At 36.1% G+C, this 72,089-nt stretch overlaps 2 protein-coding genes across 2 annotated transcripts; both read left to right on the top strand.

Annotated features, from left to right (window-relative positions):
• The first annotated feature begins 21,679 nt into the window (after window positions 1-21,679).
• Window positions 21,680-32,508, top strand: ptgis (prostaglandin I2 (prostacyclin) synthase). Its single transcript, XM_067374410.1, has 10 exons — window positions 21,680-21,813; window positions 21,918-22,041; window positions 22,882-23,057; window positions 23,596-23,742; window positions 24,919-25,040; window positions 25,258-25,439; window positions 28,473-28,611; window positions 29,784-29,965; window positions 31,092-31,243; window positions 32,287-32,508. The coding sequence occupies exons 1-10, from the start codon at window positions 21,749-21,751 to the stop codon at window positions 32,429-32,431; spliced, it is 1,434 nt and encodes a 477-aa protein (XP_067230511.1). The 5' UTR covers window positions 21,680-21,748; the 3' UTR covers window positions 32,432-32,508.
• Window positions 32,509-36,639: 4,131 nt separating this feature from the next.
• On the top strand, window positions 36,640-68,381 carry kcnb1 (potassium voltage-gated channel, Shab-related subfamily, member 1). The gene is made up of 2 exons (XM_067373963.1): window positions 36,640-37,215; window positions 66,453-68,381. Exons 1-2 carry the CDS (start codon window positions 36,640-36,642, stop codon window positions 68,379-68,381), a joined length of 2,505 nt encoding a protein of 834 aa, XP_067230064.1.
• Window positions 68,382-72,089: the final 3,708 nt, after the last annotated feature.

The following is a 72,089-nucleotide window of genomic DNA, read 5'->3' as shown; positions in this document are numbered from 1 at the left end:
GTAATATATTTCGGTTTATAAATGCTTCAATTAAACTGAACTTATATTTTGACCTATTGTCGTGAAGACCTTTTACGCTGTATTCACACGGGGCGTCAGTGTTAACTTCTCATTTACTTTAAATGGGTGACGTCATGCGTTGCTGAACTGAATTGTGAGTTCCATCGCGTCGCTTCACTCGCAGCAGAAGTTGAAGATTTCTCAACTTTTCAAGCACCAATGCAGGCTTTAGCCAATCAGATCACAGATGCTAGCCAATTGCATTCATGCAACACCGGAAAGTAATGCGATTGGCTGTTGTACTATGACAGCACTGAGCAAGCTTAAGACACGCCCTCCGTCAAGCCTGCTTCTGCCACAAGCAACGCCAGCGACGCAATGAAATGGAACACAAAATTCAGTTCAGCAATGCATGACGTCACCCATTCAAAGTCAATGAGAAGCGTTAATGTTGACGTTCTAATGGTGTGAATGCATGATATGGCGATAGTTTTATCAAATGAAATAGTGAAATGCTAGCGAAGTTAAAACACCACAAGTGTCACATGCGCTTCAGGATGAGTGTAGTAGACGAAATTGCATTAGCAGTCTTTTTGAGCTTTAATATTCCCAGACACTAGTCTATATCGCAATTTGATTAATTGAACAGTCATACTTTCAATTTTTTCATTTAATTTTTTCATATTCTGTGACATTCCGCTTCAATCTGTGGGTTAGTGGGGGTTATTTTTTGTTGTGTTATAAAGTTAGAACCATTAGTAAAAAGGCAGTTAATAGTGGTCCCCTCTCGATACACTCTACATTGCGCTCTTTGTGGCCATTGAATAGATCCACGAATTGTTTTAGCTACACTCTGGTATGCCTGTATATGTAAAATAAATATATCATATGCAAAACTGAAACCAGTATACCACCGCCCAGCACTACCAGAACTGATGTTAAATGTAATAGCCATGTTGGCTCCCCCAGGCAAGCGTAAAGTGTAACCCCTCTGGTTCTACTCACACCTGTATGAGCGGGATTCGAACAGCAAGGACACTAAAGTCAGCAGCCTCTAACCTCAGTCACTAATGTGCCTGTTGAAGCCAGGGGAGTGAGGTTTACCTAAACAGCTGTTAGCTGGCCTCCATTACACTCACCCACCTAAACCTCATTGATGACAAGCACTCTTCTGTGTAATTGGGATAAATGAGATACAGTGGCTAAGAGCTCATCGGTCTTCCTCACCACTATCCACACCCTGATAGGATGTCAATATAAGGCCGAATTGAGTCACAGGGACGGGGTTGGATTTATTCTCCAGACCAAAACCATTGCCTTTTGGTCTCTCATTGCAGGACAGTTGGTAGATGTGACAGAACCAAAGCCCCACACACTCTACAGTAGCGGAACACTCCTTTGCAATAAAGAGTACTTTGCAATACATGCATAAATTATAATTATCTCATTTTCAGATGCATAACAGATGATCAGATGTGTGCTTATTCTTTATTTATACCTCAAAAAAATACAGATTATGAATTATACATGTGCTCAAATCTATTCAAAACAGCAGACAGTGGCAAATGAGAGGGAGTATGAAAGTAAATTTTAATATCTGATTTAAAGTAGTTCGCTAAAAAATCAAATTTCTCATAGTCACCCTGCTGTCATTCCTGTCTCATGTTATTTTCTTTGTTCTGTGAAACACAAAATATGAAACACTATCTAACTTTATGCTGAGAGCTGGTCATGTTTTTTAAATCTTCCACACAATTATTTGCCATAGAGGTGTCAAAGGAGAAGTGAATTAAATTGGAGTGGTCTAACAGAGAGGAAGATCAGTTAAAGCGTAAAGGTGATATACTTTTTCAATGTTAAAATATCCCAGCTTTATATGCAGAGCATAGCATATATCACTTGATTAATTTGAAAAGTCTATGGTACAGTAATTGATCCCTAAAGAACTTGCTTGATAGACTTTGCATTCCCTTAGGAAAAGTTCACCGAAAAATTAAAATGTTGTCATCATTACTCGCGCCAATTCAAACCTGTATGAATTTCTTTATTCCGTGGATCACAAAAAAAAATATTTTGAATTTTTTTTTTTTTGTCCATACACTGAAACACACTGGGGTCCAAAACAACATGGAACCCCATTGACATTCATTGTAAGGACATATATGAAGAGTTCAGATGCAAAATACCTCTAAAGGTGATGATACACAGTGCAATTTTTTGAGCAATGTTGCCATCAACAGGCAACCCGGAGAGACCTGGGCTATGGACAGTTGGCAGCAGCCAATCAGAGAGATGCAAATCGATCGCCAAGCCAATAGATACTTTATTATAAGCACTTGTTTGGCCCTTTATTTCAACTTTTCATATATTTTCTTTGTTTTTATTAAATACAAATGCCTTTCTGATCTGATTTGTGATAGGAAAAGGGCGAGAAGAGCGAGTTTGGCAAAAGGCGGATTCGAACCCACGTCGATCGCGTCAAAAGGTACTTTCGTGTGTCATACGTTCAGTTCTACAACCTACGCCACTACAGATGTTAAATAAGTCTCATCTTTTTTGAACTTAAGACATTCGATCACTAAATCACAGCCCATTAAATGCACATTAAATTGGACACCTGTTGATATTTCAAGCACTAAATAAGGTAAATTCCTATTTTGGTTTGACACATGACAACTTACCAGTGTAAAAACATAGAAGTTCACGCTCCTTTTCTTCGCTTCACTGCCACTGAGAGGTCGGCATCTTGTTTGAATTTTTTTCTGAAATCGCCAAGCTTGTCACGTGATCGGCTGCTAGCATTCTGATAGGAGGATCTCAAATAATTGCCCATCAGTCCGTCTGACGTTTACTTTTAAATGAGCATTTTTATCAGGCTCCTATGTTTAGGTTCAGTAATTTCACTTTAATGGCAACGAAAAGGTTATCAGTCAGTTATTAAAATGCCATATTTTCAAAAATGACACTTTAGTCAATTCATTGGTATTTAACAAATTTGACTTTTGCTGCAAAACCATATGCTGCTTTTTTTTTTTTTTTTTGCAAAAACCTCCAAGTCCACCTCTTTGGATAGCAAGACATAGTAAAATGTCAATTTCTGTCAGTTTTACAGCAGCAAAAGCAACATTATTGTGTTATACTTGCTACTCATGAAATCCTGTCAATGCAACTGTAAGGATGGACAAAACATGATAAAAACTTGCAGCTCAGCAATTGAAAGCCAGCTCATATACACACCGTCATTCATCTTGTGTCTTCCAATTGGTTCTTCAGAGGCTTTTGCTGACAAAAGAAAGTGGCGTTTAGTGGTCTCTACCTCTGAACCTATATTGTGTTCCAAAGAATAAATTACAGGTTTAGAATGACACGCAAGTAAAGAAATGACAGATTTTTGAACTTGACATTGTTTGACATTCTGCCAGTTTAACCATCAATGAGCTACAGTGCGCAACACAATGTGTGGCCACCTATGTTGTTTGTTTACATGCTTATATATTAAGCAATTTTGTTTGAAACACATAAATCAATACCAACCTGGGTGATCAATCTTCCCCTGCAGAGAATGACTCACACTTCTTCAGCAATCAGATATGATCTTGAGGGTGGAATACTCAATGATCTGGCGTAAAACAACTAAGGCATATGTGCTATTTGTTACTGTGTGACAACTTGAAGCAAAAAAGAAAACCTTAAAGTAACCATTGTAATACATCATGTCAACTCCTGTCCCAAAAGACCCATAAGGATTCATTCTCATTTTAATGGCTTTGACACCTCATTAATTAGCTTAAATACAAGAGGGAGGTCATTGGATAAATATCTCCATGAAAGCTGAACCACTCTCAAGAGTTTATCTGTTGCAGAAATACTCAAAGTTAAGCCCTGTTTAGAATGCAAGTCATCTTGGATGAGCCTCAGGCAGCCAATAAAACAGATATTACCATCTACTCCTTATCTCTGCCCATATCTATGAAAAACAATCTCCGCTGGCACTTCACACCATGGGTCTTTTACTCGCAGGAAATGAAAAAGGGCTGAGACGGTGTTAAACAATGTGACCCATTCACCTCTCATTACGATCCGTTCCATCGATTCGTAACACCACATGCAAATGACGAGAGACATGCATAATCATTTTCTCAATAGGAGAATGGAATGTTTTCTATAATTTACATGTGAAATTTAAAATATGCATTTAATCTAACAATTTTCCTTAGAAAATAAACCATATTTAAACAGAGGCACAACTATATCTGCCTGCTTGAATGGATCTCATTTATTAGTTACCAAAGGAATTTTAGTGGAGTTGGCGCTTTGCACTACACTTTGTTTTCTTTAAATGGTGTATTATGCTTATTTTTTTCTTCCATTTGCACCTGTTAGCTGGCTATTTATCTATTTTAATCAGATTAATTAATTTAATTTGTAGACAAAAGGGCCCATATCATGTAAGCAGGCATGCCAGTCAATAAGGGTGTAGGTGCATATATCAATACTCATTTAATGGCCGTTTTTAGAAGTTACATCCTGCATAGTGGTGTGGAATGTGTTTTGTCCCTGTTGCATAACCATTTCAAAGAATAAGAAAAATCAATCTGTATTAAATTAAGGTAAGCTAGTTTTAAATTCAGTTTCAAAATTCAATACACAGCCAACGCTCTATCCCACTGACTAATCCAATAAAACTTGGGGTTCGATTCAAGTCATTTAACATCAGTCTGATGAAGTAAAGGTCATTCTAGAACAATTCAAAAATGGCTGATTGTTTTAGAAGTGAGTAGATAGAGAAGTGAGGAGAGGAGAGGAGTGATGTGAGTCGTCTTGCAGTGTGCACCTGTCAGCATCACCCTGAGCAACAGCAATCACCAATTACATGTTCAAGCGTGGCTGGCTTGGAAACACCTGCACGCTATCAAGAAAAACAAATCCATCCTGAACATCTGAGGCTGCATTTACACTGCAAGCCTTAATGCACAGATCCGATCTTTTGACCATATCAGATTTTTTTGGCCAGTGTGTTTACACAACTTAAGCGATTGGTATCTGATATCTGTGTTTACATTACTTCCTGCCCCAAAATGATTGTCATTGATAGTTTTACATGCACATAGTTGAATGGCCGTTCTATTAAAATTATTTATATATTTCATGTTGAGTGGCCATGATTACATCAGAATGTACAGGTATAAGTTAACAGTCAGTGTCATGGATGTATTGAAGCGCGAATTCTGCATGAACGGATACAGACCGGAAAATAAAGGGAATTTGCGTTTGATATTTTATCAACAGTGATCAGTTATAGAATTCCATTTTTTTTTTAAATGAATTCAAGCAAGCTAGCAGCTACCACATTTCCTCTCTCAAGATCCATAAAGGTTCTAAAAACATATTTAAATCAGTTCATGTGAGTACAGAGTACAGAGTATATTAATATTATAAAGCGACAAGAATATTTTTTGTGTGCCAAAAAAAATAAATAAATAACGACTTATTTAGTGATGGCCGATTTCAAAACACTGCTTCAGGAAGCATCGGAGCACAAATGAATCAGTGTATCGGATCATGATTCAGATCGCGTGTCAAACTGCCAACGGCTGAAATCACGTGACTTTGGCGCTCAAAACAGCAGATTCGATACACTGATTCATTTATGATCCGATGCTTCATGAAGCAGTGTTTTGAAATCGCCATCACTAAATAAGTGGGTAAGAAATAAATGAGGGTAAGTAATAAATGACAGAATATTCATTTTTGGTTGAACTAACCCTTTAAGATTCTTTTAAATAAGCCTATTTATTTTATTTATTTATTTTTTAAATACTGCAGACTTTCTTCAGGTATTTATAGATTTTTTTTTTATTATGCAAAATAAAAAGACAAATATTTACTTTCATGAGCTGTCACATATTTGCGAGCTTTCAGCGAGAATGTCTTGAGTTTAAAGCTTACTGCACTCTAAAAAATTGGTTCAACAAAAAATATATGTTAACGTTTTCCACTAGAATTTTTAACTTAAGCCAATTGGGAGAATTACATTAATTCAAAGCAATATTTTGAGTTGATCCAACATAAGTAAGGTGAAGACGTTTTTTTGCCACAATAAAAACACATTTCTAAGTAACATGAACTTAATAATTGTCAAGATGAATGCAACTATTTAAGTTGATCCAACATAATGTTTTAAGTAAGGTGAAGACACTTTTTGGACACAATAAAACGCATGAACATGAACTTACCAAGCACCGCTTGTCACCATGATGGTAAATCTCCAAAAACCCACATTAACAGAAACTCTTCTAAATTAGCATAATAAAACACTAATTACTGCTAAATCTCCCTTACCATTAATCTTGTGCAAAAAAACATTATATAACACTTAATTTTAGCATTTACTCTCCCTTTCAAGTGCCATGGGAAAAGCATGATGGGAAATATAAATCCCAGCCCAGTTTCACTTAAGTTTGTCTAAATTAAAAGAAGTGTTCATACAACTCATACATCTTTGCTTTGGGGGGCCTAGCCCCCGTATGATGTTCTGAAGCCTAACCCCCCCAACGTACTGGGAGTACATCGATCTAGTACGAGTTCACGGGTGGGAAGTCACGGGTTTGACTGCTGTTCCAGTGCACTTTCACAGGTAGAAGGTTGGAAAAACACGGGTTACGCATTGCCTGGAACACGGCATGTACTTGTTGAGTACCAGACTTTGACGATTGATGATGACGTGGTATGACAACACAAACACTAAAGAGCACATGCATATTGAGAAACAGCCACTATGTCCCAACCATCAATTTATTTCTCCACATCGAATGGTTAAAACTGACGTGACGCAACACAATTACAAAACACAGTCAGACAATCAGAACTGTTCTCTATTTGGCCGTGCTCTCGCAACGCACCGCAGCTAAATGCTGCATTCCAGACAACAGGGCCGTGCACAGACCTTTTGAGGGGGGTCAATGTGTTCCAGGCAATCAGATGCCACGTCCACACATTGACCACATGATGTCGTCATGACACAACGAGAGCATATCGCGTTTTATGTGTCAATTATGGCAAAAACAACATAAAATCACTTTGAAAACAGCTGATGAAAAGCAAAAACTTAATGTCTAATGCCTACCATACTCTTGAGGGCTTTCATCTTCATGATGAGTCTGTCACAGTGCCGTTGCGTGAGGAGTTGTTTGGTTGTTTTTCGTGGTCATTTAGTACTGTATTTAGATTTATAGTAGGTTAATATTTTCCCAGAATGCATTGAAAATCTACAGTAACATACTGTAAACAGCTTATACAGTTGTTTAGAATACAGTAATAATGCTTGGTGAAAATGACAAAATCTACATACTGTATTCAGATTCTACAGTAGGGAATTTTTGAGAATACAGTAATATTACTGTGAAAACAACAGAAATCATTTACAGTGTATGCCATCTTTCTCAGATGAGTTACTCAGTAAGTGGGAAAACTCTGGAATTCAGATTAAAATAACTATCCCATGACTTTAAGCTTAACTTCCAGATGACTTATCAGATCTAAACTTATAAATGAGACTGCTTTGCGCAATAATTAGGCTATACGAAAGAGGTCAGTTAGGGACATTTGATAAGCTACAATAATTAAAAGAGTCAAGAATAGTTGTAGAAAATGCTATTTGTACACACACACACACAGTACACACACACACAGACACACATATATGTTTTAAAGATATTCTCCAAGATACTGTATGATGAGTTCATAGTGAATGCTGTATAAGCCTAAATATTATTAGATAAATAACCCAATAGGCTAAATGTGTTGGCCTGTGAGATGTGTATGAAAGTGCATCTGTTATTGCTGAAACACACAAAGTAAATCCTCAAGCTTCCTTCTTCAAAGCTGTGGGACCAGAAACACAGGAAAAGAGTCATCTATGATGACAAAACAAACAAACAAATGTCTCTTTTTGCCTACAAAATTCCCTGATGTGGGGAAAAAAAAGCATGGTCATCTGCATTTGATAAGTGAAACACCATCTCTGGACAATAACCCTGCTAAAAAAAAATGCAGCATGCGTTCTATAAAACTCAATCCATGTGTCAGTTGCATACAAGGTCTCAACACAAATGGAACTGACATTTTAAATTCTCTATGATCCATGACTAATTAGTTAATTTTGTGGCCATTTGACCTAAAGTTACTTTAGCACAAGGGAGTCTCTTTCCTGAAACCAAATCATTTCCAGGATTTCATGAGCCGTATCTACATGACTACATCTTTAACCAGAACAATCCGGAATGGTGTTCAGACACTTACTCTTCAAAAAATGCTATTGCTAACAACACATGATGAATATTTTTTAAATGGTACATTTTATTATTTGTGGATTGATTCTTTCCGTGTATTGAATGATTTTTTTTTTTGTACGTACCTGAACTCAGTGTTGGGTCAAATGCATTACTAAGTAATTAATTACTGTGATTTAATTATGTTTCCTTTCAAAAAGTAAAGTAAGGGATTAATCTTATTCTTTCTGTAATTTATTTATAGTTACCTCTGCTGTAATTGCATTAAATACTGTGTAGACTATAGAACAATTCTATGTAAAACAATAATGGATTTAACATAAAAATTAAACATCTAGTCTAATGTTAAAATGTATGTTTTTTTTAATGAAACCTTCTCCCTTTAAATAGTAGGTAATTTCAATAATATGTTATGCAATTTTATATTATTTATTTTAAAATTGAAAGAGTAGTTTAATGTGTATCCTTGTTCAACAGGTCAGGGTTGATGGGATTTAGAAAGTAATTAAGTAATCCATTCCAATCCAATTTATTTACTTAGTACAGTAATCTGATTACAGCTGTTGTTAGTAATTAATTACTTTTTTAGAGAACTTACCCAACACTGCCTGAAATGGAGAGGAAGCTTTGATCTGTGTCAGCATTATTACCCCAGCGAGGAACGTCTGAAGTCAGTCTTTCAGCAGGTCGCAGGCAAAGAGCTCAGTTCATTTTCTTGCCCATTCTTGATAGCAGTCCAGTTATGAACCAAAGCTGATCCTAATGTGTGCCTTCCTGCTTAAAAGGAAGTAACTTTTAAGTGCGTTATTATAGTCATTAAACTATAGATGACCTGGGAAAAACTGAAAATGATAAGGATTATTAGGAGAGAAAGAGAGAATTGATTGAAGTGTGAATTATAATGGATAAAAGATATGTAGATTAGGAGCTGACATGAAAAACGTAATCAGAAAGTCGTGTAGCAGATGTTTTAACATCCTCACATATTAAATACAGTATTAGCTTTGGTTAACTGAAAACTACTTGCATTGTATTAAAGTACTACAGTATATGCTTTTTTAAAGAGAGTTCTATAATTTTACACTTGAAATGGAAACTATTTATGTTCTTTTGCTGTGAAACACAAAATGATAATATTTAATGAGTCTCCAGTCAACATTATTTCCATAAAACAACAGTTCATAGTGAACGTGTCTATCAAGCCCCAAGACGTCTAAAGCCATATGATAGGCCAAATAAGTTATTCACTGAAAATTTTCCACTTCACTGCAGCTCTTAAATCTCAATCTATTAATGGTGCTTTTCTGTCTTTTTAAAGCTTGATAATTATTGTAAACTGCTACTGTAAGGGAAAAAAGCAGCATGAAGAGTCTCCTGATGGTGTCCCATGGAAAATATAACCACATTTGGGTTTGGAACAACATGAGAGTCAATTATAACATGATTTTCATTTTTAAGTGAAGTGTTGCTTTAATGATCTCTACAGGTTGGTGTGTGTGAAAAAAACCTTGCGTTCTTACTAAAGGAAACTTGCCTTAATGTTTTTTTTTTTTTTTTAATAAATCCAGATGGTCAGAAAGACACTGCATTTTGTTGATTACAATTTACTGTGAAAACACTTATCATGTTTGATTTTATAAAGTGAAAAATATCCAACAGGAGAAACTGCTACATTGCTTATATGGAGAGTGAATGGTTAACGTGCAAGCAGTGGTAACTTGAACTGCTGGGTGAGTACAACTGGTCAAAATGTTCAGAAATTGAGCCAGATGTCTGAAATTGAGGAATTATCGCATTATATCAGCATGGCAATCTGAAAAGGAATACGGCATAGGCGCATTCTCTGTTTTACACTTCTTTTTTTCCACCCATCATCCCTTGCTGGCAATAAGGAGTGACTGCAGCACATTGCCAGAGAAACTCAAAGCTCTCATATAAGCTTACTGGATATTCAGACTGATAGGAGAATGTGAACTTTGGCCAAACAATACAGGAACTGAGAGAAGATGGTTCTGCATCTGTGTGATGTACAAAGGAACTTATTATCGTGGAAACAGATAAGTGTGCTAACTGAATGTATAATTTCTAACTATTCCAATGCTTGATTTTTTTGTGTGTGAAATGTTCACTTAAAAATTGTACTGTATGGGTAATTACACACACGCATATAAAGTCAGTCAAAAATATTAGCTTATTTGGATTAGGTTACAGCCATCTTAACCCCTTTCGGGGAAAAAGGGGCACTCAAGTTCTCTTACAGAATCTGTCAGGTCAAACTTTCCCCACCATTTCTTCTGTCAACTGATTCGGTTAGCAGGATTAAAAGACCAGCTCTCTCTCCCTATTCTTTTATCCTCAGGGAGCCTAGACCTAATGATGTTCTTTCATGTCCGATGAGGCTGTTCAAGTGTGAACATGTGGTGGATGTTCTTATGCAATTTGTTGTATTTACATAATTAGCTATCATCGGTTTTGGTAGCAAATTATTTGATTGCTTCATTGTCTGCATGCTGATTTCAGGGCACAATATGGTGAAACTAATTGATGTTCTTTTAATCTAACTTAATTATCATTGTGTGTGAGCTGTAGAAGCCTCTAGAAGCCGCTTCACAGTAAGACAGTCAAATTGAGTATTCGTGCTGCAGTACATTGAGTTATAGTGTGATAAGAGTGTTTCATATATGGGTGCTTTTGATCCAATGGGCTTTTAGGGTAAGACTTTAGAATACTGATCCCTCATTAATGAATAACCACACAGGAACGAATAAGTAATGCATTCTTGTAACTACTATTAAGTAACAAGAAGCTCTGATTAATGAATTAGTAAGTAATAGAGCTAAGTTGAATGTGGTAGTTCATTATTAGCTAATCAGCAACTGTTTTATATATCTCCCAGAGAACTACTAAGAGCTACTATATACAGGTTCATAATTAATGTGAATTATGCATAATGATTAATTAATTCTAAAGTGAATATCAGGGTAACCCACTAGTAATGACTGAAGTATTACTAAATCCTTGAGAAGAATTATTAATTATTCTGATCTTTTTAGAACTACTGGAGTCATTGTAAATTATTGGATAGTAATAACTCAAGAGTCATAATTCTAAAGGAACTACTACTTATTTGGATCAGTATTCTAAAGTGAAGATCATGGTAATCCATTAATAATTAAAGTGTTACCAAATACATCAGAAGGAATTACTGTACAAAACTGTACAAAAACCTCAAAAGTTTACAATGACTTCAGTAGTAACTAGAGAGTTATCATGTTTAGAATACTGATCCAAATAATTAGTAATTCCTTCTGAAGGATTTGGTAATACTTCAGTCATTACGGGTAACCATGACCTTTACTTTAGAATTAATTATACATCATGTTAATTATGAACCTATATTTAGTAGCTCTTAGTAGTTCTCTGGGAGGTATGAAAAAACTTACTGATTAGCTAATAGTGAACTACCACATTCAACTGAGCACTATTACTTACTAATTCATTAATCAGAGTTTCTTGTTTGCTAGTCAGTAGTAGTTACTAGAGTGTTAATAATGCATCACTCATTTGTTCCTGTGTAGTTATTCATTAATGAAGGATCAGTATTCTAAAGTGTTACCACTTTTAGAACTCTCCTCCTCAAACAAACCTTTTGCACTGTTTGTTTATTTGTCTACTAACAGTGTCCAACAGCGGATACATCACATGAGAATTGTATTTTTAGAAGCAACTAATTTTAAACATATTAAACATTTTTGCATTGCTCCAATGCAAAAGAAAAAAAAATTAAGATACTGATTACAGCAGTCAGAAGAGAAAATAATGAGACGTTTTCATCACTCCCCCAGCTGCGTTAAGGTAATATAACACAATGTATATTACATTTTTTTAAAAATGAAAATGTAATAGTCTGTGAAAAGGGTCCATTGAGTAAAAGAAAAAAAAAGTACTGTACTGTAATGTACTGTCCAAATAAAATGTACTGTACATGTACTGACAACCTAAAGAAACCACATTTTAATGTCATTGATTCTTGTGAGATCGGAAAGCAGATCAGTCTTACGTTAGCTACAAAAGATGCCAATATAATGCAGTGTAGAAAATCACTGAACAAGGTTTGGAGTGCTAGAGGAGTCAATTACAGAACAGAGACTTCAACAGGATTTCCGTCAGGCTGTGATTATGTGTGCCCCACCTACCCATGTCTTAATGTAGGTACACAATGAGTTGTCCTTATTGAACCAGACAACAAAAAGTATATATAAAAGTATATATAGTATATAAATATATATATATATATATACACAATATATACATTTATATATTTTATATATATATATATATATTTTTTTTTTAAATGAGCTAAACTTCATAAAACTGTCATGTATTACTTCTATGAACTCAATGATTTAGACAATAACAGATGATTTACTGGGTCTGGAATGCTACAATTGTGACAAATATAAATTCCTTGCCTACGAGATGATGCATATCTGCCAGTTTCCTTATTTGTTCATTTGAAATTAGCTTGTTGAGGCAATGGGAATTCTTCAGTGGAAAGTTGAGAGGACACTCGAATAACTGAAAAACAAACTGGAACTTTGTGGGAATGAAGTAAACAAGTCAGGTCTTGCCTTTTGAAATAGTTTCTTTAAATGGATCCGAACTAAGTTCTGTAGATAATGTTTTGAGCAGGCTGAGCATGTTTATATTGTAATTGTTCAAGTTTTTCTGAAATACCCTATATTTAACACTCTTAATCACCAACTCAACCCCGTCAAACGTCAGTCTTGCACAGTGGTTAACTGACATGGATTGTATCGTCTTCCTTTCTCTTCACTCCTAAGATAGGAAAAACACAAACAAATTGCAAATTAATTACAGCAAATTAAACAGCATGAATGGATGAAAATACAATAATTCAATTATTTTCTGGGGGGGGATAATAAAGTATAGGATCAATTCAGCGTGATTAGGACAGATTTTGCCATTGAGATGACTTGGAAAAAGTGTCCCAATCAACCTGAATTCACCCTACTAGAGATCAGCCGATACCGATAGCGGATTAATCAGAATGATATCGACTGATACCGATATCGATATCGATAGTTTGGTTTTGCTTAAGGAAAAAAAATAACAACAAAAAAAACTCCTAAATAATGTTGCCAACTATACAGGGAACCCTCTCATTTCATACAGTACAATATTAGATGTTACAATTAACAACAGAGGTTTATATTCAGCTGCTGTTTATTTTCAGATATAATTATTACACTCTAATAAAAACTGAAATGTTTGTAGTATCACAAAAGTTTGTTTTCATAAGCACTTGTTGTCTTCATGGCAAATTTACACAAACATTTAATTAACAGTAAAAAAAAAAAATTGATTACATGAGATATGATACATTCCAGTAAGTTGTAGGCCTACTATATCTTTCAACATATCTTTGATGTTCATGCATGTTTTTCGAGATATAACTTGTATTGAAGAGAAGGAAAAGACTCAATCCGTGCCTGAACTGAGGTAATAGTGACCTGACACTTCACATTTAAGAGCGTCAAAACAACATTTATTGTTTGAATTTCATGATAAAATGGAAATAATTTGAAATCTGAAATCATTTAAAAAAAAAATTTTCTGATGGTGAAAAAAAAGTATATTAATTTTCTTTTGTGGTGTTCTGCAGAATCCCTTAAAGGGTTAATTCACCCAAAAATGAAATTTCTGTCATTAAGTTTTGGCCAATGCTGTTCACATGAGCACCACGACGCATGCATATGATGACGCAGGAACCGGACAATTTTGAATAAAGTCATTATTTTTGTTTTGTTTTTGGCACAAAAAGTATTCTCGTCGCTTCATACCATTAAGGTTGAACCACTGTACTCACATTGACTATTTTAACAATGTCTTTACTACTTCTCTGGACCTTGAATGTGGTAATTTTTTTGCTTTCTAAGGAGGATTAAAAACCTCTCGGATTTCATCAAAAATATCTTAATTTGTGTTCCGAAGATGAACAAAGGTCTTGCGGGTGTGGAACGACATGAAAGTGAGTACTTAATGACTTTAATTTTGGGGTAAACTAACCCTTTAAGAATTTTAAAGTTTAACAGACACTTTCTCTCTGAAGTAAAAGCATGTGTGCTCATGTCAGTATTCATTCAACCACTGCTGCATGGGCATCATTACAAACAGTCTATTACAAGATCTTGGTGCATTGCACTGCATTTCTGCTTCTAAAATTATTCTGTCAAAACTTTTTAAAACTTCCTTAAACTTAGGTTAGTAATTCACATTATGTCATGAATGCAGTGGCATTCACATATTTTAAGGTTGGTCAAAGTGTGGCCAAATTCTTTTTGAGGCCTCTGAATAGAGATTATACATATAGACACTAAGTAGTGAATATCATGAGTGGTGCCAAGATTTCAGCTTTCCTCTGCTTATTCACAGTGAAATATTTTTTTTCCTTTAGAGAGATCACGGCAGTCAAACAATGCTTTTGTCACATCGATTAGTGCATCCCTGTGCATAATTCCTCATTAGTTTGTGTGGCCTTTGAACTGCTGAGGCCAGAAGACATCGCAGTCCATTGTTGCATGGGTGGCCTGATCATTTAGGGTACATAAGACCAGTTACAAATCTTATCAGACTTGTCTGGTAGGCAAGCTGAAAAAAGGCACAGAATTAAGTGTGAAATATTGAGCAATATCCCATCAAGACTTCCATAACTTGAGCACGAATTCATGGGAATACATATAATGGTCTAGCCTGATTAGATATTTGAACTTAGATATTTTAATAAGGATTTATTTGTTTCATTACTGCCTGCTTTGCTTTTAAGGCTTGGGGTGTCAATATGGAAATATGTTTAATTTGTCATATGAAATGACTCTTTAAAGGCACAGTATGTAAGTTTTACCACTAGAGGTCACTTAGCTTGATGACACCATGAATGAGCGTGGAATCATGTGAGTTGTCATCTTCATCTCAACAGACGATGGAAAGCAATCGGACGGGAAATCTTGTTCACGGGTGAGCTAATGTATTCAAGTTTTATTAATGTTACTGTGGTACGAATCAGGGCGGGGCCGAGAGCCTGGGACATTTTACATTGATGTTTTTATTATATGCCGCAGTCAGCCGCTGCTGCTAGTTTCTTTTTGTAGTTTGTTTACTTTACGATTAAAGTTATGTTTTATCTTTCTTCCCTGAACATGAACTTTGTTAGAGTTACGTATGAAATTGCTTAATTGACTTATGTTGCTAAATGGCAAGTAGGCTAATTCATTCTAAAATATATTGCATGGTGGAAAAAAGAATGCTGTATTACTGTTGCAACAAATAAAGCTCTTTCTGATTAAGCTGTGTTAGCCACTTGACAAAATTGTGTTGTCTTTGATGCATGGTGTGGTACAAACATTACTCACGGTAAATAAAAAAAAAAAAACAAGAGATTTAGAGGTAACCCCGCAATATTCAAATCCATCAGTTACAACCCCCCCCCCCCCCCCCAAAATTTCAACATGAAAATCACAGTAGATCTATACTAACATATGTATAATTCATTTATTTTGTAACAATAATTTTTTTTTCTTATCGAATATGAGTTTGTCATAATAGATTAGTCAATCAATGGACCCCCCTTCCATTGAACCGATTGATAACGCCCAACCAATGCGCGTCGCACTTTCACCAAAACAACGCGAGTGGAGCCCTAATGTTTGAATGGAGAGCACGGGTAGCACCAAAAAATGAAGAGAACCGCTGCCCAGCAGACTATATTAAACTTCTGTTCAAAGAGGGACGTTAAAAAGAATAAAGCATGTACTGAGAAGGAGGTATGAAAACATTGTAATAGCTAGGTACACTCCACATATATTTTAGCTAGCTAATCCATTGCAATTTAGCCATAACTATCAGTGAAACTGTAACCAGTTACCAAAACAGCCGTCTTTTTCAATAGTGTCTTATCATTGACAAAAGTATTCACATCGGTGTTTGTTTTCTTCCTTAATTAATCTGACTTTTGAACGAATTGGCTTGAATGAACGATTTAAGTAGCTCACTCATTAAAACATCGAATCGCTGCCACCTACTGGCGGTTTCAATATTTAACATAGACGATTTCTTTTTTAGTATCACTCCGTTAGGTTAGAATTTGATGAATGGTTATAGATAAATTCCATAAAGATAGATAGATAGATAGATAGATAGATAGATAGATAGATAGATAGATAGATAGATAGATAGATAGATAGATAGATAGATAGATAGATAGATAGATAGATAGATAGATAGATGTTTTTTGGCGCACCAAAAATATTCTCGTCGCTTTATAATATTAATATTGAACCACTGTGCTCACATGAACTGATTTAAATATGTTTTTAGTACCTTAATGGATCTTGAGAGAGGAAATGTCATTACTGAAGGAATATGAAGGCCTCACAGAGCATCGGATTTCAACTAAAATATCTTAATTTGTGTTCCGAAGATTAACCAAGGTCTTACGGGTGTGAAACGGCATGAGGGTAAGTAATAAATGACAGAATTTTCATTTGTGGGTGAACTAACCCTTTAAACATTTTCTCCGCCATTGAAGGAATTTTCCTGCTTTCACTGTTATACGGTAGGGGGCGCGATTACACAACTTCTGAAAGAGTAGAGAATCTCCGGGTCAAAAGCATAGACTGTAAAAGGTCAAAAGCCTGTTACCAGCATGATGCTAACACATTTTTACTAGTTTGTGTCATGTTTAAACCCTAAGCTAATCACTATTAGCATGTAGCTATTCACTGCTAGCATGTGTAACATGTTGGAAGTCCAGTTTGCTAGCATGAGTCAAAATAGCCAACCGCCATGTCTCTATGATGCTCTGATGCAGAGATATAGATCTTGCTAAACGGTTGCTAGGGTACTCTGTTTGGTTGCTAAGGAGTGGCTTGGCAGCTACCAATGATGATACTCCAAAGGCTGCTTGACAATATAAACCAACCCCCATTTCTTTATGATGTTCTGATGCAGAGATATAGATCTTGCAAAACGGTTGCTAGGGTACTCTGTTTGGTTGCTAGGGAGTGGCTTGGCAGCTGCCAGTAATGATAAACCAAAGGCTGCTTGCCAGTATGAATGATATAAACCAACCCCCATGCCTCTATGATATTCAGATTTGAAGATATCTGCCTATGCTTTGGGTTGCTAGGGTGCTCTAAATGGTTGCTAAGGCGTGGTTATGATGTCTTTAAGGTGATTTGTGATTGGCGGTTTGCTGCCTCGAGTCAAATGAGCCCACCCTCTTGTTTGTACGACACTTCTATCCAAAGATATTCATTTGATCTTTTTCAATGGAAGTCTATGAAGCTTGTTACTAAGGTGCTCTATATGGTTGCTAGGGCGTGGCTTGATATCTTCAAAGTTATCCTGAGAGACTGATTGGTTGCCTGAGTAAAATGAGACCACCCCCTTGTCTCTATGACATTGTGATCCAGAGTTATGACTTGTCAAAGTTCGTTCCAATGTTAAGTCTATGGGATTTTTTTCGCTACTTTTTCGCCCGCCGGACGAACATCGTACACCCGATCGCTTATAAAAGTCATAGCACACCTCTCCTCTTGCTAAAAGCAACAATAACAAGCGGTAAAGGCATTGCTTATGAACGTTGTAATCTTTGAAAAAAAAAAAAAAAAAAAACGCGATTTTCTCAGATTTTTGTTCAAAATTTTGCTCTTTTTAATGAAACTTACCCATATTCCAGTGTTGATTAAAAAAATAATGTATGTAGAATAACATTTTATGCATTTATTTATTTTAAAGTAGAAGCTCCATTCTTATTTTTTTGATATACAGCATTGCATTTTCAGATATTCATACAACAAAATATTCTCGGGGCAATGAAATTTTGTGAAAATGATCAAAAATGCTGGCAGTGGCTGGCAACTTTTAAAAAATTTAATGCTGTCAGGGAAAGAGTTAATCTCACATTCTTCAATAACTTTTCAATGTAGGCTAATAGGTAGGCGTATTGAAAAATGAACACAAAGTTAATTCTTTCTTCCTGTTATGTTATTAGCACAATAATTATTTTAAACAAAACACCTTTTTAAATGGTACAGAAATAAAGACTACATGCCATAACAGCAAAAACTGCATTGCAATCAAATCAGCAATTTATCATTTGTAAAATTCTGTGAACTGGCACAGCAGAACATTAGAATATAAAAGAAGCTCAGTATCAGTGGGACTCAGTCGCCCCCTTATGGCCTGTTTCATGCAGCAATGTTTGCACAGCTCATCAACTGACTGTAGTTAGCCATTCTAAATGCTTAGAAATTAAATCGGCATAATCCTTTCGTAAAAGCTTTTGATTTCACTGACAATAAGCTTTGTTACAAATACTCTAGGCAAAGAATTCAGCCTCTTGCTTTAGCCAAGATGTAGGTTATACCAGGGCAGGGGTGTCAAACTCATGTTAGGTTGATGGCCGGATGGGAAAAAATGTAACCATGTGCGGGCCGAATTTTTGTGAAATTTAGTAAGCTGACAGTTACATTAGCCTAATATTAACCATACAAACTACACATTAATTTGCAAGGAAAAAAAAAACACTACTCTTTGAAAAAAGCATTTGTTTTTACTGCCAAAAGATTTTATTTAAAATAATGTTTGATTTAATGTTTTTTTTTAGTGATGCACCGATATTGATAGTTTTTTTTTATGGCCAATTGCATTTTTTTGGAGCAAATTTTAAGATTTTTTTTTTTTAAGATTTTTAATTTGTTAAACAAAACGTATGTGTAGCCATTTAATATACAGGCACCACTGCATTTTGAGCATTTGTTTTTTCATCAGTTGCTTTTTTTATTTAATTTATTGTGATTGTATAATTTCAAGATTTACAGCAAAAACAGCATGTTCTGACTTTATATTGTGAAATTATGCTATATAAGACACCTGCACAAAAAAAAAATAGCAGACGGACCTATGAGACTGACTGAATGAAAATGCAAATTTACTGTCTAACAGTAGGTGGCGCTTGTGGAACAGCAGCGATATATGCATTTATAAATGCACTTATAAATTAGGATATAGGGAGATCAAAACTTTTCTGAAGACAGTTCCCTTTTAAGTTACATTCATATAAAACCCAATTCAATATTTATAATTTTCTTCCTATATTTCACAAACAGTGAGCTGTGTTATAGACAGTCAGGAATCGACAAGCATATATTTGTCTTAGATTTAAAATTGAAATTTTGATTATTTACTCTCCAATTTTTATTTATATTTATTGATTATTTGTTTTATTAATATATATATATATATATATATATATATATATATATATATATATATATATATATATATATATATATATATATATATATATATGTGTAATATTTATTGTTTTTTGTTGTTTTATATTTATTGTTTTTTATAATTTTATTGTTAATTATCTTAACTGTTATTGTTACTCGTATAGCCCATTACTAAACCTAGACACCCATAAAGAAAAATAGAGTATATCAGATCCATCCTTACATTTAAAATAAATCAAGTTTGTTTAACTGCCCCACCTGTCATTTAGCAAGCACAATATCTACAATATACACTTCGTCATCAGAAATGTAGATAGAACATGAAGACAGCACACACACCCTTAATTTCTGTAAATGGCTGGGCAATAAAAGATACACCTAACATGATTCATGATAAAAGATTTCCCATATTCACAAGGTGAATCTCTGACCATTCTTACATATCTTCATATATCGGTACTGATTCCAGAATATGAAGAAGCCTAACCTATATAAATATTTATCAAATATGGAACAGTGTCTGTCAGTGTATGATTAGTGAGAACATTATGAGGAGTATTTTGTAAGTTCGTGGTGTTCTTTTTTTGACATCTCATTTTCGGATGATTCACTTGCTGTCATGAATTATTGCAAAATATTTTTGTGACTTCTGCATTTTTGTCTCCTTGAGAAAACAATGGTTTGAGGCATTTGGAATAGCTTACATTTGACAAAAGACATGTACTTTATGTTATTATTTACCATTTTAAAATAGATTTACATAATATTGTGTAGCCTATCACCTAAAGTCTTTTATTTTATATTAAAGGGTTAGTTCACCCAAAAATGAAAATTCTGTATCTTAATTCTGAAATCCAATGGCTCAGTGAGGCCTGCATAGGGAGCAATGACACTTAATCTCTCAAGATCCATAAAGGTAACGTTACTAAAATCATATTTAAATTGGTTCATGTGAGTACAGTGGTTCAATATTAATATTATAAAGCGGCGAGAATATTTTTGGTGCGCCAAAAAACAAAATAACGACTTATTTAGTGATGGCCGATTTCAAAACACTGCTTCAGGAAGATTCGGAGCACAAATGAATCAGTGTATCGAATCATGATTCAGATTGCGTGTCAAACTGCCAACGGCTGAAATCACGTGACTTTGGCGCTGCGAACTGCAGATTCGATACACTGATTCATTTGTGCGCCGATGTATCCTGAAGCAGTGTTTTGAAATCTGCCATCACTAAATAAGTCGTTATTTATTTTTTATTTTTTTGGCGCACCAAAAATATTCTCGTCGCTTTATAATATTAATATTGAACCACTGTACTCACATGAACCGATTTAAATAAGTTTTTAGTACATTAATGGATCTTGAGAGAGAAATGTCATTGCTCCCTATGGAGGCCTCACTGAGCCATCGGATTTCAACTAAAATATCTTAATTTGTGTTCAGAAGGTTAATGAAGCTTTTACGGGTGTGGAACGGCATGAGGGTGAGTAATAAATGGCAGAATTTTTATTTTTGGGTGAACTAACCCTTTAAAGACATTAAAGGCGCCAAAAGGGGGAACTAATGTGTGAGATAATCACTGAGACTGGGAAATTCCCAACAGATAATCCTTTAAAAAGGTGACAACTCATATGTCATTGCATAATTTGTACTCTAATGACATCGTGTTTATGATGAGTTTCAACTAAAGGGATATATATATATATATATATATATATATATATATATATATATATATATATATATATATATATATATATATATATATATAACAGCCATCAGCTGTTTGCTAACCCATATTCTTCCTTTGTGTCTAGCAGAACAGAATTTCATACAGGTTTGGAACAACTTGAGGGAGAGTAAATTATGACAGAATTTTCATTTTTTTGGGTGAGCTATCCCTTTAAAGTAGGTTTTGATCTGCTTTATTTGTAATATAATCATCGCTAATCATCATGACGAACAAGTTGTTGTTTCCACTGAAACTTTCATGACAATAGTCATATTCAGGCTTACACGCCCACCGGACCGTAGTTGTGAATTTCGTAATGAGATGTGACGTATGTTAGTGTTGGTTTCAGTTGAGAGTATTTAACTTCTGGAAACCGGTGCAGGAGTTCATGCACACTCGTCATGATGTGGACCGCGCTACTATTGCTGGGACTCGCTGTTCTTTTTCTGTACGCGAGACGCACAAGGTGAGTCCATACCTGTCTGACGACGAACGATACTTTCAGTGAGAACTAAACTTTAAAAAATACACATCTCAGATAATTACGAATTAAACATGTCGTTTTTGCAGACGAAGAAATGAACCTCCTCTTGACAAAGGAATGATTCCTTGGCTTGGTCACGCGCTTGAGTTTGGAAAAGATGCTGCTAAATTCCTGACCAGGATGAAACAGAAGCATGGAGACATTTTTACAGTGAGTTCTTGTTCGGTCATATTTTCGTACAGTAAAAGAATACAGCACTCAACAAGCAGTCTGTCAAAAGGGGAAGTTTGTTAATGGGAAGTTGACAAATAGCAGGGAATACAGGTTAGCATTTACACAATTTTAATCGCGTTTTAGCATTTTTGATGTTCATTTTTTTATGTTATGAATGATGGATTATGGTTGTATGAGGCATCTATGGAGGGTCTTTTTAGTTGGCTTTGACTTTATTTTTACATAATTGAAATTACACCCAAAAAAACTAAGATTTACAAATACAGTGTAAAAACAAATGCAACTTTTCATGTGGCTGATAATGGAATCAATAAAGGTCTGCAGAATCTTAATTCTGAAATGTAAGGTTCAAATAACTAGACACTATGTTGCAAATATAATATATCAGAAGTTGTGATAAATTGTATTTTTGCAAGAATGTTACATTAACAAAATTACACGCTATGTATTTTACACATATGTACATAACAATTTAGATGCAATTATTTTGGGCATCTATGCATCATTGAATCATTCTTTTCCTGTTTATCCCTAAAAAGCTGCTTTGAAACAATCTTTATTATATAAAGCGCTATATAAATAAAGATGACTTGACTTGAGGCCTCTTGCAATCAGAAGTCTTGATGCATTGACCTTGGTGTATAACATAACCGATCCTTAGATGGCTGTTTTCTTAATACGTCTTTATGTAGATATTACTGTAATAATGAAAAAATAGAGATGTTTTAAGATACAAATCTTGTTTTCTTTCATGACATTTCATGTGCCAACATTAACATTTTTCAGCACTAACCACACTAATCTAATGTGAACTAGGTGTGTGCAGCTGGACAATACGTCACTGTTCTGCTGGACTCAAACTGCTATGATGAAGTCCTGTCAGATGTGGTCTCGCTTGACCAGACTGGCTATGCTCAGGTCCTAATGAAGAGAATCTTCAGCCTAAATATGCCCAATCACAACCCTGAATCTGAGAAGAAAAGAGCAGAGATGTAGGTTTCTGATAATAAGTCTCACTTTCTTGAAGTAAACTTGAACTTAAATACAAGTTCTGTCATGAAACTTTAGGCACAGGCTGATAGGTCCTTAACTGAAGCACATTGTTTTAATATGGCAAAGCTAATTGGTTCCAGCTGTATCGGTAGTCAATGAGCTTGCTGCTAAACTTTCAAATACTTGGTCAGTGTCTGTTGTAAAGCAGTGCAGTGCACTTTCAGAAACTCTTCACCTTCCCCAGCTGAACCTGTATAGATCTGTTACAGCTAATTCATGTATTGTCGTCTATGTATTGGCAGTAGCAAATTCTGCACTAGCTCTGCAGCAACAGCAGCAGCATAGCAGATGTATTCCGCCAATACCAAACATATTAACACTGTCATATCGATTTACCATGCCAAAAACTCAGAGAGTTGTAATGACAGAAATATTTTTAAGATGTTTTAAAATACTATAGATTTTTTTTATAACATCAAAAAGCTTAAAAGTCAATTAATTTGAACCATATATATGTCTTTGTGTGTGTTTGATTAGGCATTTTCAGGGGACAGCTTTGACCCAACTTTGCAGCTCAATGCAGAACAACCTCCACTTACTCCTGACTTCTTCAGAAATGGGCTTTAAGATATCTGAGTGGAAAAAAGATGGACTCTTCAGTTTTTGCTACAGCTTGCTCTTCAAGTATGCCAACCTCTAAAATCAACATATTAGTAACCCCTTAAGACTATATGGGCTCGTTCACACAGAAAACGTTTTTCCATTACACAACACTACTTTTCCATTGTTTTATAATGTAAACACACACTAGACGGATGTCTTTAACCATAACACTTGTTATAAAAAGTGTAGCTCTCAAGTTAAGAGAATCAATGGAATCTTTTTTGATTCCATTGACTTTCTTCACGTGTTTTTATCAGCAAAACGTTCTGTGTCATGTTTCTTACCATAAGCAGAAACAGCAATGTGATATTATCAGCAGGTTACAGCATTCACACTGTACATATAGCAAAACCACAGCTGCAAATAGAGTTTCAGTGCTGGGACCATTTCTGTCACATTTAGAGAGCTGAATTCAGCAGGAAGCATGTTGAAAATGCACTATAAAACTAACTTGATGATAAAATTTTTAGTAAATCTCAATGGTCCTGATAACCATATTATAATTTATGGTCATTATTAGAGCAAGTGCTTAATGTTGTAACCTCATTTTATTTCATTTATGGTCTCAGTGATTTTGGCCAGTAAGACATGTTCCTGGATCAACATATTTTGTTAATGCTGGAACAACATTCCTGTCCAAAAATGTAGCCCTATCCCTAAACCTAACCCTACCCATAACTTATCCCTAAAATCAGAGGGAAATAACATTGATGTAGAAGCACCTAACCCTATTGTAAGCCTAAACTTGACATAAACTAAACTTGACATAGACAAAAGAATATTGAACGTCTTGGTTGATCCTGGAACATCTTGTTTATGGTAAAATGACGTTCCCTGCTTAGCTAAATACTCGATTTGGCATTCATTCTGTACCCATCAACAAGCAGAACCTGTCCCACCCAAAAGCTGGCACAATAATTATCACCTACCATTGTACAGATAGGACCAGTTGTCATGCCTCAACAAGGTGCAGCTCAATTATCTCATGTATGCCTTTAGGTCATGCAGTAAAACATTGTATTTTGCGACAATAGTGACAAATAAAAGACTTGAACGTTGTTTTAACAGATTTTAACAGTCTGGAAAAACCAGATTTAGTGCAAAATGATTCAGGCCCACTTAATTAGCTTTCTAGTTTTGATTTTTATGCTGTACATCCTCATACCTCTCATTTCCTGTCTCTCTTTTCCCCTCCAGGACTGGTTATCTCACAGTGTTCGGCGCAAAGAACAATAGTGCGGCGCTAACAGAAGTTTATGAGGAGTTTCGCCGGTTTGACAAGCTTTTGCCTAAACTGGCTCGAACTACTGTAAACAAAGGTAATGTTCATTTGAAAGAAACTGTTAGAAAAACAGATTTTCATTCTTCCAATATTTTTTCATTGTAAATTAATTTTCATTAGATGTTATTTATATAGCTAACCTGTTTTTTTTGTTTGTGTGTGTGTGTGTGTGTGTGTGTGTGTGTGTGTGTGTGTGTGTGTGTGTGTGTGTGTGTGTGTGTGTGTGTGTGTGTGTGTGTGTGTGTATACATTAGAGGAGAAAAAGATTGCAAATTCAGCACGGGAAAAACTGTGGAAATGGCTGACTGTGTCATGTTTAGATAGAAAACCAGAATACCAGTCATGGGTGGGAAACTATGTACAGCAACTTCAGGATGAAGGCCTTGATTCTGAGACTCAGAGGAAAGCAATGCTGCTCCAGCTATGGGTCACACAGGTGAGTTTCTCCCTGTCTCTCACTTAGTTGGCCCTTCACAAAACATACTGGAATATAAATCCAATGCAATGCAAAATAGTTACAAGAAGATGTTCTGTAAACATACACTATTAAGGTGCGTTCACGCGGCCTCGTAATTCCTGTAGTTACAAGATTCTAGCTTGTAAAAAGCGTTCACGTCCTCATAGAGCTCGTAATTACAGCTTGTAAGCTGGGAGTTTTCTGAAAGCTCCCAGATGTACCACGTGGCCGCTGTACCACCTGACCGCTGTAGATTGATTTATTAGGTGTTGATAGTGGTGCCATGGAAACGCATAATTCCCATTCCAAGGACCAAAAGGACGTGAACAGCTCCGAATATAACGTCACGTGTTGTCATTTCAAGATTCCGGTAAATACGAGGTGATGTGAATGCAGCTATATTCAAGAGTTAAGATGTTTTTGAAAGAAGTCTCTTATGCTCACTAAGGTTGCATTTATTTGATTAAAAATACAGCAAAAACAGTAATAATTTAAAATATATTTAATATAACTTTCTATTTTAAATTATTTTAAAATGTAATTTATTCTCATGATAACAAAGCTGAATTTTCAGCATCATTATTCCAGTCTTCAGTGTCACATGATCCCTTAGAAATCATTATAATATGCTGATTTACTGCTTAAGAAACATTTATTATTATTATCAGTGTTGTACAATGTTGTTGCACAATTGAGCTACTTAATATACTTTTGTGGAAGTAACACTTTCTTGCATGGAAAATCTCCTTTTGTATTTCACTTAGAAAACGGAAAAATTAATACAGCCAGGCTTAGAATAACATGTACTATTAGGTAAAGTAGTTGTTCATCGTCATGAACATTAGGGTGAGCTATTCCTTTTAGAATTCTTTTTGTCTGACAGCATGCTTAATCACTCAAAACTACATAATGGTGACACAGTAAATACCTTGAGGTTGCCATAGGGATAGGCTGTTTTGCACTCATTCTGATCTTACTGTAAACAAAAGAGAATGTCTCCTCTGGAATGCGAGAGTGTGTGATTTCACTCGAGCTCCTGACACTTCCATGAACACAAAACTTGACAAGCTGCCCAAAGCACACCTGAGACCGCATATCCTGAGGCCAAACAGCATGTACTGAATGATTCCTTTGTAACTGAAGGGAATTATGCAAAGGGTATTCATGCTTCCCTAGTATCTACAATAAATTTGACTGAATTATTATGTACGTTAGAGAAATGTGAATCAAGCTTGACAATGTAAAATTTCTAAATATGCACCTTGAGGCACAGTTAAAGGATTATATATAACTTCCTATGAAACACTGAGTATAGATTTACATTGTATACGCATCAGGACATCATGTGGCAGTACTCAAATTTAACCACATGAGAGCAGTATAACTAAAGAGAAATAGTTTGACTGTATAATGTGTGGTGCTTTATAGCTCATATTTAGGGTTAGGGATTTGAACAAACTCCTAACCATGAGTATTAAGCTTTAGCACAGAACCCATCCCCAGTTTGTGTTTTGCACATGAATGATACTGCAAATAAATAATATGGCTTGTTGAGGAGAAGTGTGCTATTACTTTTCGAAGCAATTAGGCTTAAAATTTTCCCCAACGAAGGAAGTGAGAGCTAAATCTATCAAATAGAATATCATATAGACTTAAGGCACTTTCACACCAAGAACCATAACGAATATTAGCATCCACATCAACAAACAATATTGTTGTTTATCACAAGCATGTGCTGCAGTTTTGTTGTCTGCTGCTTTAAATGCTTGAGCAGGAAAAAATTGAAAATTGAAAAATTGTTGTGAAAGTGATTCCAACAATACTGTTTCTCTGTTATCGTTATAGTTGTGGACTTTATCATTTAACTCATCATCCTTGGTATGAAATGGGCCTTTATCATAGAAACTTCCCAACAACACCCTAGAAACCACCTAACAATGCCCTAGCAAATGTACTAGGGCAGTAAAGACTTGCTGTGTTACCAATCAAAAACACATTTCAAATAAATGCTAATACATTTCTAATAAATGTCCTATTCAACAAACAATCCTGAAAACAAGTACAACAGTTTCCACAAAAATATTAAGCGCCACAACTGTTTTCAACACTGATAATAATAAGAAATGTTTCTAGAGCATCAAATCAGCATATTAGAATGATTTGTGAAGGATCATGTGACACTGATAACTGCTTTGGCATTACAGGAATAAATAATAATTTAAAACATATTCAAATAGAAAACCTAGTAATATTTCACAATATTACTGTATTTTTGATCAAATAAATGCAGCCTTTGTGAGCATAAGAGACTTCTTATAAAAACATTTAAAAATCCTACTGAGCCCAAACTTTTGAATGGTAATGTAGTTTTCTTCATATATACATTCTTCATCTATAATACCTAATCCCAAGCTAAAACACATAAACCTATACAGGAATTACCATGCATAATGTGTTGTCATAGCTTGCCACAGCATGTGATACTCTTATAAAACCAACAAGCAATGCAATTTCAAAATGTAAATGTATTGCATTGTTTAACAGGTTGTTCTCAAGTAAAATGAACCACACGGAAATGTCCTCACATAGAAAGCATTTCTTTGAGTGTCTGTCAATAAACCTGACAAAGCACAATTTCACCTAACAGTCTGTTTCAGTCTTCATCCCTCATTGACCTTGACTGTCAGTTAGGAGTCCCCCTGAACCCACAGCAATTGTTGTATGACAGGTTTAACTGCACTACTCCGCACACACTGACAGCAGTGTTGATATAAAACCACTTATGAAGAAGCAATATGCTGTAGGTTAGACCCTGCTGTATATTTATATGAAATGTCATAAATCTTGTGTCAGATCACTCTATCTTGTTTTCTTGGTTTTCTATCTTGTTCTTAAATAAGCTTACTCTAGATTTAAAGAGTAAAGCCAGACATTTGATGTAAAAAATATTCAGTGTCAGAACCTTTTTAGTGGTTGGTTTGAAAGTAATTTAAGGTATGTTTATGTCCTCAGGGAAATGCAGGCCCTGCTGCATTCTGGGTACTGGGCTACTTACTCACCAACCCTGAAGCTCTAAGGGCTGTGAGAGAGGAAATCCAAGGTGGAAAGCACCTCCGTCCAGAAGAGAGACAGAAAAACACTCCAGTGTTTGGTAGGTCACATCAGCAAGATAATTTATAATATAATTTAATCCATGTGATCTGGATCACATGACACCATTATTACACAGTGCTGGGAAAAAGTGCTTGAATTCACAACAGAATTAATAACATTTCTGTGAAATCTTGATTAACAGAATTCTCTGTTAAGTCATGTCATATCAAATAGTGCCGACATGGAAACTTATCTGACCTGATATCTGTGGTTTAACAGAAATAACTTGTGGTCTGTTTTCGAGTGCTTTTAAGTGCTTCTCACAACTTTTTCCCAGCACTTCATCGTTTAAAATATTGCCCAATTGTTTGTCCCCATTTGTAAAATTAAAAGTTTCACGATGTAGGAAAGCAAACACTTATTTAGAAATAAAAACCACTGTAGTAGATGCTGCAGAGGAGCACTTATTGGCTTATTAGCCATTTCCACATCCTAGTATATATTTTCAATATTTGTTAAATATAAAAATAAAACAAAAGTTAATATTCTCTTCATCTCAACTCAAGCTCAGTGCCTTTCTGTCAGGCCTCACAGTGCTGCCAAATCAGGGGCAGGTGCCACCTTAGAACTTAATGGCACCAGTGCTACTGCCCTCAAATTTGAGTCTGTAGCCCTGCAATGGTTTTCGAGGTCAGAAATGTAATAACGATGTTAAAAGAAAATTGTCTTTTCACTATAAAACAACAAGAAATGCTGTAAATATAGCCACAAATGTTGAGAAAAGCAGCGGTAAATTCAGCCATTTTAGGCCACAAAAATCAGAAAAAGTCCCGCTTAATGCTGGAAGGACTTATATGTATATATACACATTATATATTTACAAACGTTTATGTTAGATGCGATTAAATGTGATTAATTAAATAAACCAAATAGGTACGGAGTAATATTAATTAACTACATGTACTTACTGTACAGTTACGGTTAGGGTCAGGGTTTGGTTTAGGGTTAGTTACTTGTAGTTATGCATAATTTAATGTTATTACTTTAGTAAGTACATGTAGTAACATGTAACCACGTCACCTTAAAATAAAGTGTTACCATATATATATATATATATGTGTGTGTGTGAGTGTTCATGTACTCTTATATATTTCAGGACAGGAGTTACAAAACCATTCCATTCCATTTCAAATTTAAACCAAATTTTTGAAATGTCACTTGTTTTTACAGATAGTGTTCTTAGGGAGACGCTGCGTCTAACTGCAGCTGCTCTCATCACTAGAGAAGTGGTGCAAGATAAGAAGATTCATTTAAGCAATGGTCAAGCATACCAACTCCGACGGGGCGATCGCCTGTGCGTTTTCCCCTTCATCAGCCCTCAAATGGACCCGCAGATCCACCAACAGCCAGAGGTGCACTTTCAGATTCCACTTCCATCCTAAACTCAACCAAGCAGAGAGATGAGATTCACTTGCGGGAGAAATCATTTTATTACCTGAAGAAACTGTGCGAAATTTGTACTAAATTTCAAATTTGTATTGATTTTCACTTTATAAAAAATAGGTGCAATTGAAATAGACTCAAGAGCTTACACTGCTCTATTAACAGCCTAAACATTTTCATAGACTCACATTAAAGGTACCATGCCACATCTAGAATACAATAGAGACTTAGTGGTTGGCTCTTTTGAACCAGAGCAAGCCAGAATACCCTAGCAACCAAATAGCAATGCCGTATAAATCACCAACTACTGTACACAGGAACATGATAAAAACAACTCGAACACCTTAGCAATCACATAGCAACAAAAACATGAAAAAAAAATGTGTGTGTGTGTGTGTGTGTGTATATATATATACAATTATATATATAATTATATTTTTTCAAAAAAAGTTTAAAATGTTTTTAATGTTGCTATGCAATGCTAAGATTTTCTTTTTTACAGATAATACATTGCTAGTACATTGCTTTATTAACACACCTCACTTATTGATATAACCTAAACCTATTTATCTTGAACTTTATTGACGTCCACCATTATGATCAAGCTTGGATTACATTCTGCACAGGTCAAAGGGCTAATCTAGTGAGATATCTGGGATTAGCCATTCAAGTGCTGTCATTGGCACAAAGACAAATAGGGGGAAGGGGTCCACAGTTTATAGTCACTGCTGCTGATCCCACTATCTGTGCGAAACAGACACTCACACCACTTTGTAGGCCAAATTGCTGACTTTGCATACCGTAGTGCTGTGTATTGGCACTGTGCACTAAAGATCTGATCCAAGCTTCCATGTCAAGCATACTGATTAATAGTAAATTGATTAACAGCACAGCGAGATGCTGTTCCTGCAAGCAAACATTGGACGTGTATCACAAACATATCACATGAGCGCAGTTTCTTGCTTTATAATGTTTCATCAAGACAATCTAATGTTGTTGTCAGGTGCTACAAATATCATTATGATGTATTCATTTTACACTCAAAGACACAATAATTAAAATTTTAATTCTGCTTGTCTTCTTGTAATGCAACAGATGTTCCAGTTTGACCGCTTCCTTAATGAAGATGGATCAGAGAGAAAGGTCTTCTTTAAGGAAGGGACGAGGATGAAATATCCTTCCGTGCCCTGGGGGACCAAAGGCAACCTGTGTCCAGGACGCCATTTTGCAGTTAGTGCAATTAAAGAGTGAGTATAATAGCATTCAATACAACAATAAAGAGGAAACTTTCTTTAGTGTGTAATGTTTCTGTTTGAGCATGAAAAAGGTCAAAAGTTACAAAGTACAAAGTCTACTCCAAAAGAAGTTATTCTCTATATTCGCAAGCACTGTTTGGGAACTCCCTGAAGTGCTTTGATTGTAGCCTTTAGTTTTCTTCCGGAAACGTACATATCTCATTATTCCTCATTTAAATAATTCCTACCCAAGGCATATGGAAAACAAAGGGGACGGGTCCTGGGCTAAGCCTAAATTGATTGTAGAGACCATTGGTGGCAATTGTTCTACGATCAACGTAGACTTACGATGCTTTCAGGAAACGCAGCCCTGATTAAGTTGAGTTAGCAGTGAGATGAAACTCGCTGTTATGGTAAGGTGCGTGACATTTACGAAACACACTTGATGAGTTTTACCAATCACAACACAATGGTCTAACCGACCAATCAGAGCACAGTGCACTTATCGGAAGGAGAGACAGGAGCTAAACAGAGCGTTACTGACAGACTGGGAAGAGAGGTGCTGCAACAATGTAAAATATGTGAAAAAATAATGTGTTTTTTTGAACATTCAAGCCTGAAAACCTAATCTAGTAGACTCCAAAAACAAAATCAAGACTTTGGATGATGTCATAAAAGGTCCTCTTTTAGGTGCGGTCACATTTACTGTTGCTACGCAAAATTTTGCGGGCAAAATCCAATTATTTCAATAGAAATCCACATGATTGGGATTTTTGTATGATGCCGAAAAAGTTTGCTCGTGTTTAAGTTGGTTACTTGGATTCGCCACGTTGACCAACAGAAAGCTGCTTAGTTTGAAAGTGCCGTATGTTAACTTCATACATTAACAGACTATTGACAATGATGAATGGATCTTTTTTGAACGTATTAATGCGACTGCACCTTTAGTCCTTATCAACACCTGCTCTAAATACATCCATAAACTTTTGCATTTTTTATGCTTCTCTCTGTTAGCAACTATAATGACATTTGGAATCATTTTCTAATCCCTTTAGGCTTGTGTTCACAATCTTGACTCAATTTGATCTGGAGCTATGTGACAAGAATGCAACGCTGCCATTGGTAGACCCCAGTCGATATGGCTTCGGCATTCTTCAACCTGCGGGAGATCTAGAGATCCGTTACAGAAAAAGATCTTGACAGTGCTAATATGCCAAATCTTATTAAAACTGTACAGATAACAATAGCCTTTTTTACAACAATGTTTTTAACAATGTCTTGAATACTTTTTGCAATAATAAATATTGTATTTTTTTAAACTCTGGTTTACTCATCTCTTAAAACATGATGTCATTTGGGTTTACTATTGTCACGATCCCTGCCTTTGTTCTCTGTGTCTCCATTGTGTGTTCACCTCATGTTGCTGCTCTTCTTGTTAGTTACTATGGACACTCATTGGACCACGCCCCCTTGTTAACTCATTACCTTGTTAAGCTTGTTTAGTCTTGTTTTCTCACCCTATATAAGCCTGGTTCACTCATCCATTCCCTGCTAAGTCTTGTCTAGTGTTTAACTGCAATTCTGAGCTTTCGGGCATTTGTTCCCGTGTTCTTGGTTTTTGATCTTTTCCTGTTTCCTGGATTCCCCTGTTTGCCTGTGTGTTTCTGCTTAGTTGTTTGTTTGGACAGCCTTCCTGTGGATTTATGACCATTTGCCTGTTTTTGACCTTGAGTGTGGATTACCCTTTAAATACAATCCCTTCAACATAAAAGTCCACACAAAACAGGCACAAAACCAGGATTGTGACAACTATTCTTACTTCACTGAAGAAATATTCCATCCAGAGGCCCATTCAATATCTCCAAAACACGCTTAACATTTTTACACTTTTCTAATGCAATATTAATTTTGATAACCTGCTTTAAATCCCCTCCATGAAAAATGCAGAATCGCTCAGATGTTTAAGTGTATTTTCTGCAAAGTTTTGTTTGTCAGGGTCAAACTAATTGTAAACCAAAGCAAATGTGCTACTATAGTGAATAATGGTCACATTTTGGAGAATGCATGCCTGCTTTGTTATACAACAAAGTTAAAGCTTCGATCTGTCTACAGTGTTTGACTAGGGGTTACCTCAGGGTAAAATGCACTTTTGATATTTTTTTTTTCTCCTAAAACACTACATAGCAACAAGCAATCACCTCATCACTTTCCTAAATGCCTGTTTACTGGGAAAGTGATCCATTATGTGCAATAATAAAAAATATTATAATAATAAAAATCTAATTTAATATATGTTGTAATATATATATATATATATATATATATATATATATATATATATATATAAGAAGCAGATTTAGGTTTCTAGTGAAAATCCCTTTAATTATCACATTTATTTTGAGACAAAATACTTGTTTTAAAGTCTTTTAAAGTATGCATAACAAATTATGCTTGCACATATGTCTACACTGCTATGAATGAAGACAGAAAAGTCAATCTCAGCAGATCATGAAGATTACTATTTACACTCTAAATAATAAGGATAGATAATTTGCTGAAATTCAATATAAGGTCTTCTGAAATGTGATGATTGGAGAGACCAAAGAGCATCTTAGTAGAGCTACCGTGCTTCATCTTGGTAAAATATTAAATCAAACTCACATATTCAAGGAGCTGCAGCTATGGCTGAACTGACTCATATAGGTTGCTTGAGCACTGCTCCAAAAAGCTGATGTATTTCCTAACGCATATGAAATAAGTGGCTAGTTTTCTGTATTGCCCTCTCTTCAGGCGCCATTTTCACACAGGTTACTCGTAACGACACACAAGGAGCTGCTCCAAGAGCCTCTTGGAGCTGGGTGGCAAGGGTTAAGCTCGCCGTCTCTCTGCCATTGGGCGGTGAGACTACGGCGAGCCAGCCATCTGCAAGGAAAGCAGCTGTCGCCTTCACGCAAGAGATGTTAGACATCAGTAAACGAAAACAGTGTGGATTCACCCCAAGACTTGTTGATCTTTTTCCATGAGAAAAAAGCGGCGCGATATGTGCCTGTCTGGAGAAGATGAACGAGCTGCTGTGTGGCTTATTTAAACTGTGGCGTCCCTGCGTTTTCACCCATTTAAATGCTTAATTTCACACCGCTGTCAGCAATAAGTCTTCACAAATTAAGGTGGGTTTTTTGTCTACCGATATTTATCAGTCTACCCAGTTTTTATAAATGTTTACCTTGTGCTTAAGTATTATTGATCGTATTGGAAATTTCTGCCGAAAACATAATGGGTAAAGTGTGACATGGTGTGCAGATGAGCTATAAGCTTTTTATGAATACTATTTAATTGCATTTTTTGCAATTAAACATGCCATACTAATAACTACAGCTGCAATGAGGTTATAATATTGTTTTGTGGCGTGAACACGTCTGAAGAAGATGCATTTTTCCCTATGGATCAATAGCTACTGCTGGATGCCACTCCTACAACGTTTAAATTATATTTAATGTTTTTATGATAGCGCTTTGCCAAGATGTTTTGAATATGCCCTCTGTTATGGTCCAGAATAATGTGTTTTGCGTATTTAGCGTCACTTTTGTCTTCAAGTGTGCAAGAAGATCAATGAAATCATATCATAAGCGCAGCTGCATTGACACATTGATGTCAATAACGACTGCCTGATGCCATTAATTACATTTTATCCAAGAAAAGACGTGCGATGCTCATTAAAATCCATTTTAATTAGCTTCGCAGCGTGTACTAAAGGCTAAACCAAAATGTCTATCATGTCATCATGTTTTCCTCCTATTTTGCATGTTGTTGTTGCTGCTGCAGCTGTAGACTACGGTCGGGCTCCAGCCGACGTTACACTTAACTCTTTAGTTACAAGGTATGGAAATTAAATATAACCTTTTAGTCTTTTAATTTATTAGTTTATGGAGTCTTTTAATATACCAAAGGGGATATGGGGAGTTCTCAAACGGCAGATGTAGCCTACTGAAATGATGATGATTATTAAATAGCCTGTTCCTTTCAGAGGATGACAGGTGGATCGCGTGCGCTCCAATTTATTTGGATTCAAATGTTTGTTATCTTTTGGGAGTTTAAACGGGCGTTTAACTTCGACAGAAACTGCCCTTCAGGAAAGCAGCAGGCGATTCAGCACCGCTCCGGTGGACAGCGACTTCTCAGGCTTTGGGATTCGTAAGAAATTTAATGTTTGTTATTCATCGTAATGATTCCGGTTCCTTAACGGCTCCATTAACTACTCTTAGTACTTCAGATTCATTTAGTAGCCTCATATTTGAAAATTCGTATTGAATTTACTGTCCTCGATAGTCTGTTGTCAAAAAACGAGATCATTTCAGACTCCAACAGACAGATATAACAAAAAAAGATATGAACAAAGTGGGCTTATACAGACATTTTAACGACTTTTCACACACATTTTAAAGGCAGCATAAATGCAGTTAGATTCACTAAAAAGAACCGGCTCAGACTGTTCGTGCTATCTTACTGAATCACTGAAAAGAATCGAATAATAAGAATCGACCACTTCGTTTAGGATTCGAATCATATTGGTCGAGCTATATTATTGATTCGATGAAACTCCGAATCAAAACCCGGCTAATCAAAGACGTTTATTGCAGGAATCAGATTACACTGGTCGTGCTACATGTTTTTAATCCACTAAAAAGAACCGGTTCATAAGAGTCATTTGTTCGAGAATCGAACAACACGGTGGCGCGTGAAGTAGACTCGCGCGTTCAGGAACCGTTAAAATAATTAAAAGTCTTGCAAATATCAATGCTTTTAATTGATTTTCGATTCCTTACCCTGACAAACTTTTAATAAAATATGCTTCTGCTAGTAAGTGACTGGTTTAGGAGTTTATTAATGGATTTATTTAATCGATCAATCTTAAAGGGATAGTTCATCAAAACATGAAAATTCTGTCATCATTTAACGTTACTCACCCTCAAGTAGTTCCAAATCTGTATGAGGTTCTTTGTTCTGCTGAACACAAAGGAAGATATTTGGGAGAATGTCAGTAACCAAACAGATCTTGACTGATTGACTACCATAGTATTTATTTTTCATACTATGGTAGTAAATGGGGGGCGAGATCTGTTTGGTTGGGTTACTGACGTTCTTCCAAATATCTTCCTTTTTGTTCAGCAGAACAAAGAAATTTATACAGTTTTGGAACAACTGTAGGGTGAGTAAATGATGACAGAATTTTCATTTTTGGGTGAACTATCCCTTTAACAGAGTACTGTACAAACATCAGAAAACACACAGCTCATTTCTTGTTTCTCCTTTCTTCAGCAGCCCGAATAGAATGAAACAGCTCGGAGAACCACTGGTAACACTGCCTGTCCCATGGCCAACATCATAGGGTAGTCTACGCAAATAACAACATGGATAAACCCTCTGCAGGAATGAGTAAAGTTGGCTCTCGCTCGACAGCCTCTCTGCCCCCGGAGCCTGTGGATATAATCCGGAGTATGTCGTGCTACCGGCGTGTCAAACTGAACGTAGGGGGTCTGCCGCACGAGGTCCTGTGGAGAACCCTGGACCGACTGCCGCGCACACGACTGGGCAAGTTACGAGACTGCAAAACCCACGAATCACTCATGGAAATATGCGACGACTACAACCTAGACGACAACGAGTACTTTTTTGACCGGCACCCTGGGGCGTTCACGTCTATTCTGAACTTCTACCGTACTGGGAAGTTGCACATGATGGAGGAAATGTGTGCCCTGTCCTTCAGCCAGGAGCTGGACTACTGGGGGGTGGATGAGATCTACCTGGAGTCGTGTTGCCAGGCGCGGTACCACCAAAAGAAAGAGCAGATGAACGAGGAGCTCAAGCGGGAAGCGGATACTCTGAAGGACCGGGATGGCGAAGAGTTTGATAATACGTGTTGTTCAGAGAAAAGGAAGAAACTATGGGACCTACTAGAGAAACCAGGCTCGTCTGTAGCAGCCAAGGTATACATCACTACATACACTGATAGACAGACTGATAAATAGGTCAGGACTCAGACATAAACAAACAACTTCCACAACAGTGTGCTTCAGGTTAGAGAGAAAGGGAGTCTCTCATATCATATACAATAGCATTCCAGCAGCATTCAACATTGTGTCAAACATCTTCATCTGCCAAGAAAAAAACGCAACTTCAACATAAGCATATATCAACACTCAATTAGCTTAAAAGGCCAATGTAAAAAGTGCAGTTCAAGCCTCTGGACTCTAACCAAATAGCTTCAGTCGTGCAATCAATCGCAACAGAGTGGCACTTTCGTGCTTCTCACATAATTCAAAACGTAGTATTTCCATGTAAACATTCACACTCAGAGCTTCTATGGGTCGATCATAGGTGCAGGTCTGACATCTATATGGATCTACATCAGTTTTGGTTGACATTTTTTGGTCTTGGATCAATAAGAACAGCATCTTGGTTGAATGGTATTGTTAGAGATGCAGTGCCTCTCTGTAAACTTTTGTTCTCGGTCTGTGTTGGTCATCTATTTGACGCGCTCTAATTCTATAATTGTATACCTGTGCTGATATATAGTCACATGGGATTGGGAGGGACAGTTCAGTGTAAGACTGTCCTTCCTGTTACCAGGCAACAGAGAGATGACTCTATCACTTTGAAAGAAAGAACTATAAGTCACTAAAGGACAAAGTTAGTGTTTGAGGGTGTTTGAGTGGTTTCTGGCTAAATTAGACCATTGTTTAGGCACATGTGCACCCATGTGCTTTGTATTCAGTTAAGAACTGAACAAAGAGTCAGGCTTCTTTTTTGGCTTTTTCCTCTTCCCCCTCCGTCTCTCCCTCCCTCTTTCTTCAGGCTCCTTCACTGCACCTCTGGCTAAATGTCAGGGAAATGTCACATTAATTATCCTCCATAAGATTTTGTGTCCCATTCTGTTTTCAGCCCCTCCTTTCTCCCCTCTATTATCACTCGAACGGGCTCTGTCTACATCTGTCTCAAATCAGATTTCGCTGCATGGCCCTACCGCACAATGAAATTATGTCAGACCGCCGTCATATCATTGCAAATTACCACCCGGTCATATATCAAAGCTAGACTTCACCTTTTCTGCATTTACTAGTCATGCATTACCATACTATATTTGGTGGACACTAATTAATAGTGTTTACAAGGTTAGGAGGTGTCAATTTGCTTTAAGGACCTTGTATTGAAGCCTCATGGTCAAAGCTGTGACGCCTCAGTCGAGGCATGAATGCTGAGGCAGTAAATGTTGTTTTTAATTCAACTGCACATGCAATTTATTATGTAATATGTTCTAGCTTTGATTCAGTGCCATTTATTACCGGTATTGACTAGCTACATTGTAAATCTGAGTTGTGCGTCTTTAATCTATGCATTTTTAACCACAGGACTTCATGTTCAAGTTCATGCGTAGATGACATGAAATATGTTTGGGAAATACTTTGGATGTGATATATTTAAAATATTCAATAACACTTTAGTATGGGGAACAATTCCCACGTTTTTTAAGTAGCTGCTTATTAGCTTGCATATTGGCTGTTTATTAGTATTTATAAAGCACATATTAATGCCTTATTATGTATAACTTTATTCTATATCCCTTAATCCTTTCCAATGCCTATATTTAAAAGCTACAACAATTACCTTACTAAGTATTAATAAGCAGTAAATTATGAGTTTATTGAGGCAGAAGTCATTGTTAATAGTGAATATTTGTTACTAAATATTTTAAACAACATACTCTAATACTCAAATTCTCTAATAATTATTAAAAAGTCATTTTTCACAGCACAGGAGTATATAAAATTAACTTGAAAAAGTTGAAAAACCTATAATACACATAGAATATATAACAGTTTAAAGGAATTTCCTGTTTTCCTTTTTTACAGGTGTTTCCCCGTTTTTTTTATTTTATTTTAGGGTTAAAGGAAATGTCTGTAAATTTAAAGAAATAGAAAACTATCCCATAATTTACTCACCTCAATACATCCTAGGTGTGACTTTCTTCTTTCAGTGGAACACAATCAGAGTTATATTAAATAATATTCTGGGTCTTCCCAGCTTTGTATTGGCATTGAATAACACAATAATAATAAAACATTATAAACTATAATCACTGGCTTCCGGCAACGTTATTCGTCCTCTGACTGGATGTATTATGTAAGACTTAGCTCCTCTTATTCGAAATCCTTTGACATTTTTCTTTAAAACTTCTCATTTTGGACTTCTAATTTGTGCCTGGTGTTTTGTTTTGCTCTATCCTCTGTGCTTCCGCGTTCATCAGTTCTCACCTAAGCTTATGCTACGCCTATGTCATATGTCAGGTCAGAGGTCACCCTTCGCCCGAAACTCGACAATCCTGTGAACACGCGTACGGCCGTTCTTACAAAACCCATTTCTTCGCTTCAGAAGGCATTTATTAACCTACTGGAGTTGTGTGGATTACTTTTATGATGGATGGATGTGCTTTTGGGGGCTTCAAAAACTTGCTTACAAAAAAAGCTTACAAAACTGGGAAGCCAGGATATTATTTAGTATAACTCCATTTGTGTTCGGCTGAAAGAAGAAAGTTATATACAGAATGGCTTGAGGGTGAGTAAATTGATAATTTTAATTTTAGGGAGAACTATTCCTTTAACAGAAAATGTCCTGGCAGAAAATGGCCAGTACCTTTTCTGTTTTATGGATTTTTTTCTGGTAATATATACACATGCATTCTAGCTTTGAAATAGTAATTTGAAATGATATGATGACAATCTAATATAATCTTATTGTGTAGTCAGGCCGTGCAGTGAAATCTAACATATTTCTTTTATAAATTCATAAGGACTGAACATGGTATAGAGTGTATTGCTGTCAGTGTTGCACCTGGAGGAGACAGACAAACTGCTGGTATTAGAATACTTACCAAATGCAAAGAATGACAAATCAGCCAAGATTAATCTCAATTAAAGGTGATGCTGTGAGTTCAGGCTATAAGCACGAACAGGTCAAGACGGAGTAATTAGCAAATGTTCTTTTCAAAGAATCTCATTTCTGATTTAGCCCATAACTTTTATTGAAGTTCCGACCCAGCCCTGTGCCTGAGGATGTGGATATTTCCTGAATCTCAGAGATGTCACAAAACACCAGTCTTATTTATTGTCTCTATTTGGTATAAAGGGAAGTAATCACTTACTGGATGTGGTTATTTACAGCCAATGTCCTTCCAGAAGCCCTTGCAGCTCTGAGAGGCAGTTACCTTCTGCTTTGTAAAGCCTACTGCGATACCTGGGAAATGATAAAGGACATTTCCACAGTTTGAGTGTCATATGATTATTATCATGCCTTTGATTTATTGAAAAAAAATAAAACACCATATGGTTGAAGGTGACCCTGTTTATTGTGAAAAAGGCAACCTTTCTCTTTCTCTATAGTTAATACTACTGCAATTTTATTACTATTATGTTCAAGGGACATTAATTCTTATGAGGGATACAGATAATAAGCCACCCATTCTATCAATGCAAAATTTATGAGGATATCTGACTAGTGCCTGTAAAGGTGTCTAATGTCAGGATGGCTAACCTAAAAATAGAAAACTACGGAAAGACTCCGCTTTTGTGACCAGGGCTGGAATCAATTCCTTTGCCGTTTTGCCAGTTCAGATGATAAAAGTGAAATTCATATCTCAGTGTATGAATTGATAGGATTAGATGAGGTGAAATGAATTTGAAATTGCTACTAATAATTTCTAAAGCTCCACCCTGTTCATTAATCTTGTAGTCAACACAACAGCAAATGAGTAATTTGTGTAATTTATGAAACTCCATTGTTAATGTGCAGGAGGTTCATTTAATAATAGTTACGAGCTGCAAAATCATAACTATATCAGGTACAATGTAACAGTTTGTACCCTGCTAAAAGTGATAAATGGTAAGAAGTACAACACATTGTAAATATTACATACAGTGGCAAATATGCATTAAAATATGCAAAAGCTAAAACATTAGCTCCACTCAAAATTATCTTTAAACGAAACATGATATTAGTTAGAGAACAACAATAAGTAATATGGCTTCTATTTTTTCTATAAACAAAAAGTTATTATTGAGTAATACTGCCTTCACATGCTGTCGGAATTATCGTAAATACAAGTTTACTAGTTAAAATTTGGACATGAACGCCCTATCAAGTTGTATTTACCACTGGGAAATTCAGAGATAATTTTGATACCCAAGTTCCCGAGTTGGACAGGCCACAAACTTTAAACATGGCGGAGGGAAGAACGATTGCTGCTGTGACAGGTAGGCTACTTTATTAGTTTTTTTCCACAACAGCTACATAGCCTGTTGTCCTCCATGATTCCTGATTTTTTTTCTGACAACAAAGCACTTGAATGCAACGAGCTTTTATTCAAGTAGGAAATTTCCGATAACATGTGAAGGCAGCATAACTACATAATATTTCCAGTTACATTGTCTGTATTTGCTCCTCCACCAAAAAGAGTTCCAAACAAAGCCGAACCGATCATGTGTTTCGTTACTGAATTAAACCGCATTTTTGAAGGTATCGGTTGAATCAGTGAGTCAGTGATTCACCCATGAAGGCAGTCATTTGTTGCCACCTACTGGTGTAACAATGTAACTTGCAGAAATAGTCATCTTCTTGACCTAATTTTCTTTCCAAATCTGTATCCATTTCTTGTTTCTGTTCTGTGGATCTCAAAAGAAGATATTTTGAATCAGTGCAGGTCTGGAATAACTGAGTAATTAGAGTAAATGATGACAGAATTTATTTTCGGGTGAACTGTGGCTTATTAATATTAATGACAAAATAGCACACATTGTTCATGTTTTGCAGTATTGTGTATTTTTTGTGTGTGTGTGTGTGTGTGTGTGTATTGGACTAATATTGGAGATATTGGTGAAAGTAATAATGTAATGATGCACTTAAACTGCATTTAATAACAAACAGTCTACATTCTGGTTTAATTGGCTGTGTTATCAGAAAACCTAGCCTGTTTTAGTTTCTGCCAGCTTAACCCTATAGTGGGTTCAGTTCTAGACCTTGATGTTGTATTTTAAAACATTATTTTAGCTTCTTCTCAACCATTCCGATTCGGCTGTTTTGTATTGGATTCCTTTTTCTTCATGACCTAGTTACACTTCAATTCAGGAATGGACAGCTTTGCATTCTTGTAAAGAATCAGAAATAGAATAGAATTCACAGAATTTATGCTATTATCAATTTTTGATAAGGTGTCAGGAACACTGACCTTAGCAAAAGCTTGAAAAGCCAGTAGTTCTTTGGATATTGTACCATCTTTTGTGATCCTTTCCTGGATGAGAGAATTTCAGCAGGCCAAACAGGTCCTGGGAACATTCACATGTCCAAGTGTTCTACTTTTTTTTTGTTTTTTGTTTTTTTGTTTTTTTTACTAACAAATAGTTCCCAAAATACAAAAGAGTTAGAAATGCTTTTAATCTTTACCTGGTCTTCTCGGAAATTTGCAATTAGTTTATACATTTCATCATATTTAATGAATTATAAATGATCACCTTATCAAAAACATTAAGTTAAAAATATTCAATTCTTCTTTTTTTTTTTTATAACTACAACTTTCACCTAATTACTGCTGCTTATTAATAGTTAGTAAGGTAGTTAAGGGTAAGATTAATGGATTTTAAAATATGATCATGCAGAATAAGGCATTAATATGTGCTTTATATGTACTAATAAACAGCCAATATCCTAGTAATATGCATGCTAATAAGCAACTAGTCAATAGTGAGAATTGGACCCTAAACTAAAGTTTTATCATTTCTTTAAATTACAATTTAGTAAATTCCTCTTCCTGTCATTCCAATTTGACTTCCTGAGAATGTGGATATTTTAATTCAAATATATAGAATTGAAATATATTTATCATATCTTCTAATTTACACTAGTGTCCATGTTGTACTTCAGTAAAAGTTATTTACAAGATATAACAACATTTCCTACATAATATGAAATCATTTGGCGAGCCTGTAATTATGCATTGTTATTGTTACCACAATGAATTATTTTGACATGTAACTTGAACACTCATGCATTATTAGAAGGTGTCCTGCAGTTATCGTGCTGCACTCAGCAGCTGCTTCATGAAGCTCATCATGGTACACAGGTCTTAACCTGTGGTTTGCTGCGGTTAGGATAGCCTAATTACCTGTGACACAGAAGTTGTGATGTGAACTCTTTATTGTGAATCACGTAATCAAGAATCACAACAGTGTGATATGAATCATCTAATGCTCTGTGAGCTTTGTATCTAAATGCTAGGAAGCCATGTGGCTTGTTATTGTGCAATCAGCCCTAATCGCTTTCTATCGCATCTCATTCAACTTATTTGTGAGTAAAGTGTCTTTTGTTGTTGAAGATTTTGGCCACTTTCGGGGAAGATGTCTTGTATAATGCGTGTTTATGCATGATCTCATAAAGGATAACACATTTAACTGGTGACATTTTAACTTATGCATTGCCAAGCAATGAGAGTAAAAATGTGGTGTTGTCGTTTTTAAGATGACATTCTTCGGAGCTTGGGCCCCATCTTATTAATAACAGCCCATATTTCTGCATATATAATTAATCATTCTTTAATTAAACCTCATTAGGAGGTGATTTGTAGCATTTAGGAGGCTAGGCAGTCTTGGAATCTAATGAAAAGAGAAGTGCAATTATTTTTTCAGACCCATCAATGCAAGTTGTTAAAATGAGATGTGACTGCAGAGCTCTTAAGAAATTTACCATCATACACAAAAATAGTTATGAATCAGTCGGCTGTTTTCAAGCTCGGCTATGTCTCGCTCTTTTCTTCCGCACGCAGTTACCAAAAACATGCCGCGAGTCAGAGATACAAGAGTCTCATGTCACTGTCAGTGTCTCGGCATGAACAGAAGCGACTTTTCTGGAGCATCATGTCTGGCTTTGACATTAAAGAACAGGTTTGTGCTACAGTTAAAGAAAGAGTTCACCTAAAAATGAAAATTCTGTCATCATGTACTCACCCTCATGTCATTCCAAACCAGTATGAGTTTCTTTTCTCTGTGGAACATAAAAAGAGACATTTTGAAGAATGTGCTGGTCTCCCTTTTCCATGCGATTACAAAAAATGGGTGGAGAAGGACATAAATGCACAATTAAAATGGTGTTAAGTCTTCTAAAGCAATATGATGTGATGTCTTATTTGTGAAAAAAAGTTTTTACAAAAATAATCAGAATCATGAATCAAGTTCAACTCATTGATTCAGCTGACTGAACAACTCTGAAAAGGAATATTATTAGTGAATAGTATACAGACTTAAATTATGGCCTGTTTCTGACACAGAAATACTATTTAGTTTCAGAAGATTTGGAGTAAATTCAGACCACTTTTTGAAGATTGAAAGCTTTAGTTCCCTTTTATTGTTATTTCATGGAAAAGAGCGACAAGTCTTTAGATTTTTTTTTCTCCATGGAAGAAAAAAGTAATAAAGGTTTGGAAGGACATGAGGATGAGTAAATGACAGAATTTAGATTTTGTGGGGGAACTGTCCCTTTAATTAAGGGCTTTTCCATTAAAAGGATAATTCACCCAAAAATTATGTCATCATTTACTCACCCTCAAGTTGCTCCAAACTGGTATGAATTTCTTTCCTCTGCTGAACAAAAAAGAAGATATTTTGAAGAATATCTGTAAAAAAACAGTTGATGGACCGCACTGACTTCCAAAGTACCGAGAAAAAGTCTATGGAAATCAATGGGGTCTATCAAATGTTTGGTTACAGACACTCTTCAAAATATCTTCTTTTGTGTTCACAGAAGAAACAAACTCACACAGGTTTGGAACAACCTGATTATGAGTAAATGATGACAGAATTTTCATTTTTGGGTGAACTATTCCTTTAAGGCTAGTGATTAATTTGCAGAATTGTGGCATATTTCTGCTTCTTGGCAAACATAATGTATTTGTTTACCATTTTAGGCAAAATCAAAGCTTTCTAGAAGTTAATTTCCTATATACTGTAAGTGCTTTAATCCATATGCAAAAGTAGCAAAACGGCAATTTAAAAATGATAACATTTCTGCTAAATTGTTTAACTCTCAACAGGTCTACATACAGTTAGTGTTAATCCATCCCTAATCGCAGCATTCCCATTCACCTACACAATTGGCAGCAGAGCCTCTGTTGTCATGGCAAACTCCATCGGTTTCCAGGGCAATGGCTTGTGTCTCTGTGTTGAAGTAAGAGTATGTAGTGTGCGGTGAGTACATAATGAAGCTTACATTGATTTCCTCATTGAAACTTGCAAGTTTGACCAGCATGCTTAGCAGAATCAAAAATATATTGTCAGTGTCACGTTTTCCTATCTCTACAGACCTATTTTGTGTTTATATGTTTTTGTGGGTTTTTTGAGCCTACCTGGTGGCAGGAAATGACAGTTCTGCAGTAGCAGTTTATGGAAGCTATGGAATAAAAGAATAAAAAAAGTTAATTTCGAGTTTATATCTCACAGTTCTTAGAAGGAAAAACAGAATTGTGAGATCTTCTATCTTTTTTCCTCAGAATTGCTACCTTCTTGGAAACTGCAATTCTGACTTTTTCCCCTAAGAATTGTGATATAAACTCACAATTGCGAGTAATAAAGTCTGAACTGGGAGATATAAACACTCAAATGCAAGAAAAAAAGTCAGAACTGTGAAATAAAAATGTTTTAGGCTATGTTTAAAAGTTATCTATTTTAGGAAACTTAGCAACCATAGTAGTTTTTGTTTTTTTTTTTTTTTTTCATTTCCTATTGTAGTCATGATCCTTAGGTACTGTAATGAATCATATTAATGCACCTGTTCCCACTTCCAATTGATTAATGCATTACATAGGTGCTGATCCTTTCTATATAGTCACTAACCTTAAGTGCCTACATCTGGAAGATTACCTAGATCAATACAATGTCAGTTAATATCTTATTTTCGTACACAATTTTATCTGGTCTCTATAACATGCACTCATTCAAAATTAATATATAGACAGATATATTCACTATAACTGTGACCATTTATGTTTAACAGTGCAGTATATCAAGCAACAAGTTAAGCGATCAATACTGTACTGTAGATAAATATGATATACATACATACCTATACATTTTACAATGTATTTAAATGATCCAATATATCAAGCAACAATCATATATAGTGATTGATATCTTAAAGGTGCCCTAGAATCAAAAATTGAATTTACCTTGGCATAGTTGAATAACAAGAGTTCAGTACATGAAAAAGACATACATTAAGTTTCAAACTCCATTGCTTCCTCCTTCTTGTGTAAATCTCATTTGTTTAAAAGACCTCAGAAAAACAGGCGAATCTCAACATAACACCGACTGTTACGCAACAGTCAGGATCATTAATATGTACGCCCCCAATATTTGCATATACCAGCTCATGTTCAAGGCATTAGACAAGGGCAGCCAGTATTAATGTCTGGATCTGTGCACAGCTGAATCATCAGACTAGGTAAGCAAGCAAGAACAATAGTGAAAAATGGCAGATGGTGCGATAATAACTGACATGATCCATGATATCATGATATTTTCAGTGATATTTGTGAATTGTCTTTCTAAATGTTTCTTTAGCATGTTGCTAATGTACTGTTAAATGTGGTTACAGTTACCGTCGTTTCTTACTGTATTCACAGAGACAAGAGAGTCGTCGCTATTTTCATTTTTAAACACTTGCAGTCTGTATAATGCATAAACACAACTTCATTCTTTATAAATCTCTCCAACAGTGTTTAATGTTAGCTTTAGTCACAGAGCATAGCCTCAAAATTTTCAGAATCAAATGTAAACATCCAAATAAATACTACACTCACATGATCCGACGCATGCATGCAGCATGCATGACGAACATCTTGTAAAGATCCATTTGAGGGTTATATTAGCTGTGTGAACTTTGTAAATGCACTGTATTATAGTCAAGAGCTCGGGGGGGCAGGGAGTGTGCGATTTAAAGGGGCCGCAGCCTGAATTGGTGCATAGTTAATGATGCCCCAAAATAGGCAGTTAAAAAAAATAATTAAAAAAAATCTATGGGGTATTTTGAGCTGAAACTTCACAGACACATTCAGGGGACACCTTAGACTTACATTACATCTTGTAAACACTGGTTCTACAGCATATATATATAGTAGTGGCCAAAAGTGATGTCCACTTTTAAAAATTATTGATTAAAAATTTTGTAATATTTAGTAAGCATATGTAGTTGTACTTGGAGTCAATTGTTTTATTTGTGATAACGCAAATGAAACATGGCAAATTTTGCGGACATCATTTTTATATTATAAAATATATAAAATATTAACAAATTATTATTTTGTAGTCATTATATGCTTTTTCATGGAGGCTTTTTGTTTTCATTATTTTTTTTGTTGTTTTTATTAAATTATTTTTGTCAAATAATTTTATCAGATAAATACCTTAACCAAGTTAGGGTTTTGTTCTTCCTTCTTCCCTTATTTAAAAGTATAAAATATTTTCCTCATATTTTGATGGTTTAATCAAACATCTAAGGTCATTAAAAACAAATATCCAAATATACACAATATTCAATGTTTATAAATTTTCTGTAAAATATTGATCGCTGTTGTATTAGTATTAAAATAATGGGTAACACTTTACAATAAGGTTTCATTTGTTAACATTAACTAAGAATTAACAATAATTCTACAGCATTTATTATTCTTAGTTAATGTTTATTTCAACATTTACTAATACATTATTAAAATTAAAAGTTGTATTTGTTAACATTAGTTAATACATTGTGAACTAAAATGAACGACTGTACTTTTATTAACTAACATTAACAAAGATTAATAAATAATGTAACAAATGTACTGCATATTGTTAGTTCATGTTAGTTAATACATTAACTAATGTTTCCAAATAAGACCTTCTTGGAAATTTTTACCAAACAATGAGATACTGATCAAGACTACCAAGTCTTCACAGCATACACATGTACAGGGTATTGATACTGTGCTGCATAGCATTGTTAACCCAACACAAAACAAATGAAGAAAGACTAAATCGGTAGAGGTTCATGTTCGCAATCGGTCCTGGTCGTCCTGTACTCAGTGTCCCTGGAGACAATATGTCAATACTATGCTGTCTCAATACTGTGCTATCTCTGTCGACTGGGCTGGGCTCACGGTTTCTTTTTTAGCATCTGCAATGCCCAAGGACAACACAACCTGGCCAGACTGTTTCCAATACTACTGTTGTTGTTTTTTTCCCTCTCATTGAAACCTGCTGAGACTATCCATCATAGCAAGTTGAGTTAGTACCAAAAGTGAACATATGAAACACTGTCATTTGTTTGTTAGTTTGCTTGATGCATCAGCTAACATTTAACACTCAAAGGCTAACTTTACACATATCTTTTTCACAGCATCACTACTGTGTCTTCCAGAGCATGAATTATACAGCAGACAGCTGAATCATTGTAAATTAAAGGTGTTCTAAGCGATCCTGGGCGGAGTAACTTCCTGTTGACGTTCAAAGTGTTGTCAAACAAAATAGAGGCTGGCTAGACCCTCCCTCCTCCCCCTCCCCTCCGTGCTTCCGGAAACAGTCATGAACGCACCTTTAAAATCATTCTTGTCAGTTATTGGCTGGAGCATGTTTATTATGTTAAGTGGTCCAGGCTGCACCAGTTTGTTTTTATTGCCGTTTTCGGAGCTTGTGGCGACTACAGGGACCGCATTTTTTTACAGTGTGTTCAGGGGACAGGCAGATAGCGGATAGTGAGGAGATGTTTGCTGTATGTGACAAAAAATGTTTTGGCCTAAAAACGCGTGACATCGCTTAGAGCAGCTTTAACACATCATATTTAAAGGGGTCCTTGATTATGATTTCACTTTTTTTAACTTTAGTTGGTGTGTAATGTTTCTGTTTGTGCTTAAACAACATCTGCAAAGTTACAACGCTCAAAGTTCAATGCAAAGGAAGATATTTTCTTTTACAGAAATCACTTTTTAAGGACTACAACAACTGGCTAGTAGGGACTACAATGAGCTTCTTCCCGGGTTGTTGACATCACGAACCCCAATATTTACATAAACCAGACAAAAGATTCACATGACGGCACATGCTAGTCGATGAGTTGAATCAACTCCACAGAAACGACATACATTTATCCACTAATCATTCAGAAGTGTCCAGATGCATTCTAAAGTTGTAACTCCTTCCTGAGTCTCTCCATCAGTGTCCGACTCCAGTTTGAACTATGTAAGGCTGAACACACGTTACTGACAATCATCATTTTGGCTGTGTGAGATTCTCCAGCTTTGTTGTTGTTGTTGAGCAAACGAAGCACAAGTTGTTAAAGCTCCGTCCTCTTCTGGAAAGCGGGCCGGGAGCAGCAACTCATTTGCATTAAAAGGGACACACAAAAACGGTGTGTTTTTGCTCACACCCAAATAGGGACAAATTTGACAAGCTATAATAAATGATCTATGGGGTGTTTTGAGCTGAAACTTCACAGACGCATTCTGGGGACACCAGAGACTTATATTACATCTTCTGAAAAAGGGCATAATAGGTCCCCTTTAAATCTTCTCAATTGTTTTCTAAAAAGGTTCTACAAAAGATTTCACACTCAAGATCATCCACACTCCCTAAAACCCACCCTCCAAAAACATGTCAGCAAACTTGAAAGCTCAAATTGACAGGTAGAAGGTGTTTTCGATTGGCAACCGCTTTATTTATTGCTGTTTACAGAGACTAGGGCTATCACAATGACAGATCTGGGGCTAGTTGCATAAACTGCTTAAACTAGTCTTAAAAATTATTAGTCTTTTTTTTTTCTTCAGGACTGGTCCTAATATTTTAAAGTAAGCAACTTAAAAGGTGGATTGGTATAATTTGAATTGGAAAAGTAAGACTGATTATCTCTTAAAGGGTTAGTTCACCCAAAAATGAAAATTATGTCATTCATTACTCACCCTTGTGTTGTTCCACATTCGTAAGATATTTGTTCATCTTCGGAAAACAAATATTTTTATTGACATCTGAAAGTTTTCTGTCCCTAAATAGAGGTACAACGTAACCACCACTTTTAAGGTCCAGAAAAGTAGGAAAGACATCATTAAAGTACTACATGTGACTCCAGCGGTTTAACCTCAAGGTTATGAAGTGACTTGAGTGCTTAGTTTGTGACAAAAACATAATTTACCACTTTATTTACAAAAATATTGATCTACAACGCGCGTTCATGAGAGCACCATGACGCATGCGTTTAGTGTTCACATGAGAGCTGACATTGTTGCGTGAGCATGCTTTGGATAATATTATTTCGTAAATAAAATGGTAAATTATGTTTTTTGGTGCAAACAGAGCATAAATTCATAAAATTGAGGTTAAACCACTGGAGTCACATGGATTACTTTAATGATGTCTATCCTACCTTGAAAATGGTAGTTGTGTAAGATCTCTACGGAGGGACAGAAATCTCTCAAATCTAACTTGAACTAGTTCTTAGTGGCTAATTTTATGCAACTGGTGTCTCAGGACATCCATTTGAGTGATCTGTCAGGTAGAAGGGACAATTTATGCGTAGTACTCTAAATAAAACGCCTACAGCATATGCCTTTACAAGAACTATCTGCCACCTCCAGAAATGTGAGCACTTGCATAATGCATAATGTCTTTCGTAATGTGTAAATCACTTATGAAAATAAACAGAACCAGCGATTCCAAAACAGATGCACAGCTTTTAATTAACATGATTTGATGAGTAATTTTTTGTGCCTTCTAAAAACTAAAATTACTGTCAAGAGCAGTAAGTAACAGCAGACCTACAATAAAATAAAAGGTCTTTTTCTGGCATCGTTAAATGTTCTTTTCCGCCATCTATCTTAACCTTTTCACATGACATTTGGCACAAGGTTTATGTAATGTTGATGCATTGAGTCCCTTTACTGGCCTTCATTATCCTACCCAGCGGTATTACGATGGTATGTGGTTTAGTGTGGTCAATATGTAGTATATGCTTACATGGTTAGCATTATAACAGAAATACGGAATATTCAGCATGTTATTAGTTTAAATCCAAAAGCTCTGTTCCAAGACGTAGCAAACTACCTTGCTGTCTACTTAGGCAGCTACCTTTTAAAATAAACATGTAATTATATAATTTTATTATTTTTTGCAAATGTATTTTCATGAAACTGTTTTTTTCATTCCTCAATATAATTGTATAAATATTATAAATATATTATTTTCTTAATAATGATGCAATCAACATATTCCTCTACTTACAGTGCATTCTGGTATTGCATTTTAATGCCGACTTAGACTGCTCACAAGGTTTGAAACTGCTGTATAGATAAGTTAAATGCTCTTTCTTTAATGTGAGCTCTGGCTAAATTAGCAGACACATCTTGTATGTAAGCGATTATGAAATGATGAGAAAGTTCCGGCATACAAGAGAAGGCTAATCTAGAGAGAGATAATCAAAGATGGTTTCTGTCAGCATATCACAGAGGAACATGGTGTCTCATTCTATTGAAGTCTTTCCCAAGCCATTAATTCTCCATCGAGACATGAGCTTGACTGAAACAGGAACAGACTGAGCGTATGATAAACAGATGAAGGTGTACGTGTGTGGGGGTTAATTTGGTCTTAAAAATGAGTTCAAATTGGAATCTTTTTTATTACACAATTTGCCATCTTGGCCTTTCTGAGCACTTGTTACATTACTGAGATCAATTATATAGAATTTTGTGTTTATACTTACATTTTTGCATTAGCTCTGTGTATCTCTATGGCATCGCTGTGGAATAGTAATTAGCTGGTGAAGTGGATTTACTTATTGTAGTAGAGTTAACGAAAGTTACCATGAGCATTGTAATGTTTGAAGCAGATGTAATAACAAATGTCAGTAGACTGGGAAGATTTTAAATCCGTAAGATCTTACCTTCATGCTGTCAAAAAACAAACTGGAAGACAAAACACAATGAGCGCAGCACTGAAAAGTAGCAGGGCTACATAAGGTCTATAGACTTTGAAAAATCTACATTTGGTCTCATAATTGCTGTCTAAGGCCCTGTTTACACTAGTTTTCATTTTAAAATGCATAACTTTTGCTACAGTTATGCCTATCGTTTACACTACTCCGGCGTTTTCAACCTTCGAAAATGGAGACTTTTGAAAATGCTGCAGACCCCGTTTTAGTTTGAAATCTCTGGGGTTGCTTTTCATGTAAATGGACTTTCAGGCTTTCAGGCTTTTTTGGTAAATGGACCAAAGTGGAGACTTTTGAAAAAGAAGGCATGGCTGCCCACATTACCTTACCAGAACACAAAAATAACAGAGCAGGGCTGCGTTTCCCAAAAGCCATCGTAAGTTGATCATAGAGACTGTTGATGGCAATACGATCAACTTAAGCCAGGGACACGCTTAACAACTATCTAAAACATTCTAAGACTGAACTCAACACACTATATGATTTTAAATGCTGACCGTAAACTCCGACTGAACGCAACTCAAATTACATTCATAATCAGCCTTACAGTCATTAAATGTGTCCCTCGCTTTAGGCTTACAAAAGGCAACTGTTTACACTTGTACGCACTTGCCCAGTGTGTATGAACAGTCATGTGACGTGTTTTCATTCGTGTAGTGTGGATAGAAATTGTTTCTGAAACACAGTGGAAACGCCAGTATAGACGAGGATCGTTTTCATTTTAAAATGCCATTTTAAAGCGGAAACGCACTACTGTAAACAGGGCCTAAGGGAAACATATGACATCAGGACAGTCAGTTTAACATGCAATTATTATTATTTTTTATTTTTTTTAAATAAAAATAAAAAAAAGTAGTTACTGATTAGCTAGTAGTGAACTACAGCATTCAGCTGACTTACTAATTTGTTAATCTGAGTTTCTTGTTAGTTAATAGTAGTTACTAGAATGTTAATATTGCGTTAAGGCCCATTCACACCAAGAACGATTGCTATAAAGATAACAATAAAGATATAGTTTTAACACCACTCACCACAGCTATAACAATAACGATATAGAGAAACAATATTGTTGGGATCACTTTCAGAACGATTTTTTTCTCTTCTGGAGATTTGCTTAGGGCCCCCAATAATGTAAACACAACCCTGGTTGCATTTATTCCACTATATTGACTTCATCAGCTAAATTCACTTGCTAGATTCACTCGAAACATAGCTGAGGACATCAGCTGGTTAAAGCTGTGTAAATGCAACAAGAACAGTAAAAACATGTTGTACACACTTTGAAACAGCAGCTATAAATATAGTTGAAGTTATCTTTATAGTTACTGTTCATGGTGTAAACAGGCCTTTACTCAGTTGTTGTCTTGTTATTCATTAATGATGGAACAGTATTCTAAAGTGTTACCAAATAATGTAATATAAAAAATGTACACATTTAATCATATGGAAATAGAACAATCCATTTCTTTCCCTATTGCATAGAAATTCCATTCGAATGAGCAACATGCTAATAAATCAAAGGAATGGGGAAAAGAAAAGGAGCAGTGTTCAACAGTTTCCCATGTTGTCATTTTATTCTGTCCCTGCCATTTTGCTTGTCATTTTTATAGTGACAGGTAGCTCCCACTGTGCTACGTTATAGTCAGTGCAATCAATAGAAACGACCGTAAAACACACTACACAAGACCTTCTGAAGCACGGAGAGCATCTTTAGTGCAGACCCTTCTCTGGGTCTCATAGATTGGATTGCCGCTGGAATGGATTTGACAGGGATGCAAAGGCCAGGGGTAAAAAATAAATGGCACTCAAGGATGGGTGTGTGATTCTAAGTCAGACGCAAGAGAAAGAAAGAAAGAAAGAGAGAGATAGAGAGAGAGAGAGAGAGAATGACCCTCAATGTCTTTACATTAGAACCAGAACATTGTATAGGCCTTTCTCAAGAAATGGTGCCATTTGTGCCTGCTATTTAAAATTTTAGGGTCAGTAAGCTACCTGACCCCTGGTTTCACAGACAAGGCTTAAACCTAGCCCCAGACTAAAATACATGTTTGAGCTGTTTTAACTGAAAGCAACTTGTACCGACATATCTTAAAATATGTCCAGATGCACACCAGGCATGTTTATGAAAGCTACTTAAATGTCCTAATTGAACTAAGGCCTAATCCTGGCTTAATCTAAGCCCTGTCTGTGAAACCACAGGGGCCAGTTGCATAAACCACTCAGACTAGTCTTACCAGTTAGCCATCAATGCTTTTTCTTTTAGACTGTTCATAACTTTTTTAAGATATTTCCCTGAAAATATAGATTTGCATAATTTGATACAGAAAAGTACGATTGAATGCCCTTTGACTAACTGCTAGTGGGTCACACAACTATTTTTAACTGTGATAAGAAATGTTTTTTGAGCACCAAATAAGCATAATGATTTCTGAAGGATCATGTGACACTGAAGATTAGAGTAAAAAATCATCTTTGCCATCACGGGAATACATTTGAACACAGAATCACATTTTAAATATGTCAAAATATAAGTAATTTGTAATAGTACAATTTAAAATGTTATTAAAATACAATTTTAAAAAGTTATTTTAAATTGTAATAATATTTGACAAAATAGGTAGAAAATTAGGTAGAATTTAATATTTTTCTTGTACATACCCTTTAAAATGCATTGTCTGATATTCTAATAATAAACAGACATATTTATTTTCATTTTCAAATTGATGTTTTTTTACACTACACACTAATCAGCGTCAAAGCTTTCAAATAATGTGACTACATCCGGTATGCTGTAAATTATATATTAAATAAGTCAGCCACTAGCACAGTTTCTTGAAAATGAACCTTATACTCTTAGTAGTTATGCTTGTGTACCAATGTAGGTTCCATGTGGAAAATAACTGAGACTACTCTCGGAGATACATTAAAAAATAATGTGATTGCTGCGGTACGCCTCTCTTAATTACCTTTTCCTAAGTGTAATCTTGAACGCTATCTCTTTGTTCCATGGTGTTACTGCTTTTAAACTTTAAACATTCAGGTCAAGAGTCAAATTACATGATTCGTTGACTTTTGGGAGTGTACGCTCCAACTGCACATTGTCTTGTCAAGGCTTTAGTTCTTCTACATTAGAATGTGTTGCTGCTCTCCATGTCTGAACTTTTCATCTTTAGCTTGTTGCATTTCTGTAAATGCCTTCGCCACTGTCTGATTTTCCACTGACACACACGCACACACACGCATGCATTCTTTTCTCTCTCTCATCCCTGCAATGCAAAAAAGCGTGTCGTCATTGTCGCCATAGCAACTGTGTCTTGTGCGACGCTTGAACGCACAGCTGTCTCTGCCAGGATAAGCAGCGGCGTGCGTATGTGCATGTTTACTTTGTGAACCGCTTTTTTTTGGGGTTTGTGTTTGATTCTTTGTGCCAGTGTCTAATATGAAATTTATGAACAAGTTTGTGTCTCAGAGAGTGTGACTGGTGCATAACAGCATATTTTTTGTTGGATCTCATTTCTCATCATGACACTCAAATGAGAGATTAGATACACTTTGCAGAATTATTATTACTCATACTTAGGAACCTAACTTTTAAAGGGATAGTCTTCATACTCACTTTCTTGTGGTTCCAAACTTGTATGACTTTCTGCCATCTGTGGAATGCAAAAGAAGATATTTTGAACGATGTTGGTAACCAAACTGTTTCGGTTCCCATTGACTTCCATTGTGAGTTCAAAAAGTAGAATGGAAGTCAATGGGAACCAACATTCTTCAAAATATCTTCTTTTGTGTTTTGTAAATGATGACATAATTTTCATTAAAGGGGACCTTATTATGCCCCTTTTAACAAATTATAATATAAGTCTCAGGCGTCCCCAGAACGTGTCAGACATTTCAGCTCAAAATACCCCACAGATCATTATGCTGTGTTGTAACTGCCCATTTTTGAGTGGAAGGAAAAGCATGCTGTTTTCGTGCATGTATCTTTAAATGCAAATGAGCTGCTGCTCCCCACCCCACTTTCCAGAAGAAGGCAGAGCCTGTGCAACTCATGCCTCAGATACTCTGAAAAAACAAAACAAAAAAAAAACATCTGTTTGATCTGTGCATTAACACTTTTACACAATGAAGAAGACACCACTAAAAAAAACCTTTCACTGTTGTTAATTTGACTCAAACCTTCCTTGTTCTCATTACTTAAAAAAACTCATGTAACTACATTAACTGAATTTAAATGAGTTGTTTCTGCTAAAAATGAGTAATAATAATAATCGGTAACACTTTAGATTACAGCCCGGAAAGTACTGCGTAATTACAACAAAGTTACAGCGTAACTTTCAATAATTATAGTGTAACTATACAGTAAGTATGTGTAAGTATAGGGGAACAATATGTGAAGTATTGGGAATAAAGGGGTAACAACCAGGAAAAATAACAAATTATTCATACTTTTAATATTTTATAACTAAGGGGTACGTATGACATAACTAAGGGGTAAATATGACATTAAGGGCCGTAAATTAAACTGGAGCTTGTTACCCTCTTATTTCATGTAGTTACAGGGTAAGTAATTAATAAAAATAAATAAATAAATAAAAACGCAAACAGTCATATCACTTGGAAAACTTTATTTGAAAAACAACTTATTTCAAAACAGATTTAAAGTTATAACACTTCTTATTTGTTTCTCTTGCTTGGCTTCCTCCTCCTCTTGTTCCTCTTTTTCTTTCTTTCCACTGATGAATCTTAAGAGGGAATCCCATTTGCTATTCTGTATTTAAAAAATACAGAACACCCGGAAATGTGCTCACCGTTTACTCATCTTTTACCCTCATGCCATCTGAGATGTATACGACTTTCCTTCTTAAGATGAACACAAAAAGGATTTTAGGAAAAAAATAAATCATCTGGGAACGCTTTATAATGCAAGCTCACGTGTTCCTAAAAGTCGAAGCATCAAACAGCAATAACTACAGTAATCCATACGACCCTAATGGATGAATCAATGTCTTCTGAAGTGAAACGATACGTATTGCGATACGCGATACGATGATCGCGTAAACGATTGGCTGATGTTTTTTAAGGCCCTACCTTGTGCACAGATGATGTATATTAATATTATTACTTTCAGTGCACCTAATAAATAGTCTTTTATCAGTTAGTAAAGACAGTTTTAAAGTAATATTGCAAAAATGTATAAAACAAAACATCCGCTTTAGCACCTTTAAGTCAATAAATGTGCTCACCTTACATAATAAACATAACATTATTAAGTAAACTGCACATATAAATATTATGTAACAGTGACAAATTCAAATTATTTGTATTTAAATTTTGTCAACTTTACTTGAATTTATTTTGTTCATGCAACTAAATTGTTATTTATACAAGTAACTCAATATAGTAGCATGGAACCACTTGACACTGCTTTTTTAAGTGAATCCAACAATTCATTTTTTTGAGTGTTGCGTAGAGATCTGAATATCATAGAGACTTGTGATATCAGAAGTAATATCCGAAAATGTTGAAATCTAGTTATTCAATAATTCTATTGGATGGTCTACAATGAAATACAACATAAAGCAAAAAAATTGGAGCATGACATTTTTCCACATGCTGTCTGTTGGATCATCATCTGAGGTTTTTGTGTGTGTTCTAAGAGAGCACTCCTGCAGGATCCCAAAGCTGCCCGACTGGAGCTATTAATAACCACATCAGGGGCTGGGCAGGTTTATATATAGACTTAGCGACTGGATTTTCCCTCTCATTTCAGACAAATGAATAATGAACGAAAAAAATAGGGCTCTGCCAAGGACCAGTCGCTCAGGTCATCTAGCTCTGTCTGTGTGTGCACGCACGAGGACACAGCTGTTGCCTCTGTATCTCAAGGGCTTTACAAATTCAGCCGAACCTTGTCTTCCAGCATCAGGTCAGAGCTGTTTCGAACGACAAACAGAGGATAAAGACAAGGACAATTCTTCAACGGCAGTACTAAAACTGTACTATTCATAAAGGATTTTAACTCATTTCACATTGATATTCACGAGAATGTGTGTGTGAATGTGTGTTTGAGTGCTTTGTCATGCCATCGTTTGGTGGAAAATGTGGAAGACATGGTCTCTTCTGGTAACCATGGCGACAGTGTCACTTTCAGAGGGACGTGAAGGCGTGTTCGGCAACACTATCAGAAGCTCATCTCTCCCTCTCCCCTTACACCAACCCACAAGTCTGGGTCTGTCTGGCTTCTCACATTGTTGCAACTTTTTAGATGATTGCTCACATTCACGTAAATGACGTAAATGAAGGAATGTTCTATATAGAAGCAAAACTCCTAGCCATGATACTAGGTCATTGTGGGTGGTTGCAAAAGCATTGCTATCTAGTTGCTAGGGTGCTTCTGAATGGTTGCTTACTGGTGCGTCAATATGATTCTTGTCTCTGGCTCGGATTCTTCCTTTACTGAAGATCCAAATCATTTTTTACCTGATTTTTCATCTGTTAGATGAAATCCAAGTTGTTTTATTTGTGCTCTCATTCATGTCCATAGCGGAAATGGTGCAAGGTGAGTTATGTTTAAGTACTTAAGGTTAGGGGTTCATTAAGATAGAAATGATTGCCATTTACAGTCAGAATCAACCATTGACGTCAACAGGATATATTGTTATTGAAGCCATGGCTTAACAGTTATTGCTTATACTCTGACACATTGAAATCTGTTCAAATCTGACATTTTCCAGTTCTTATCCCCATCATTTCCTGTTCTATTGCCTATATACTATAATATACTATACTATACAAGTTAACTCTTTCTCCGCCAACTTAAAAAAAAAAAAAAAGTTGCCAGCCACCGCATTTTTTTTTTTTTTTTTTTTGATCATTCACAAAATTTCTATGGCCCCCAGAATATTTTGTTGCATGAATATCTGAATATGCATTGTCAAAAGCAGCAATGTAAAAAAGCAGCATCATGCACTTGAAATTGGGAAAGTTTCATAAAAAAGCAACACTTTATACAAAAAGCTGAGAAAATGGTGTTGTTGTCAAAGACTTCATCCACGTCAGATTCAGAACCATCATCAGAACCAGACATTTCATTCGTTAATGTTAGGCAGTTTTGATTTATATGTTTAATGTTTAAAGCTATGCTTTTATAGCTTGTTTCTGCTTCTTTTCGCCTGTGTTTTGATCCGGAGATTCTGTGCTCTTTCAGAAGATGCGTAATAGCGCCCCCTAATGTATAACAGTGAAAACATGGATGGGGGTAATAATTTGGCAGGGAGTCCAAGGCTGCGTCCGAAAACTGGAAAATGCTGCCTTCTGAGGACACATTTCAAGGTAGTAAGGCATCAAGGCACGTCCGAATCCAATGTTAGCTTCACTTCCTGTCTCACGAGATACCTTCCTCAGATTTTTGAAGGAAGCATAGATGTATCCTTAGCTGCCTTTGATATCCCACAATCCTGTGACAGTTGAGCTAGAAAAATAAAGATGGCGTCCGAAAGTTGCGTTTGCTGGTCAGTTTGTGTATAAATGTATGATTTTGACCAACATATTTCAATTTTGACATAATTTCTATTGAGAAAATACTACTGTAGTAATTAAATCTTTGTTTAGTTCTCACCAAAGCTCGCGCTATATTGCTGTAGATCATTAAACTGTTACACTGCCTCAGAAGTCTGTCCTAAATCAGTTTGTGAGGTGCCTTCATGCACAAATGTTGCCATACAAGTCATTCTCTTATAAGACAGCGAGGTAGCAAGACAGCTACCTAGGTTTTTGGACGCAGCCTACATTATGCACACGGAAAATTCCATCAATGGAAAAATAAGTCCTAAAAAAATTTTTAAAAAAGGAAACGGCATCGATTATTAAAGCTACCAGGTAGGCAAATCCATAACAATAAAACAAGGACCCAGTGTGAAGTAAACTTACAGAATTTTAGTACACCACTAGCAACAGTCATTTCCGCATAAACACCTTCTGACTGCTGTATGTTTGTAAGTAGCACCTACTCTAGCATGGTGTTGATGTTGCTGATAAGAGGGACAGAGGCTTCTACACTTTTCAAACAAACCTCTTCATGTGACTGCCTCCTACTGAGCTTGAAGAAGGTTGCCATGACAATTCTGCAGCAGTGGTTGAATGTCAGTGGTCAAGGTCAAAAGAGGAGTTTTCACTCAAGAGTCACAGAAACATCTGCACAACAACTGGGTTATGCAGGCTTATATTTACTAATGGTGATAAATAATATATAATGAGAAGTGTGTGTGTGTGTGTGTGTGTGTGTGTGTGTATATATATATATATATATATACACATTTAAGGTACAAGAATTATATATTAATTCCTCTTTCATTTTTTTGTTAAACATATTCTCTTGGAGTTGCACCTCATGTAAAAATAAAAACAATCATTGGGTGGTTCTCTTGTCAAATGACAACAACATGGCTTCCTTCATGTTGGTTACATTTGGCAGACAAACGGTCTAAATGTCATATAATGTCACAATTTTTTATGTTCACATAATCCTTGAGTATGGTTAAAATACTGAGTATTGTTTTCATGCATTTACTATAGCTTTTAAACCGCACACATTCTCTGATGCATAATGTGTTTCCATAACACCGTAGTGCACATAGTTTACCGTCCCTGAGACAGTATTGAAAATTGTGAATGCTCAAGATGCGTACCCGTTTCTGTGATTTTTTTTCAGCCTCAGATGAGCTGTTGGCATCAAAAAGAGAGTTACGTCACTGCAGGTGGCACAACCTGATCAATAAATGAAAAGAAATGCTCAAAGGAGCAGTTACAATCCCATTTAGTTGCAGTGTGTACGTTTTTTTTCCATTTTCTGGATTAATTTTAATGTATTTTAAATAATGTAATGAACTAGCTTCATGTCACTGAGAATCTCATTCGCGTTTTTTTTTTTTTTTTTCCATGCAGCCCTTTATGGGATGTTTTTGGAGCTTTTAGAGACTTCACACTTGTGTGTGTGTGTTTGTATGCATATGAGTATATTTGTTGTGTGTCTCAGGAGAACATAATTTGTACATGATTGTAGGAGCACCCCACTGGATGTGATAATGAGCCGCTCACCTGAGATTTCTCCCTGTGCATCCTTAGCTGTCTTTACACAGGGAGTTGACCCTGTTATGCCTTCCTCAGCTTGAGTGTGTACAGACATTATTAACTGATTATCACTTGGTCAACGGCTCAATTGATTGTGCACTGAGAATACTGTATGCGCTGAACCCTTTTAAAATGTATTCCCCATTTAACATTCATTGTCACTGAAGTGGACTGTCTTTTTTTAGTTGCCCTTTTCACTTTTTAACATTAAGAATGTTATTTTGTAACGCACATGTGCACACACACGTAAAAGGCCAAGAAAATGACCCAGAAATGATTCTTTCTTACCTTCAGGGTTCAGAATCACTCAGAGATGTAGTAAATTGTTGTTTCTCAGAGGTTGCTCTTTTATAGCTCAGATGTAATGGAGTTGTCAGTTATGTTTCTATGGGGTATTGATTTTGTCTTTGTTTGGCCTTGCAAACATTTGATGAGAAATTTTTTAATTGAAGCTAAATTGAAGCCATACTGAAATCTCTGAATTTTCACAATAATGTTGAGGTCTGAAATCTGTAGGAAACATTAGACTGCTCCTTAGGACAAAACTGAAATATTAAAGACATCTCATGTCATATCTCTTAAGGGAATTCTTATGTTGTTCTATTCTAATTGTTTGTCTTTTATAGAGGTTGTTTAAAGACCTGAAAAAAATCTTAAGAATGTTCTTATCTTTTTTCTTAAGATTGTTCTTAAGACAAAACTTAAGAAAACTTTAAATTCTTGAAAAGAATGTTATTTATAATCATCTTAAATAACTTCTTAAAGTTAGGATAACTGAATACTATTCGTAAATCCCCAAAAGGTAAGATATTTAATGAAATGTATGCTTTTTTCAAATATTAAACCTTAAAAAATTATAAAACTTATATTAAACTGTGTAACTACTTAAATATTTTACTTGTATAAACTAGTATACTTGGCTAATTAGATGTCTGTGTTCCAGATTGAAGTTCTTTGGGTTGTTATAGGGAGAGAGAGCCAGAAAGGCCTCTTAGAGATCGAGCAGATCCTCTCACCCTTCCTGATCATGCTCTGATTAGACTTTATAGGCTACCAAGAAACTTAGTAGCCTAATGTATCTGGCACATATTCTGAGATATAATTTGCAGTGACACTGCAGATAATGTTTGCGCTACGATTCTTTGCTTCTGGATCATTTGCAATCAGTCGTTTCTAGTCATCCATGTTAGCTTTCCTGAGAGTATTCTCTTTTGATGGTTAATGCTGTTAAACTACACATGTAGGCTACGCACTTTATATTCAAAAACACGATCGGAATGTGATTGCTAAAAAATACTGGGTTAAAAACAACCCAAGTTGGGTTGAAAATGGACAAACCCAGCAATTGGGTTGTTTTAACCCAGCGGTTGGGTTAAATGTTTGCCCAACCTGCTGGGTAGTATTATTTAACTCAACTATTGTTTAAAAATTACTGTATTGTTTAATTAAAATTAACCCAAAGTATATTGGAAATGAACATTTATTAATGTTCAATGAATAATTATTAAACAATAAACATTCACCTTTTGTCTATTATTGTTGCCTCTAATGGACTATATGCACGGGTTACTTCCTGGTTGTCGTTAAGCCAGCTCGGGCACTTCCGGTGAACTGTTAGCTGTTCATTCTGTAGTCGTTGTACATCGACACAAAACCATCTATGGTTGACTTTTAATGTTGTATTTATATTTTAATGCAGTTATTACATTTACCTAATTTGCCAATAAACCAGTTTTATTGATTGCAACAAAGACGAAGCTATTGGGACTGTTTAAAAATGCCGTGTCTGTAATTAGAGACACACACACACACACACACATTTTTTCCCCAGGACTTTAAATGTTATTTTTAATGCGATGACCACAAACAGAATTTGTTCATCCTTCTGAGATTGTCCCCATTGTAAAACCGAACGTTTAAAAATGTAGGAAATTTAACATTTGATAAAAACACTTATTTAAAAATAAAAAAGACAGTAATTAGCACTTTAACCAGCAGGTGGCGGCAAAGTAGTATTTATTTGCGCACATATCAGCCATTTCCTCTAAACGCTTTTCACTTCGTTTTTGACTAAATATTAAACATTATAAAATAACTAGGTTTAAAATACATTTTGTCAATGTGAAGTATGAAATACTCACAAAATCTTATGAAAAACAATAACTTTTATTGTGAATTAATTACACAGAAAGCGAGCACCGTGCTCTCCCTTTGTAATCACAGCAGATGTCAGTCAGTGCAGTGCAAGATCAATGATTTCAGCACACTTGTGAAAACACACATTTATTCAATTAATCTAACTAAAGTGCACCATAAATATTTAATTTTTGAAGCTTTTTTTTCACATAAAAGTGTGAAAACTAATGGTCGAATTGAATTTAGCCGAGGAGGAACATTGAGGTATGTCTTTATTTATTTATTTTCGAAGCTGTCTTACGTTTGAATAACTAAATTAATGCTATGCCTGACTATTTAAGTGACTATATTCTGATTATAAACTAAGTATTACACTACTGATGCTCAACACACCAGCAAATTACATCTCACCGGAAGTTTTCGAGCTGGCTTATATTAATGCGGAAGTTCTAAAGAACGCTCTGTGCATATAGTCCATTGCATCTGGTTTTTAATTTCCCAACTATTTAAAACTATTAAAACAACCCAATCGCTGGGTTTGTCCATTTTCAACCCAACTTTGGTTGTTTTTAACCCAGCATTTTTTAGAGTGTAGGCTATAATAAACTGATACAATTAAAATGTGGCGATAATAAATGTTTTGTAGCCATAGCTATTTTAATTTTATTCATAAGAAAAAAAAAAAAGATATTCTTAAGAAAATATTTGAGATCTTCTTAAGAATTTTTCAAGAATTGCACTTAGGAACATTCTTAAGAACTTCTTAGTATTTATCTTAAGAATTTTCTTAACTTCCCCCAGCAGAACAACGCAGCTAATCACTTAAAAATGTTATATCTTAGAATGGAATCCATCAATAGAATGTATACCAATGACATCACAAACATCCAGTCAACATTACTGCCTTTTATTTGACAGTGAGGATAAAACAGAAGGGGGATGGAAGGTCCATTGTAACTTAGTAGATATTGTGGTTGCTGATAAAATGTTATATCTTAGAATGGAATGCAGCAATAGAATGGATACCAATGACATCACAAACATCCAGCCAGCATTATCGCCTTTTATTAGACAAAGAGGATAAAACAGAAGGGGGATGGAAGCAGGATGGAAGTGGGATGGAGGCACCAGTGTGTCTTATAGAGATTGTGGTTGCTGATACTGATGTGAAAATAATGCTGCTGAAGCTTTGGCAAGCTTATAAATAAAAAGGCTAATCTTTGCTGTTTATAGGTTATGGGATGTTTTTAATCTTATTATCACTTCTAACTTACCCTCATGACTCACGTGACTGGAGGGTATCATCTCTTCTTAGACACATTAATACACACAGATAAACACCTACAAATGCAATCACAAATGAGTCACAAATGATTTTCCATACTATTCATATGAAGGTGAATCATTTGATAATACAGAAAAAGAGAGATTAGCAGGCTAAAATAGGGGATAGAGGATGAAGTTAGAGATTCATAATTCATGGCATCACCTCAACATAGTGGTGTCATTAGATTTACACACCCAGTAGACTCAAGTTGACTCTCAATTTAAGAATCCTCAATGTTGTTTCCACCATCATGTTTTTTGCTTAAAGCACACAGAGACTTTTGCCAGAAGTGGCCTCCTTCTTTCCACTCCCCCAAAGTGTCTATGAAGAGAGTTTCTTTGTCCACGTTTCGCTTATCTCAGCCAAAGAGCTCTGCGAGTCAATGTTCGGGTCTTGTTAATTTCTCTGACTATTGTCTTTCTTTTTGAGTGCGAACGCTTCTTAGTTGGCTTAGTGGTGTTAGGATTGTACCACATTTTTGTTATTTTGTTGTAATGGAAATTACAGTATGTTGTTCTGTGGGAGGTTTAAAGCTTTACAGATCTTTTTCTAATTTTCTATCTTAGTTTTTTTTTTCTTTCTGGAAAGTTCCACAGGGAGCTATTTTGTGTTTAAACTGTAGGACAGATCTTATCTGATGATTTAGTAGCAAGACCTCACACAAGTTTTATTTGTTATCTTGATCTCTAAAGAAAATTAAATACTTCACCCAGTTTAGTTGTTTTAGTTTCTAGTTCTGTTTATTAATAAACTGAGTGATTTTATTACTAGGAGTTTAGTTTTAGTAGGATTTTAATCATAAAAACATGTCATGATTTTCTGTCTGACTGTTTTGTGGATTTGTCTTATCCAGTATTCTGGTTTTACTGGTTATTCCAAGTTTTAGAACATTTCTTTATATCTAAAAAATTCTCTGCTCTTTAAATATTACTCAGTCATTTATTATTTTATACAGCTTTTTTTTGACCTAACATCACAAGTAAATCCATTATTATGCAATGTCCTGCGTTCAGTTCAATAGCTCAAAAGTGAGTAAAAAGACTTGGATTTTATGTAGATGATTTGACTGACAATGTAGTTGACAACTTGTTTAGCACAGAGTTGTCTAACCAGGTTTTCTGGTGTAAAGCATGTTTCTACAAGGTTTTCTTCAAATCACACTCATGGTCACAAACAAAAATGTATTGTCAGTTACTATGATTTACCTAGATCTTACTCATCACTTTTTCAAACTCATTCTCTGTCTGTCTCTCTCACTTTAATTAATCCTGACTATGCATCTATAGAAAATATTAAAGAAGAAACTCCTTAGTGGACAATTATATTCATTGCCAACATACATTTCATCAGACTTAGTGCAGCAGTCTTTATTTAAACACAAGTGTTTGATTTCTCTTATGGTAAGAACATAAAAAATTCACAAAGTAGAAATGATCTGTCAAGCTATCACTACACTAGTACATAAAATGTTTTTACCAGTAGCCTATGTTAGAGGTAATGATGCACAAATGTCAGTATTTCTTTACTTTGAAGGTTTTTCTTATTTTTAATAGTTGATTTTTTGTTTGCTTTTTTGTCTTTCAGATCTTGGCCATCATTTCTATCCTATTCATTGTGCTCTCCACTATCGCTTTGTCTCTTAACACCCTCCCGGAGCTGCAAGACACAGATGAATTTGGTCAGACAACTGATAATCCCCAGCTGGCCCATGTGGAGGCAGTGTGCATCGCATGGTTCACCATGGAATATCTTCTTCGCTTTCTTTCCTCACCAAACAAATGGAAATTCTTTAAAGGACCCCTCAATGTCATTGACTTGCTGGCCATCCTACCATATTATGTCACCATATTCTTGACAGAGTCCAACAAGAGTGTGCTGCAATTCCAGAATGTACGGCGGGTGGTGCAAATCTTTCGAATCATGCGGATTTTGCGCATCCTCAAATTGGCTCGTCATTCCACTGGGTTACAGTCACTGGGCTTTACACTTCGTCGGAGTTACAATGAGCTGGGCCTGCTTATCCTCTTCTTAGCAATGGGGATCATGATCTTTTCCAGTCTGGTTTTCTTTGCGGAGAAGGACGAGGATGACACCAAGTTCAAGAGCATCCCTGCCTCCTTTTGGTGGGCCACTATTACCATGACCACTGTGGGATATGGAGACATTTACCCTAAGACACTTTTGGGTAAGATTGTTGGTGGGCTTTGCTGCATAGCAGGCGTTTTAGTCATTGCTCTACCCATTCCCATTATTGTCAACAACTTTTCTGAATTCTACAAGGAACAGAAACGGCAAGAGAAGGCCATCAAGAGACGTGAGGCTCTAGAGCGAGCCAAACGCAATGGCAGCATAGTGTCCATGAATGTTAGAGAGGCGTTTTCCCGTGGTGCAGAGCTTCTGGATGTGGTGGTCATGGACAAGGGTGAGAGAACCCAGGACAACCATCTCTCACCCAGTCGATGGAAATGGTCATCAAAGAGGGCAACTTCAGAGACCAGTTCCAATCGTTCCTTCAACCCAGAGCAAGGTTCACCGAGCAAGGCGAGAGCTTCTAGTCCACAGAGGCTTAATGCACAGAAATTAGAAGAGATGTACAACCAGATGGCAAAGACTCAGTCACAGCCCAACCTGAACACCAAAGACAGAAGTACAACTCGAGCTGGCCATAGAAGGGATGAAATTGAGCTGGGAGCCTTGCCAGGTCAAGGAGGTGACCCACTGAATGGGGGCCGTGAAGGGGTGGTAGACATGAAAAGTCTGTCAAGCATTGACAGTTATATCAGCTGTGCAACAGACTTCCAAGAGAACCCGCGATTCCCTTACAGTCCGGCAGGGGGTCTGTCACTCCCAGAGAGCTCTCGGTTCTCCCACAGTCCTGGATCTGGCCTCTCTGGTCGAGTCAGTGCTAATCCAAGCCTGCAGACCACACTGGAGCATGAGACCATGCTCACGCCACCTTGTTCTGGTGCTAAACCTCTCAACACCGATGGTTCACGGCAACAAGGTCTGCTTATAAACTCTCAGAAAATCTATGCGGTTAGAGTGAATCATCGCAGTTGTGGGGAGACCAGTCCATCTGGTGGTCCTCTGTCCGACAGCTCTATTCTTTCTGACCACTCCATCCTAAGCCCAGAGGTGTCAGTCTACACAACAGCCAGCAGCAGGACTCCACCTAAGACACCAGAGAAGAAGGCAATCACCCCTGCAGTCTTCACTTTCCACGACGCGTCCATCAGCAAGTACATCGATGCCGACACAGATGACGAGGAACATTTGCGTGAGAGTGGCCCCTCAGAGCGCCTGCTTGGTGGCCTCAGCTCCAAGCCTCGACTCGGTGGTTACCAGGGGACCACCAACCACTTGGAAGCTGCCCAAAGGCTGCTAGGTCAGAACTGCCTATTCCCACTGGGAAGTAGCCCAAGTGTTGGCCATGAGAACCATGTGGCTTCAGAGAACTCACGGAGGCCCAAAGGGGACAGGGGACATTCCAACGCTTTTGATAAGGGCCTCTGAGGCCTCAGGGTCGGACTCCAGAAGGGAAAGAAGGCCAAGTTCAGTCAACTACTTTAGAGAAAACAGAGACTAATGTACATTGGAGAATCATTTTACAGGCATCTGACCAGGGGGCCTATCCTGGTGACTTTATGCGGGAGAGTTCACTGGAAAACAGTGGTCATGTTACATCATTAAGGGACAGGATCTTGAGGATGTATCACTGCCTACACCTCTTGCCCTTTATCCTCTTCTGTAAACAAGCCTGCATTGGCGCATCGCAGGGGTAAGATAAAGCCAGAGCGGATCTGGCCTATGGTTGTTTGTGAAAAGAACAGGATTTATGCTAAAACTTATTTAGCTTGAGGCTGGAAACTTACCAGACATTTAAGCGCAGGTGTGTTTGGTAAATCAAGGGGGACAGTCCGTCACTGCCCACGTCAGCTAGCCACTGTCCAGAGCCCACCTTAAAGAATAGCATTAGAGACATGTTATGCCCTGTTTACTAGTGCACCCCTCCCCTGTCCCCTAATAAACTGGCCTTACTTAACTGCAGTTATGGGTCTGCATACAGTATGAGTGTTTGTGTGCAAGCGTATCTGATATAGGGAGGGCTGATGGTATGATAATGTGCACGTATATAACAACCAACATTCCTGCACACAAGCTCACTCTTCAAAATATATTCACATGCTGTGTGATTTTACTTGATTGATTTATTTTTATATAGACATGAAGATTATCTGTAGAAATCTGTCACACATATTTCTTGTGTCATATCAGTCAGTATGAGAATAAATTGTCAATTGTTTCATTGGAAGAGACCAAAATCTGTTTAAATTTACCCCCCCCCCCCCCTCATGTCATTTACTTGCATGTCATCTTTCACTAGTATGGCAAAGCTTAAAGGGATAGTTCACCCAAAAATGAAAATTTGCTGTTACTTACCCTCAGTCCATTCAAGATGTAGTTGAATTTTTTTCTTCAGTAGAACAGTAAAGAAGATTTTTAGCTGAAATCATAGTCCTCTGTGATTCATATATTGGAAGTCAATGGGTGCCGTCACTTTGAAATGCATACAAAACAAAATTAATATCCGCATCTCCTACATTAAGGTCTTAAGAAGCGAAACAATTGGTCTATGCAACATTATTTACAGCATTATTACCTGTAATCCACAGCCTCGGCAAAGGGTCCTGAGCGAATTCACGACAGTCTGCACCGCGACTGTCGCATAATGACGCATGTGCAGGTATGCCGCGCATACGTCGTTATGCAACAGGAAGCTTGCGCTCCAGACTGTCGTGAATGCGCTCAGGACCGTTTGCCGAGGCTGTGGATTAGAGGTAATATGTTGTAAATAATGTTGCATAGACCAATCATTTCGCTTCTTAAAACCTCAATGTGTCATCAGGAGCTGCGGGTGTTCATTTTGTTTTGTCTGCATGTTTCTTTTAATCTCAAAGTGATGGCACCCATTGACTTCCATTATATGAATCACTGAGGACCACGGTTTCAGCTAAAAAACCTTTTTACTGTTTTACTGAATAAAAAAAAATTCACTTGCATCTTGAATGGCCTGAGGGTGAGTAAATTGACAGCAAATTTTAATTTTTTCAAAACTGAAAATTCTGTCATTGTTTAGTCTCCTACATTTCATTTCGGTGTGCATTTATTTCTTTTGTATAACATAAAAGAAGATTTTATTTATTTCTGTATTTGTTTTGCACATCCATTGGGGTCCAGTGTTGTTCTGGACCCAAAAGGCTGTACAAAATTTCTTCTTTTGTGTTCCACAGATGAAACAAAAGAATACAGGTTTGGAACGATATGAGGATGAGTAAATGATAACAGAATTTTCATTTTTCAAAAAGTGTTTTTAAGAAAGTAACTGAACATACACTTCATGCTGTGCTTACATGTGCAATTTTATTTCTTACAAAAGACCATGTTTATGATTTCATATTAAAATTACGTAGCACATGCACATTGGCAGCCCAAACAGAAGCAACATTGAGAATGAATGGACAACACATACCTCGCCCTGTTATTACCAGATATTGGTAAGCAATGGAAATCTAGAATAAATCTGACAAAGAAACTATTGAAAAACTTCAGGTCAATTCAACATTTCAGTTAGATTTACCAGTTTCATAACAGTGAATGCTGTTCAAACACAAATATTTCTGAATATAATAAATATATATTTCTAAAGTATTTTCTAGATGATCATATGAAATGAGGGAGATGGTCTCATACTTTTGCATTGCCAGAATGTTTATTTTAAAATATTTGATTTAATAAAAAGGTTTTATGGGACCTTTTGTGTCCTCAATTGTTATTCAGGCTCAACATACACAATGTGACCAAGATGACCACCACTTAATCCCAAACATTTATCCTTTTTGATAGAGAGCTCTGTAATAAAGTATGTAATGCATGGCCATGTTTATCTCCAAATGGAATACAATCCCTTTACACTGCACAAACTTAATATCCTTGAAAGATTTGATCCTTATCACCAATGCAGCCATTCTCACCAATTTGTAACCACACACATAAACATAGTCCAGCATGTATTCACAGGTATGTAGACGATGTCCTGAAGACGACTATATCCAGTTTCCATGGTGACCACAAGCCCTCCCTTCTAGTGCTCATATTGAATTTGAAAACTGGGATAGAGAGGGCTAAATTAGATTAAAAAAACATACTCAATTGCATCTGTGTCAACAAATTAAAAGTCACACTGTCAGAATGTACTTGTCTCATAGAATATGTATGTGTGTGCATGTGTTATCTGGGGAGTGCAAAGATGATGGGGTAAACTCGGCCTCTCCCGAGACTTGTGTGTATGCTTCCATCCCTGTCTCAACGATTTTAGCTGAGTTGAAGTGAGGTGTGAACGGAATACCAATTTGCTGCAAGACAGCGGGAGGAGGGTGTGTATGGGAGGAAAAACTGCAAGTGAGAGGGATCTTCCCTCTTTGCTCTATACAGAATAATTTATGAATGCAACGATGTATACTGCTTACTGTAATGATGTGGAGAGGAAGCTGCTTTCTGAGTGCTAAGGTCCCTTGCTCCACTTTTGGTCTTTTATGTGGATATTATATAATATCCATGATCTGTCGGGTGTGTGATCCACATTCAGTACCCTATTCATTCAGTAGATTCATACGGAGAGAACATTATTGCTAAAATGTGACCTTACCGAAGCCATTCAAAACTCTCTTTGCTGTATCTTTGTTAGGCCGTGCCCTGAGGTCAGTGTTAACCCTGCTTTTTTGTAATGATCCATGGGTGAATCTCACAAGAAATGTCTGAAATATTTTACCCAAAAATCAAAAGAAAATAATTTGTGCATTTTATTTATTTATTTTTATAATTGTAAGCTCATTTCCCTCCCACCCCATATGTATTTATACTATACATATGAATATATATGGGAATGCTGGCAAAATGAGTCGCAATGAGCAAATTTTCAAAAATTAGCTATTGTGACTCTCGTATATCTCTATTTATTAACAAAAATGACTGAGCTACACATGCTTGAAGTCGATATAGTCAGCATAGTCAATTTTGAGAAATATCGAGTTAAAGTTTTCTGAGGGTTCCAAAACAAAATCACCTAGCAACTATACCTTAAAATCCCTGGTAATAACACCAGATTTGGCACAAACCAAGTCAAAACCCATATCTATCGGAATATATATATTCAACGTTTTT

The sequence above is a fragment of the Chanodichthys erythropterus genome, chromosome 21, assembly GCF_024489055.1.
Source record: "Chanodichthys erythropterus isolate Z2021 chromosome 21, ASM2448905v1, whole genome shotgun sequence".
Taxonomy (NCBI): domain Eukaryota; kingdom Metazoa; phylum Chordata; class Actinopteri; order Cypriniformes; family Xenocyprididae; genus Chanodichthys; species Chanodichthys erythropterus.
The sequence above is the reverse complement of the archived record's forward strand: the minus strand, read 5'-3'. Positions and strand labels throughout refer to the sequence as shown.

What these genes read in the sequence shown, in the direction of transcription:
- ptgis (XM_067374410.1), top strand. Translation starts at nt 21,749, where the DNA reads ATGATGTGGACCGCGCTACTATTGCTGGGACTCGCTGTTCTTTTTCTG. An exon ending in TGCTACAGCTTGCTCTTCAA is followed by an intron (nt 23,743 to 24,918) that starts GTATGCCAACCT and finishes TTTCCCCTCCAG; the next exon opens with GACTGGTTATCTCACAGTGT. An exon ending in AGATCCACCAACAGCCAGAG is followed by an intron (nt 29,966 to 31,091) that starts GTGCACTTTCAG and finishes GTAATGCAACAG; the next exon opens with ATGTTCCAGTTTGACCGCTT.
- kcnb1 (XM_067373963.1), top strand. Translation starts at nt 36,640, where the DNA reads ATGGATAAACCCTCTGCAGGAATGAGTAAAGTTGGCTCTCGCTCGACA. An exon ending in GCTCGTCTGTAGCAGCCAAG is followed by an intron (nt 37,216 to 66,452) that starts GTATACATCACT and finishes TTTGTCTTTCAG; the next exon opens with ATCTTGGCCATCATTTCTAT.